The sequence below is a fragment of the Montipora foliosa genome, chromosome 1, assembly GCF_036669935.1.
Source record: "Montipora foliosa isolate CH-2021 chromosome 1, ASM3666993v2, whole genome shotgun sequence".
Lineage (NCBI taxonomy): Eukaryota > Metazoa > Cnidaria > Anthozoa > Scleractinia > Acroporidae > Montipora > Montipora foliosa.
Window position 1 is genome coordinate 17,075,546 of NC_090869.1, and position 67,989 is coordinate 17,143,534.

Sequence of the window (67,989 nt, forward strand, 5' to 3'; positions counted from 1 at the left end):
ATTTCCATTAAACCGATTTTAAGCCGCGTGAAAACGGCTTTCAGGTGTACCCCCGCCTTACGAGAACAGACGCACGGCAACGTGGAATCTGTGTTAAATAGAGAGGGTTGAGTCTGAAATTTTGTCGAGGGTCGAGGGTAACATGTCGAGGGTTCAAAGTGAGTAACCCAAAAATAAAACATCGAGTGAATTATTTGAGCTGTAGTGATTTTACCAACATTTACTATCATCCTAGCATACCTCACATGCATAAAGCGCAAAAACACTCTAATTCACAGGCCTAATGTACATCAAAGTAGATCTATACGACTCAAAATGAAATAAAAAGAAAATTCCTTGAAGGGTCATCCTCAGAGAAATAACGTCGCTTTCGAGGATATCATTTATTGATTTGCTTATTCACAATTGTTCTCAAGGGTTATTTAGGAGAATCACTCGATGAGGTTAAGTGTTCAAAGTGAGGGAAATTTTAATTATCATCGTTACCACCCCTAAAAACGGAAGAGCATAGGATGAACAAACCATTCTTGAGAAATGAAGGAGAATCCTAAAACTTGGAAATTTTATTCTCAATTTGCAGGGAGCCTATGTTCTCTTCCTGCAGACAACGGTCCATGTTTGTCTGAAATTCAAGATGCTCTCTCTCCGGCGAAGAAGAAAAGCCTGACACAGGCCTGTGCTAATTATTTATCGGACTTACAAAACAGTTGCTCGATCCAGACTACTTCATCCAACTTTCAGGAGTGCAAAAACATTTGTGGTAAGTTCAGTTTGCCCTTATCGATTGTAGTTGGCTATTTTTGAAGTAATCAAGAACAAAAGAACGGAGTCGACGGTCAGGGAGACAATTTCTCATTTTCCGCTTTTTTTCTTGGACCAAAAATGCAAAGTATTCCCCTGAACCTTGCCTGCGAGCAGGCTCTTTTGTCCACCCCAATCCTCTCGCGGCTACAAAAGAGCCTGCTGGCAGGCTACCCTGAACCGCTTAACCGCGACTCTCTTCTTTTTTTCATGCGAAATCCGAGACTGGACCATTGCACATTATCTAAAAAAAGGAACGCTTTTGATAAATGTTACTGAGTGTTCTCCCATCCTTGGACTCGACCGGAATACTTGTAGGCGCCATTAATAAGAGCGATTGCCGAACGAAGCGAACCGCCCGGGGACTTTTGGAAATTGCATCCCAGTCTCCCGCTTGGTTCTCATCATGTTTGCCATCTTTGTTTTTCTTTTTACCTCCCAATAATTCACCATATTTTCCAACGAAGATCCTGGTCGCAGATTCTCTTCAACTTAACGTACTCGTTTCGAAAAAAACGGTCGATGCACGTCACAGAAATGCCTCCTAAACCCCTCTTCTCCAGTGGACGTGAACATTTACTTTAAGACAAACCTAACTGTAAGCCTGATTAGGAAGGGGACGTTAAGACTTTTAGAATCTTCTGTGTTGTCTATCGTGCTGTATTTCTTGAGCTGTCCAGTTAAGATGACAGTATCTCGTGGTTTTTCAATTTTACTTTTAACGCACTTTTACTTTTAACTCAGTTCTGTGGCCTCCGAGGAAGCTCTCTTTTACGGAGAATTTGCCACTCCCACCACATAAATCCTTTACCTAAATCCCTATTGTCCCGAGAATGTTGACATTTCATTATCATCAGCATTGTTCTTTTGATTTCGCGTTGTCTACTCTTTCGTTCAGGTTCTTTTCGCTCAAGTTGATGTCGTCCAGTTCTTGTTCAGGTCCACTCTTTTTATAAAAGTACAATACTTTCTTTCAAGGAGACATGTTCGCATTTTCATTTGCATTCATGCTTACCAAATCAGTCGTGATTTCTCTACTGTGGCTCTTCTGGTTCTCTCTATACCTGTTTGAACCTGAATAAACTGTCAATCATTCGGATCCATGGATGGCTGGGTACCAGACCTTTACTTGGGTGGTCCTCCCCTTCCGCCTTCCTCTGGTCTCTTACGAAATCTAATCCTTGCAACAGACTACAATTACGTCAATAGCCTACCTGACAGTCAAAACGCCCTCACCCGGAAGATTGGAGTCGTGATAATCGACAACACGTGTCTACGGTGTGTAACTAAAACTTAAAACTGTATTAAATTTTCTGCGGTTATAATAACAATACATGACTGTTTCGTTTACACGTTTTGTGGACGTGTTCGTGTTTTTTGTCACATTCTCCTGAGCTCTGCTTTTGCGTGCTAAATCTCAGTCACATAGCACCATGTAGTCACGTGCCCATGCATCAGACATATGTTGGACTTCGACCACTGGGACAATAACGATTGTTGCAATAAGAGGTTTTATTGAAATTATTTCAGTAGAACTTTATACATAGAGACTGGAGTTATGAGATTCGATTTAGATGCTGTGAGTTAACTATCTTAAGAAATAATTCTTCTGTGGTTCACAGGCATGCCATGGTTTATGATCATATACGATAACGTGCGTAGAAAAAAGAGCCGTTTATCGTGGGAAGCTCGTATTAAATCTTAAGTATAGTACCGGAAGAACGGTTATCGCGACCCAGTCAGCTTAGTAGCCATTCCCATGTTAATGAAGTGGGGATCCCGTCAATTGATATACACAGCCACGAAGTGTGCAAAACTGCACGAATCAAGCATGTAATTGAAGACTAATATTGGAGTTGTCACCAGGTGGTCTAGTAATGCCTTGGTTGGTAAGTTAAGGAGGCACTTTTTCTTTTTTTATAATGCCTTGGTTGGAAGTGAAGTCACGAGTCTTCCTTTTTTACGACTGGACTTATTTATCTTATTTTATCCGCTATTCAGTTTGAATCCATTTTTATTTTTGTGAGTCTTAGCGTTGGAAATTTGTAGTAAATAAGTAAAATAAATAAAATAAAATGGTGATCTACGAAAGTTCCACATTGTGCCCAAATGCATCTCATACTTCTTTTTTTTTTAATTTTGCGTGCCCTCAAATTAAAGTTTTCGTTGATGATAATTTCTCGATTTTGCAATTGCTTAAAGAATCGTTTAATTGTTAGGGGCGCCCAACGATAATCTTCGGTGAAATATGTGTTCGGGAGTGTCAAATTGTTCTAAAGAATTTCGGTTTTACGCTGCCAAACAGCTATAGATTTCTTTACTAAAACATCACCTAAAAGATCGGAACGAGGGAAAAGTAGTCCCTTACGTTTTCCTAAGGGATATTTTTTTCAATATTTGCCCTTAAAAAAGGTCACCTAGCAGTTTCGGATGAGCAAATGGTTCGCTGGTTCATAGAAGGTAACGTTCAGTAGCAATTTCTGAAAGGAAGATATCATTCCCTAAAATATTCGGGCACTTCAATTTTTTAGCTAAGATATCCGAACAGATCCGGTGTTTCATCACGGTCTTCAGGACGCCATTATGGACTGAGACTGAAGTAAGAAATTATGCGACGTGTATAATTATAATTATATAATGTTCAGGGGTATGAAAAGCAAGAAAACATTAGAGATTTGGCATCGTGTTTGCATGAAACGAGAAACAGTAGGCTGCCATTTGTGTCCTTCGCGCGGACAGAGTCATCTGACTGTCTCCTCAAGGACCGCTTACGTGAAACGGTGAAAGGCAGGGCTCCTGTTTCTGATACTTTTTTGTAACAATTTCCATATAATTACTTGTTCCTCTCTTAAGAACATTCTCGATGCCTGTAACAGGCAAGAAATGATCCAAAATTAAATCTTTCATTCCCAAGATCTGAATGTTAATTCTCCTTACTGAGTGCCATACATCACTCGTTATGTCAGTTATGGGAATTTGATGATATGTTTGGACAAAAAAAGCCCCGGTGATAAATTTCTTTATTCGTGCAACCAGTTTGCTTAACAATGTATTGAGCCTGTGAAAATTTATATCAATCACTCTTTGGAGTTAAAGGGTTAAATTAGTCCTTTGTTTTTTGGTCGCGAAGCGCGAATTTCGTGCTGGTTTGCGATGCTAAACTGTAACATCTCTCTATTCTTTAGCCAACAAGAGTCCGTTTGCACATTCTAAAGGTGGGCTAAAGCTTTCGAATAAAGATTATCTATGTGATGAGACAGTCAAATGACTCTGTCCGCGCGAAGGTATTTGTTCAGTATCGTAATCAATGCTAATTTTAAAAAAACCTACAAACCCTAGTTAGTTTCTCCCCTGTCACGTACTAACTATGCTAGGAACTGGTAATTTGTTACTTTACAGTCTTGGTGATTGTGTTATAAAGACGTCGAACCGTGGGCCTTTGGCAGTATTTTTTGCACAGCTTCTTGCTTATATACTTATTCATTCATTCACACATTCATTCAAACCGGTCAAATTCAGTTATGCTGGTTCAAGTGAGCTTTGCACTCTCAAAAAACCCTTTTGCCCTCTTTGAGAGGCATAGCACGCTGTTGTATAGATTTGATTGTTCATCATGCACGTATCTCATGCATGCCGCTTTCGGGCATTCGATATAATGAATTCACTTTTCCTTTGCAACGAAAATCACTTTTCCATCGAACTGAAAATGGTGAGAAGACTAACAAAAACGAATTCTTCGAAGAGAGTGTTAAATTTTGCACGATGTAATCTTGATAATGATTTGATTTCAAAAGCTCGTTATTTGCACGACATCCTTGCCAGGAAATGACCCCCTTGTGACTGAAAAAAATAAATGTACAAGTCAACTACATCACACAAGACAGATCTTGTCCTTTCGGGGAATGCATGTACATATACTTTGTTTGATTGTGATTTTATGTTCAGCTGAGTTTATTCTGGTTCATCGTTAAACGCACGCACATATATAGGACATAGCAAAAGTCTATGGATGATACAAATTTGAATGACAAGTTCATAGTTTGAAAGTTTCAAGTATGACCGGCTCAGTTGCATTCATGCACTATAAATGTGATTTGCAGATGATCTTCACGCATCCTCTTTACGTGTATCTGAATTTGCCTCTAAAATCCCAGACATGCTTAAGTTTATGTCATAATGATAGTTCTTCGCTTGCATGTACCACGATGTGGTCAGTTGTAACGTAGATCTATACCATGCCCTCAGTCATGATCTACTTCATGTACTTTCACCACGATTACTAACCGCAACCATTTTTTTACACGATTACACCAAGTCTCCATCTTGTACATATGAAGAATTTTTTTTCCTTGGTAGAAAAATTGGTTAATCGATGGCTTGGTCGTATTACCACGATTCCTGAACGCCAAGGCCACTTCCATATCATTGTATAGTGCCCGTTGTCATATGCTTCGTCCTTCAAGAGCTTCCGCCAAAGTGGGATGTGCTGGCATCGTGCCGCCCGGAATTCTCGGTTGCTCAATCTGCTGTCGTGCGTTCGAGTTAAATCCCTTCAAACGGATTGAAATTAGGGAATATCATCGGATTCACAAAATGAGTTAAGAATACAGTGACTATGAAATTAGCCGTGTGTGCCTCATATCATCGGATTCACAAAATGAGTTAAGAATATAGTGACTATGAAATTAGCCGTGTGTGCCTCACTTTTCGGCGGCAGCCATGTTGTTGTCGATCAGATAACAAGGCCTGGTCACGTGACAACAGGCAAAAACGTTTGGTGCAAAAATAATTCGCTCTTTTGTTTGTAAATGTAATGTACGGACCAAATCGTAAGGCTATTCGAGTTGCTTTGAAATACGGTTGAGAAAAAAGTGCAGGATTCATTTAGCTGTTATTATTGGATCAACTGATGAACTATTTCCGTTATTTCAGTTTCCATACTTTGACCAGGCTACTTTAACAATGGTTCATCAACGTAGATATTGCAAACGATACACCTCGTTCTAGTAGCGATCACTTAAAAACAATTAGTTATTTATTCATATACAACGTTTATGTTTCCCTTTTGGGTTGTTTCTTTTCCGAGGTGTGGGTGCGACAAGTTGGCATGAGATCTTCAAATTTTGGCCAGCCTATATAGGGGCAAATATAACTTATGAAATTACTAATTTGATTTTTCCTTTTCAGTACCATTGAGGTGTTTCAATGCGAATCTAAAATGTGGTCATGCTGTTATTCTAACTAGGCGTTCATGATCTATAATTGCCTGTTACACACTTAATTGCTTTGTTCTTATCTCGCCGCTTTGCTTGCGTGTATAGTGATCTATAGTTGCGTGCCATACCTCACGACTTTAACATATTAGCCCTTAATTCTTCTCAGTATTTCACGAATAGGAATGAGCTGTTACAATATAACGACGGATGTCCTTTGTTTCCTGTCTTGTTAGCGTCTTTAACCTGAAAGGTATTTGTTCGTATCCTTGTCCTCCATCCTTAGTTTTCCGTTCCGACCAGGACGACTCAGTGCGCACGTCTGAGAATTTTATAGTTCTAAATAAATATCGAACGTTATATTCCTATAAAAGATACAAATCGTATCCGTCTTTAACGATCCATAAGATCATCAACTGTTTAACACTTCGTCTCTTTTTATATATTTTGGGATTGTGAACCTCTGCATACATTAACAATCTGATTAAAACTTTATATGTTACTCTAAACGAAAACCGCCCAACTAAATTTGTCTTCCAAAAGCTTCGAAAGTTTCTCTTAAGCACTGCACGTTATTTTTCTGTGGTGCCACTCATTACATAGTGAATAGCGTTGTTCGCGATTGACAAGTGTAATCAATCGGTCCTTGGCTTGTTAAAATGGTAAGAGTATACTGGTATCCCCGCATTGGGAAATCATTAGGATTCGCATATATATCTCATTTCCTCTTTGTGCGCAAATTCACCGAGAGAGTTTGGGCCCACGGAGCACGCTTTTACTTTCGAAAAATTGATCGCAAATTTTTTACCTTAAAAGTTCGGAATTTCCGGTCGAGCAAACCCAAGATTTCTAAGGTTTGTTTAGTTAATGGCAAAATTCCTTTGTTTTTACTTGCTGGCGCATATATGACGAGAATCTTGAAGTCTTGTTACCTTTAAATTGGAAGATACAGAGCTATGTACTAGTATGGGAGTTTAAGGAGAACTTCCTGTGTAAGTCGACTCCCGAGCAAGGCGGCATCTCGGCGATGGACTGTTTCACGAGCGTTCACTGTTTTTTTTTTTTTTTTGTTATCTCATAGGGACTAGTTATTCAATCTGCACAAATGTTTGGAAGAACAACAAATGTGGCACCGAAGTGCTGAAATACTTCTTTAACTCTGCTGCCAACATGTGCGAACCATTCAAATACTACAGCTGCCTTGGAAATGAGAATAAGTTCGACTCTTTACAGCAGTGCAACGAAATCTGTGGTCAGAGTAAGTGAAATCAAAACAACGGTTTAAGTGTCTTTTTTACTTACGGTGCTCCAAACCTCAGCACAAGTTAAGTTTAGTTATATATAATCTATACCTGTGATTGAGTAGATAGGAGGTAATTGTCTGTCTTTGATCACAAATGGTACAATGTACTGCTTATTAATTCATGTTCAACTGAGTTTAAAAAGAATTTCTTCATTGCAAAGAAGTTTTTGACGTCAAACCAGGAATAGACTATGGCCTCTTACTATCTCGCTCATGAGTAAAAGCTTCTTTGCTTATGTTGAACCCCTGAGTAACTAAAGGTACATTTTCAATCCCCTTCCTTAACTTCAACGGAGTTCATAATAATTTGGAATGCAAAGCAAGATGAAGTAATCGCTTGGTGGGAACAAAAACAGAAATATTGCTTTTCGTTTGCTCATGCGAGTCCCATAACTGCTATATTCTCACTTTGTTGTTGTTGTTGTTGTTGTCTTTGTTTTTTGTTTCTTTAAGAAGCTAACGGTTTTGTTTGCTGCTTTTAGAAACCAAACAGAGGCGGGAAATTTCCAATAGAACACGTGTTTCCAAGACGAAAGCCAACCACTTTAAGACAATAGTGCAGAGGTTACACGACATCGCAAGACAGTCTTCAAGATGAAAAGAGTGTGTATTGCAACTGTGAATTAAGAAAAAGATGTGTCGGCGGTGTTGGTGCTTAAGCAGAGTAAGGCGTGGAATGGCATCTCGTCCCCAATTGAAATAGGAAAATCTTTACTTTAGCACCTCCTCAGTACTCCAATTCACCTTTAAAAAAATATTTCTGACAATCGAGGATTTTGTATCCGCTATAGGAGAAGAACTTGGATAACTTTATTCATTCACAGAGTTGAATACCTCATAGCTAAAAAAGAAAAATTCGCGATGTTGCTTTAAGCTGAGTTAATCTATGCTGTCCTTTTTCCGCCCAATCATTTATTGTAATTAGCTGTCTACAAAATAACATGGATAGACATAAGCTTCAGTCGAACCCCGGAATTTCTCCATATTTACATCCTTTTTCCAAACCCAACAGCTTCATAAAGAGGAAGCGAGTTCTTTTACAGGACTTCAACTTTTAAAGTGTGCTATAATCGCCAAAAATTTTAAAAACCAAGACTTCTTCATCTTGTTTGTACAACAGCTGCTGTAATTATTATTATTATTATTATTATTATTATTATTATTATTATTATTATTATTATTATTATTATTATTATTATTATTATTATTTCTTGCAATGAATCTCAGCATCTGACATTAAATGTAGCTCTGAACTTTCATGAGGTATCCATCTAGCAGAGCTTAAAAGTCTTGCCAAAAGTATTGCACAAATGCTACCATGTGCAGTAAACTTCGAGTTTCTGCCCATCGCAGAGGGATTCTTTTATTCTGGGGTTTCGATTTTAATTAAATGCAATATGTGAACAACTCCTCTTTCATTATAGGGCAAAAAAAAGAGACAGCAAATCAAGAAATTTTTAAAATCATATTTATTTTGGGGTTTTCTATTACTCCAATAGTTTTGTATATTGAAAAATCTCTCTAAGAAGGAACATTTGAAGGTTCTACAATGCCAAATAAACACTTGAAACTACTGCTTAACGTAACTTTGTACCACAAGATACTGAGAAACATTTTCGGGAACGAAAAAGTGTTTTTCGTCCAAAACGTAATCTGGGTACGATTGGGATTTATCAGTTGACAAGTATCTAAAATCATTTGAGCCGCTAGAAAAGAAGTTTAAAGTTTTATTTTTTCGACCATAATACCTCGGATATCGTGACTTGCATGAAGTCCATTTTATAGTTATTTAGTAAGTTAGTGTTGGCAGGAAAAAATAAAAGGATTTCAGATTTCATTGCGACTGTGTTGTCCGTTGTCAACGTATTAGATGGGCAACTGCTCATTCCTATGTTAAGGGAAAGCATGGTCTTGCATCCCTTCTTTATGGACGGTTCTTACGGCCATCGGTCGGAAGCATATCATGTGTTCTGGTTCAAATTGATGCTTCGTTTTAAGTCTATCTGTTAATTTATAAAGTTGGTGTGACTTTAAAGTGCTATCTGGCCATGGATAACTGGCCAGTGCTGTCGCTTATCTTGTATCGATTACAAATTCATGGGAATAAAGAAAGCAAACTCGTTTCCTTCTACAAGTTAGTTCGTCTTCCTGTATTGCATGTGTCGTCTAGGCTAGCTGGCATCGCTATTGAAGACGAGCCTCTAGGAAAGCTCTATTATCACCACTCTATTACGTGTCCAGATAAAGTTGCCTTCTGCTTCTCGTACTCGCAACCATTTGTCATCACTCGTCAACTGAATTCGAAAGACATCGCATTGTTCTCGCTTAGGGTAGGCGCTTGAGTATAGTTGTTTTCATATATTGGTGTGATCTGATCTGCCAACGATGTTGGGTGACACTCCTTGTTTTTTTTTTTTTTTTTTTAATCGTCTTTTTGTCATGCCAACATGTGTTGTTGTTGTTGTTGTTGTTCTTTCACAAAAGAAAAGCATTGAGGTTTGAGCAGATCGTGTGCACCAGCAGCCACAATGAGTCGTTTGACAACAGAATATTCTTCTCTCTGAGGTCCTTCCCAAGGATCTCGATCGAAACGTTCCTTCCAGCAAAAGTTAGTCAGTGTCGGAAAGGCATAAATCACTTTTACTGCTGTGAGAACATTCATCACCTAACCCGAGTTTAACGGCCAATTTTCGAGAAGTCTCGGTCAGGGTAGCCAGAGCATCCGAACTGGTAATCGTATGGTCGTTGGTTGGACCCCTGATGAACTCTCGGATTTATCCCGAGTGTCCTCGAGTCACACTCAAAATGGATCTTTATTTAACTGTCACAGTTGATTTTCACTTTTATTACATCACTGGTGATCCTTGCAATCTGATTGGCTCTCAGCAGTGCGATTTATTCACGAATCGCAAAATGAAAAATTATTTATTTACAGTTTCCGAATGATGATAATGAGCTCCTTCAGGCTGAAGAATTACATTTAGGGGAGTTTCCAACTTTCAGTGGCAATTGGCAAATTGAACTGACTAAATTAGACAGATTGGTACTGACTAAAATCCTGTATTTGAGCAATTTCTAGATGCATGTAATTAAGTGTTAATTGAACTTGAATTTTGGTCCGAATCGAACTCGAGTTCGATTTTGAATTTCAGAACAAATTGCACTCCACTCAGTTCAATTACCATTATAAATTGGCGAACCGCAGTTCCTCAAGACCAGACGTCCGTCAATAGGGACCGCATGATCTACGACGGCGACGTGGGCTCTAGCAGAAGTCTTTCGTGATTATTCTATCTCGTTCACTTCATACAATGTGGGCGAGTTATCCTTAAAATATCGATACGAGCAGTTACTGACTGAAAATAGAGTATGAAAGATTCTCTGTTGCGTGCGCATGTTGTCGTCAAAACCTAAAATTTGGTGATTTTACGTCTTCGTTATGCAAAGTACCGGAAAAATATGAGCTAAAATCTGTGCCGCACGTGCAGCACGATTATTTATGCTCTTTTAACCAATGATCATTGTCTTCCCTCCCCTTTATACGCCTGCTACGCTGGCTGATATATTGTGCAACTTACATGATCACTCGTTATGTAAACCATTTGAGACTTTGGGCATTTAATTAGATATTTAATTACCAGACATTTATTGTACCAGACAATTGTTGCATAGAATTAACACTATGATCGGACTGGTTTGGGCACCGATTGCCCGTGCGTTTGGAAACAACTAACGCTGAGAGCATACAATTCTTGTTGCTCGCGTCACAAAACACGTGGTAGACCTGATAAACAACGTTTTTACTTTGCAATGATAACATGAGCTCCAGTCAAGCAAGATCAGCTAGCGTTGCTGGAAAAAGTCATAGAGCTTGCGATCAGGCGGGAAGGTTTCCTTCGGGGCGCTTCAAGGCAGAAGCGCTTTTTGTTGATAGGTATATATGTTGTTTTCTCTTTCCCAAGGGTCACGTTTTTTGGCAGAACGAAGCATAATGCAAATGGATTTCGAGTTGCATACAATGCGGACTATCACATGATGGAAACCACGTGGTGCGTTTGGATCACACTCTTTCACCTTTTCTATCAAACAAACATCTTTGAGTCAAATTGTAACACATTTATCTATCTAGCTATTTCTTTATTTTAACTAAAACAAAAAGAAGGGCTGCCAAGTGATGATCCCTGACTCGCTCAATCAAGTCAAAAAATAGAATAGTCTTGACAAATAAGACATTGAAAAAATAAATTGCCACAGTTTGAACACATGCATACGCTAGCGAGAAATAACCGAAATGCGAAGGAATTAACGCTTGTTTTGGTTAGGGATCGGGGGAAGAGAGAAACTCCCAGTTACTTGTTACCTCAGGTACGGAAAGGTTTGCGAGTTTGTAGCTTCATGTGCCTGGTCGCTCTTACCTTGCGGAACTGTACCGCATTAAAAGGTCGTATTACTGTGTACAAAGAAGACCAATTTTCCATTTTAAAAAAACTTTGTTTTATCTCGATTTGTATTTTAGTTTGACACAATCGACCTTTTTAAATCCCCAACCGGCGTCTTGAAGCGATGTCGCCGGCTTTCGATATCACGTGTGTCTTGTTGCCAGTAAGCGAGTTCACGCTTTTCAGCGGGTGTCGTTGACGGCTTATTTACATTCTCGGAAGCTTTATTGTCAAACTTTTCTGTTGAATAAGAGCCATTTGACAGGATCCGCACCACTGAAATATCCAGGGAGAGCGCAGTTCCGAAGCAAGGAAGCTATTATTTTCCAGGTTTTTACTAGGCAGGTTCAAAAGTCGGAACGGATCAACTCGCTCACCTCGAATCAAAGGAAAAACAGTTTAACTGTTAAACGTTTGCCCCGATTTCACCGAGGATTAGGATGATTTCTCGAACCCTTATCATTCTTTTTACGTCGATCTGAAGTGAGCGATTCGAGTTAATCCTGTCCGACTTTTGTACCTGCCAGTTTTCATTTGTACTTGAAGCCTTCTTGCTCATCTTAAACTTGTCTAAATGAGAATTTTCCGAATTAACTCTTTTTGAGCATATTTTATAACCAATCAGTTAGTAACCATCATGAAACGGGTAATTTCGCTAGCGAACTCATTGGCAAGGAGAATAGGAACTTTAATTTCAGTCTTTTCTATTCAAGTAGCGTTGAGAATTGTTAACTGATCATATCAGTCAGCAAACAATCGAATTCGTAATATCTCTTACAACGATACAATAGGTCTTTGCCTATTATTTTGATCTCGGACGAGCCTGCGCTCGTCCTTTTAATTAACACCAACTTGAATAATTCTCGAATCTAGCATCGCTTACAGCGTTTTAATTTTAATATTATTTTTTTTCATTACTCGTCACAGGTTACGCCGACACTGCATGGTGCTCAAGGATTTTAAAGTAATGCGAGGTAGGTTAAAACAAATTCGGTGTTTACAGTATTTGTTTTTGACTGAGAAAGCCAATATTTCCTGGGTTCTGCTTGGTTGCAGTTGCACACATGTCATTTGCATAATCTTCCAGAAAATTCCAGGATTATATCTAACACTTACACTACATCACTTGAAGTTCATGTGCGTCGCCCGATGATTGCTTCACTGTCATCTTTAGCTGGGGAAGAAATCATGAGTCGTGTTTTGCTACCGTCTTCCTGGTTTAAACCGCCGGCAAAGCAAGATTTTGTCGTCCCTAATACTCGGCGGGCTCTTTAGTTCTGCAATTTGGCTACTTTGCCTGGTTCACAACACGGAATGCCTTCGACCTTTTTTTTTTTTTTTTTTAATGCTTCTTCGTTCAGTTTTATCTTTTCATGTAAAGCACTGTAAGGTGCAGTTAGCGATCGCGCGATCATTCTCGCTGGTTCCCGGCGAAGATAGCTTTATGGATCCGAAATTGAGTATGACAAAAAAGCAAGGACAACCAACAAGTTCAAGGTTTTCCGTTTTTGCAGCTAGCGAAACGAAATGACGAAATGTTTTCATTGTTTTGTCATTCCAGCTGCGTCAACATCATAACCGCAGGATTTTAACGCGTTTTCCAATACTCAATGGTAATGATTTGGTTGGACGATAATGTCCGCTTCATTAACTTGAGACTTACCTTGCGCACTAGGATAGCGCATGATACAAACAGAGAGAAAACGTGCTTAGACATGAGCTGGCAGAAAGCCTCATACTTGGTAAATGTATCGTTGTCATGGTCGCTGTCATGACAAACTGGTGCCACTTTGATCCGCAAAAGATCGATTTTGTGGAGCTTACAAGCAAAAACGACGAAAAAGGCAACGAGAACGTATTGAAAACTAATGTAACTTCGGATTACTTAAAACATTTCATGATTACTCCAACTGGCAAGTCGTTCTTCTCCGAAAGTGTGTACACCGACTCTCCTGGAACAAAACAGGCATGACTGAGCAGTGTGGATGTTAGGGATAAAAATCGATGCTTCCACATAACCTCAAACTTTGTCATTTCATGTCAGTCTTTGTTAGGAGAACAGTAAAAAAAATCTACCAATGTGTCACAACAGGGCGTGCGCAGATCGTATGTTTTTCTTCATTAAACCTATCCATTTTTTCGTATTCTTATTGGTTGCGGTCGCATAAGGGAGTTAACACTAGTCTTAAATCAAGTCCTTTAGAGTGTTTTCACTCACGTGATCAGTAACCTTACTTTTCCACCCGAAACAAAAGAAAACGTTTGCATTATAATAGAGCCCAATTCCCGGAGGATTACTCGGGGACATCAACATGACCACCGCTCCTTTGTTTAGGGACACCAACATGGCCGCCGTGACGTCACGTGAAAACAATCTATTGCTCAGTGGTTGCTCGGAAAATTCCTTGATACTCTTTGTTTGTACCCCCATATTTTGCATAATCATTGTTTTTGTTTTCTCTTGGGACCATTGTTAAGTCCCAAGAGAAACTGGAAACAATGCCTATTCAAAATGTGGGGGACAAACAAAGAGTATTATGGTATTTTCCGAAGTGGCCTACAAGGCAAACACTAGTTTTACATCAAGTTCTATTATTCACAGTTCCCCTAGGGATTTAAGACACCAGAGAGTTGACACTAGATTAGTGTTAACACTAGTGTTACACTGTGTTTCTCCAGGAGTCCATCAGTAGGAGCCTCCAACTGGCTTCCCTAAGTGAGGTAGCATTTTTCCTGACCTATCTATTTTTAGAAATAACTTTTTTGAATTTGCCGCGCTAATTAAAGGTGTTCCCTCTGTGGTCCGCATGAAGGGGAGATCCAAGATAGCGGCCGAATGCGGAAAACAAGACTCAAAGTTTTGAAAACGCCTCCCCGTTCCCTCAGTATCCTTATTTTTTTGGCATCCATTCGACAATTTTAAGGTTACACATCCCATGATCCATTGCAAGCCTGAAGAAGTATAATCTCACGTGAATAGATAGTTGAGACTCGCTTTCTTGCAGCATTGGAAAGACCTCAGCGCTGATTAGCAACTGAATTGTTATTGACGTTTACCATGACAGCGAATGGCGCTAAAGTGGTTCTAAAAATAGATAGGTCAGGAAAAACGCTATTTATTAGAAACAGAGTGGGACACTAGTGTTAACTCCCTAATACGACCGCAACCACTGTTGTACCCAATTTAAACCCTTTGGGAATAAAACGTTTTGTCCCAGGTACTTCCATGTCACTTAAATGCGAATGCTACATTATAATTCAAATACAATATACAAAGAATCTTAACGCCAGGAGATTCGAATTGGGTACAACATTGAGTTAGCAGATTACGTCTATGCTCTTTGATTCTTTTGGTGGTTGCCTCAACCTCGTTCCCAGGCTCTCTCTCTCTCTCTCTCTCTCTCTCTCTCTCTCTCTCTCTCTCTCTCTCTCTCTCTCTCTCTCTCTCTCTCTCTCTCTCTCTCTCTCTTTTCCTCTCTTGTCGTGGGAGGAAAAGAGAGAGAGAGCCTGTGAACGAGGTTGTGGTTTCCTTGTCAGTACGTGTCTTGATGAAAGAAAACGATACAGGTGCAGCCTAATTAAGATCCAAAAAGATAATTTTATTTTCTCGGCTTCTCAGTAAGCAACATTAATCTGCTCACCGGGAAGAAATTAGTGAAAAAGATAAAATTTGCCACGATATAATGAGTTTTATGCAATTTAAAAAATATATAAGCGGACTGGCAGAATTTCATACAGATTAAATTCAAAACATGATTCGTTCTCGAAAGGCACTTGTAAGCGCTCACTAACTTTCCTTCAAGCTGATTGGTTTTTTAATGACTATTTTGCACGGAAAATTAAAATAAAATAGTCAAGTTGAATTCACGGTGAAATTCAAAGCTGCTCGCGGCAATCTACTCTATGCTGTCTACTTGCTAAAATAATATGCGGACTGCTTATTCGTGCTTTTTACGAGCTACATAATTTCTTACTGTTTACAAGTTTATTTAGACAAGGCCATCATTCAATCTGTGCCTCAATCCAATTCTCGCACAGTCCTCTCAGTGCAATGGTAGATATTAACCCACGACTCCTTGCCAAACGCTAAAAATGATGTCTCATGGGAAAGAAGTGCTTCTTTTATGATAACACACAGAATACAACTTTGGAATTCCATCATGAAGTACTGGCTTCCTTTAACATTAGAAACAAAATGGAAGACGTGACAAATTTAACAATAACACCTCGCTTGTTGACATGATTCATATTTTAAAACAGCACGAAGTTTTATGAAATTAAGGTTAATGATACCCAGTCAAGTGGTTGAGATAACTTTTACAATACAGGATAGAAGTCCTTGAAAATGTTGCCAGTACATAAAAACAATGTATATTTATCGGTGACTTTGACGGTTTGTTGTCATTTCGGTACGTGGGATCACGTTTTTGGAAAAAAGGGGATTCCTTTGGATTTCGTTACTGAGTTAGTAGTACTTTGCCACATCCTCGCTTTTTCCTGAATTTAGTTCTTTCGCTAAAGATTAAATGGCCCTAAATTTACGTTTCTGATATTACATGTGAAAGAAAAAAAATGAAATAAAACGTTTTAATTCTAGCTCTACGACCTCTACACGCGTGCTTAATATTGACTTGAATTAATAAATCACGGTTCGTGATCGTTTGTTTAAAATTATCCGTGAAAAGAGTCAATTGTGTCACATACAATTTAACACTACAACCGTAAGCAATTACGCCAAACGACAAAAGGAAAAAATACTGATATGTTTAAGAAGAATCATTTCCATTTCTTTATACGTTGAGTACATGTATATCTTTCTTGAGTGTCGTAATGTCAGCTTTCTTCTTTCCTGCAAACGGACAAACTGCACGTTGAATATCATCACCATTTATCGGAGGTAAAGTAGGAGTTTGTGAAAAAAAAAAATGAAGATCGTTACTGTCCCTTTAAAAGCTTCGTTCTATCGTAAAAAAAACTGATAAAAATTTTACATCCAAATAGTTGCCAATTATAGCCCATCCAAGCAATTTTTGGTATCTGAATTTTAGATGTACGTGAGATCTGAGCAACTTTTCGTTTCGTTCCAATGCTATTACTCGAACCATTTTCTAAAGCATGCAGTCGTTTATCCTTGTTGTCGAACTATGAACGATTTTGGGGATTAACTTAATCGCATTTGAACTTCTAGATTGACAAATGTTTTTGTAATATTGGTTCTTCATAATACGCGCGGACATTCTTGCAGCGGCGAGACTAATCTTCGCCCTTTTGGTATTCTCCGTTGATGAAAGGGTGAACATTTAAAGTTGGACAGGTACTTTCTTTGTCAATAAAGGCTTCGGGCTTCCACAGAAAACGATGCATAACCTTCATATTTACTGTGTATAACACAAACCAACTTTGGTTTATTCACACTGAGTAACTGAGTAAGGTCAAGAACGTGCCGTATCTCACTCTTTTTCGTACTTGAGCGATATTTTACTTATATTTGTGCTCCATATCAAAGTTGACGAATTCCTGCTACTTTAATATTTGATACTGAACACAGCTGCCTTTTTACCGGGAGTTGGTTTCCAGTGCAGCCGGAGATAAAATTGACCAGATGGCTTCAGCCCTTCGGGTTTGTTTGCATTGATCTTGGAGCCGTGACATTTGCATTTCTGTAATATTATCATCACATAAGGATCTGATTTTAGAATGATCTCCTTTATTAAGGAAATGTTTTGCAGCCAATGCCACTGTCAGAGGATCTTACGTTCAATGTTCTGAAATAAAGGCATTTTTCGGGAGTACAATGCTGAAATCACGTTTGTCGATGTGCTCAAATGTGCACTGATGGTGGATGCTGGAACTGTCAATCAAATAACAATTCGACATAAAGCACGTTTCAAATAGTCAATCAAATATGTAGCACGCTTCAATAAACGCAAAAAATCCTAAGAATTTTACGCTCTTAAAGCCTTATTTGAAGGAACGTCGATGCAATATTCATCAAGGATGGCTAAGCTAGTTCTCGTGTGGTTGTTTTCGACGTTGTTCAAAATGGAATCAAACAGTAACTCGAGAAAAAATAAGCTGACCTCTTTTGTTTTGTGGGTCATTGGAGCGATGTGATGTTATCATGTCCTATTGTTATTAAACACGTAGAGAGCACGAACCATCAAAATATCGTTCGCTGATTGGTTCGCAGTCCGGCCTCTTATGAATAATTAATTGTTATGTCGAAATTGAATATCTAGTTAAAATTGCGAGCACGTACGCAGCGTAGGAGTATAAGCAAAGCTAATTGTTGATTTCTCTCAGTTGTGATAGAACATCAGAAGGGGATAGACGTTGACTTGAAGTTTAAAGAAAAATTTGAAGCTATGTGCAAAACAGAACCATTCCGAGAAGATCCACCGCCGGTCTGTCTTCATCACGAGGATAGACCACTAGCAATGATGGATTTGAACGTTGGTAAAGCCTACGATTTCGACTTCAAATATGGCCAAAAATCCGCTCTGGATTTTTGCGCTGACCTGGCTGCTATAGACCAGAGCATGATGCAAGGACCCAAGCCAGTGGTTCGTCGTCGCAGAATTATAAAACGACGAAAATATCCCAGGTTTGGCTTTGTTCCCAGCCTGGAGGACATTAAGGAAAACGAACTTTTTGAAGCATCCGAGCCGATTGTTGAGGAGAAGAAAGATTTGGCGGCCATTCATCGTGAGCGGGCATTGAGTTGCGGGATGTCAGTGAGAGAGGAAGGCCGTCGCAGCCATCGACATAAGCGAAGTTCTCGCAGATAAAGGACAGCAACTATGACCGTATCTGGCCAAACCCTTGTCTTTGCCGGCAGTGAAGATGTTGACGTGGGAGTTAAAATCCCGGGCCCATCACATCTTCGCGCTGTTTATCAGATATGGAGAATCCTTTGTGAGAAAGTTAAACTTTGCCATGACTCGGCAAAAGGAACTTTTGGAAGGATTATTGTGGTGTTATGTAGAGAAGCAAAGAGCAGATTAAACGGGTGATGAAATTAACAACGGTTGTTGCAATCGACAAGACGAGAACTTTGTTAGTTCCACCAGCTGCTTCGTGAACAATTTCACGTGATGAATAGTAAATGCATAAAACCAAAAAAGAGAGGATCAAGGCTACAAAAAACACAGCCTCGTGAATAAACAGTGTTTACTAGAAACGTAAAATATGACTTTTGCGTGCTGGCGCTGTTATATCCCAGGAAATATTAAAAAATAGCCTCGAAAAATGAATGTGAACGGTGAAGCATCAAAAAGGTAAACACCAACCGATGATTTTTTACATTTAAAACATTAGTTTTTTCTCTTTTGTTTTGCTTTGTAAATTCAACCCGTTTCGCTTTTTAACGTCTCAGTGTACGAAGATAGAAACTCGGTGTAGGTCGAACATTGAACATAATTCGTTTTTTGGACGAAGCGCCAACTTAAGGTTGTGAAATAGTGCATTCGAAGAGGTAGTGAGTAAAATATCACTTAAATATCAAGGTATTGGAAACATTAAAAAAGAATTGAAATGTATGAAAGAGCGTTTCAGTGTTTTGCTTTACGTATTTTGCTGATCCATAGTGGTAATTAATTGAAGTCCCTGGTTAATGTTATTCCTTCCCCCATTTGGTCAACGGAAAATGGAATAACTTTAAGCTTAGCTTATTATGCTCTTTGGAGAGGCTTAAAGCACATTTCGTAGGCTCTTCTCCGCTGCGATAGCATTTTCTTCGGCAGCATTTGTTGCGACTGAGTTTGCTGTTACAGCGTTTTTGGAAGCATGTAAAAGTCTCGTGACTCTCCTCAATCACCGACGAGATGACGTACGTGCAACTCCGGCTGTTGACAAAACTAAATGTCCTCACCGTTTGTAATATTTACAACCTCAGTCATGATTTTAATCAATCTTCTTGACGAATTGATGCAACCTGTGGCTGCAGTTGGGCAAAATTACTTGGTCATACCTCTTATCTGGATAAAACCTAAAAGCTTGCCCATCCCCATCGAAATAGGATATCAAGGAATTTGATTTTCGGGGGCAGCTTGTCAAACTATGGAGCAGCAGGGGTATTGAGTTAATGATTTCATACCTTTCTTGCCGACAGTTTTAAGACTTAACCTGAATATTTGTTGTCGTGAAGGTCTAGGAAACGGGAAAATCCTTTAGCCGATGAAGGCGTACCAGCGATAAGCAGAATCGCAGGGAAAATCGGGAGGTTTTTTGGGAGAGGAGGGAAGGGAGGGTGGGGGATTTCACGCAAAGCATAAAATAATTTGCACAAACGTAGCGGATAAGAGGCAGTGCGTTCTCTATCGAGGGCCTGAGGTTATTTCCTGATTTTAGATAACGGAAATTATGGTAATGTTAATCGAAGAAATCTATCATGGAATAGTGCTGGGTGTTTTAGAGATGAAAGCACCATTGAGAACTCAAACTAGCGCGGTGTATATTTTCAATTTCAAGCCGGATGATTTGGTTCCACTCGCTGACTTCAAATGTATCACAAACATCGCTGTAACTAAAGAACGAACATTTCTGGGGAAAAGAGCGTGCCCTTGTGCCAAAATACTCGAGTACTTCCGTTTAATACCGTGTATAAACGAGATTTCATTGTTATAGTTGTTAAGTTGTGGTCGTTTTGGCGCCATAAATCGGAAACGTGTTTGTTATTGAGGATGTGATATTTACAGAGAGATCTGTGCAGGATTTGACAATTTTCCTTATGCACACAACGTATGCAAATACAGCGTATTTTGTTTACTGATGTGAAAAAGCTCTTAAAAGGAGAATGAAGCAAGAAACAAGAGAAAATATCGAGTACAAAGGAGTCCGTTGATACAGTATTTTCACTGGGGATAAAGTATAAATGGTGTATCCGGTTGTTGGTACAAAGATTTACTGATCTAGATCTGGCCCTCCTCCCTCCTCCCTCCTCCCTTCAATCCTACACTCAAAACAAACTAGTCGGAGGGAAAGGACAGAAACGCCATCCAGACCTCACGACAGTTATATGCTGAGAAGTTTCCACAAACCGCAAACCCGAAGGTGTTATTGTAGTAGTTTGGCGCCTTTATCGGCAAAACCCATCACTTCCATCACGGATGTCATGTGGAAGTGATCTGGGCGAATATCCGGTCCATTGAGATGCCAACATTTCAAAATATCGATTAATTATAATCCTTTTGCACACTCGAAATCTTTTGGAATCAATTTTCAGATCTGTTACTTTGGCTGCTCCCTGGCGCACACAACGTTTGGTTTTGCAAAGATGGTATGCTCCATGTTTTCTTTTCTCTGCATGTGACGTTCTTGGCCGCAGCCACTTGTAAAGCACATTGCATGACTGTCCTTTGAATTTGCAGTCATCTCCTTCACCTAAAACACTGCATTAATTAAGGCACTTAAGCATTCTAGGGAAATTTGCCCTACAAAAAAAAAAGTGCCCGTTGGAAATAACTTTCGACTGTGCGCCATTTATTTGCCTTCTTTAAAAATTCCGATTTGAGGACAAATCGATGCAAACATCCCCGAAAAACTATGCGAAAACACAGTCTGTTTGCAAGCTGTTTGATTAGCTTTATCTTGCCTTTTCTCCGGCGTAAACCTAAACTACTAAAACACAGTGCACTCCTCCGCCATCTATCATCATATCATGACAATTGTAAACCCGAAAATTTAGAATAAAAACAAATGAAAAACAAGACGTGCTACGAATGAGATGTTATTTTAAAATTGTAATTAGAGTTCACAAAGGCGTGACTGGCAGAGGTCAAAACAATACAGCTAACAATTTGGGGTATTGTTGCAAAATATGTCTTATTTTAGAGTCGAGTTTGGATAAAGGTACTAAAGAATAAGTTTCTCGTGCAAGATTTTGGAAACAAGTTATGGTCTCCTAGGGCTTCGAGAAAAAGAGAACAGCATCAATAGAATGCGAAAAAAAAGCAAACACTAAATACCAAAGAGAATCCGGGCAGAAAATTTGTTACATTTAAACCTCTTTAGGATTAAGTTTCCGGTTACTAGTTTGGAATTCGGATTTTACATAACCCGGACACAGGGGAAAACAAACCACGAAATTGAACGAAGACGACCATTCCTGATGCAAACGTATGATCGCATCCCAGCTGAGCTTTTGTTTGCTTTTGTCTTGGTACGTCACGTACCCTGAAAACATCGGTCTTTGCCTAATTATATAAAACGTGCCTGAAACTGGTGGCAATATGTGAGGGTATTACTTTCTGTGTCTGAGGACATGTTCTCTGGAATATTTGTATTGGGCGTTAACAGTGTTTCTAAAGATCTTATTGTTCGAATAAGAGAAATGGTGGCATGCGCAGCTTGATTATCAATTGACTCTAAAAATAATCCTGGTTCAAATAGGATGAGGCCCATCATGTAAAAAAGAAAAGAAAAGAATTAAGTTAAATAAAACAAAAATCCGAATAACTTCTGGACAGGACTTCTGGATAAAGACTACTCAGAATGTTTAGAATAACTTCTGGACAGGACTTCTGGATAATTTTTTTTAAAAATCAAATTAACTTAAAAGTTATTTTTTTTCACCACCTGTGTTTCTTTTTTTGTTTAAATTGTTGTAGAATGAACGGGTTCTGTGTCTTTCTTACCAGATCATAAGTTTTTTTTTCTACTGAAATAATCCAACGGTTTCGTGCGCAGGATTGTGGGAATACATCCGTCTTTAAAAAAAAAAAAACATTTCGAAAACCGGTCTTTTGAAATCGAAAAAGGAACGATCAAGGTAAGATTTCATCGCCTTTTTGATGTTAACTCAGTCTAAATACTCAAAAACTAGCTACAACCTACTGGGAAAACGTATTACTCTACAAATTATGATCCAGTCTCAAGGAGGTCCGATAACTATTGGTGAAAATATGCACTCCTCATTGCGCCTAGAAAAGTCTGGAACAGTAAAAGAAAAACTTGGACAAACAAAGGGTTGTTGAATAAATTAATAACACCCAATTATTTCAGGTGTTTTCACCCATGACACTCAAGGCGCTGTTACACTGTGAAATGTTTCGTGCAATTTGGTCTCGCAATGTTTTGGCGACATTGTGGCGGGACATTTCACAGTGTAGCATACCCTGCAACGGCCAAAATCGTTACGAGACAATTAAGTTGCAAGAGCCGTTGCCGAAAGTAGAGTTAGGTTTTACTAGTCTTGCAACGATTTTGGTCGTTGCAGGGTATGTTACACTGTTTCGTGCAACTTGTCCCGCTGCAATGTCGCCAAAACATTGCGAGACAAGTTGCACCAAACATTTCACATTGTAACAGCGCCTTCAGTGTCACTGGCAGTTAAGCGTTCACTAAAGAGGAGTGTTGGGTGATCATTTTGTCTGTCACCAGTGGTCCGTTTCTCGAAAGTCCCGAAAACTTTTCGGGCGCGGAAAGCCATTTGTGAAAATACCAACCACGTGTTTTGGAAAGCCAATGTTTTTAAATGTTTTTAAGGTAACAAAAAGAAAAAGGACTGTGAAGTTTGGCGACTTAAATGCTCTCTGTTCTTGAGATAGAAAAGGGATTGTGACACCAGAAAATTACCCGTTAAGTCTCGGGACAGTCGAGAAACGGGCCCCGGGAGCTGAAGGAGAGCCTCTATCTCTCTGTTTTTTCCGGCGAAAAGTGTCATATTCCCCTTGAGGCTGAGATACCTTCTATTTTTATTGGCTTGTGCTGAATCTCCGAATGGGGGTTAACAGTGCATGGACGTGCTCAATTCGAATGTCGCATGGGAATTCTATCAATTAAGTCACTAAAGAAAGGGTTGACTCCAAGGCCAAGTATGGGAGAGAGCGAGGTCTCCTTGATGAGCTCCTGCTGTCACTCATGTGATCAACGTCTTTGGGAACTGACGAACATACGTGTAGTTGCACTGGAGAGCAGCATTTGAAAAGAAAATCTCACCCGTGTTCAACTCACCCTGGTCTCCGGAATCCCTGTAGTTTTGCAGGGGACAGCAGTGAGTTCTGCAAAATTTTCAAAAGCACCCCTGTAGGCCTCTAGGCCTGGGACTTGAATCCCTGTCAAAGTGCTTGAAATCCATATTCAGGAAAACCAGAAATTCAAACAATTCTTGTTTTCAGTTATTATTTTTTCTTGTTAGTCCAGCCAGAATTTGAAACCAAGAACACCTGTACGATACAAGCTGAGGATCTGGGAAAGATTAACTTCAACTCTTTAAGTGGAATCAAACTAGTATATTTTTTATACTGGGTTATATTTGTAAAATTTCCCTGAAGAAATACTTAGTTGTTAGAGCAACTCACCCGTGAACCCGAAGACGCTGGCTTATATTCGTTTACTTCAGTCGGATTTTACCCGAACGTTCCTTGAATCTATCGGCAAGCGCTGTTATTAGAAAAAGGATCTAAAGACACTTCTCTATACTCTGCGTCTTGGGCTTTGATTTCAATGAAGCAATATGGTAGTTATTTGGAAAGACTACAAGCAGTCCCTCTGATTCCCCTTAATTAGTTTGTCGAGCGCGAAAAGAGACGGGCGGGAAAACATGCCCGCGCGAAAGGAGCGAATACACCATTCTCCAAAATGGCGGTCAAAAATTCAAATAAGTTAAAATTAAACTGATACCAGAAATGGAAAGAACATCTTTACTTTAGTAACTCTGCAAAGTTTCAGCATATCGAGTGTAATATCAGATGAGACAATGTAAGTTGAAAAATGAAACATTTACAGACGATTGTATGATTGGCGTATGTCGTATAACCCCAGTCGTACAAACGTCTGTAAATTTGTCAAATTTCAGCTTACATTTCCTCAGCTGATGTAACACCTAATACGCTGAAACTTTGCAGGATAACTTATGAAAAAGTGCTCTTTCTATTTCTGGTATCAGTATTGCATTCAGTTTAATTTTAATTCAATTTTTTTCTTTCTGGCTGTCTTCTCCTCGCCCTTGACTGAGACTACGTTTACACTAGAGCAAAAGTTTCCGGATTTGTTAGGGCCGATTTACACGGTACGACTTTGTCGCATGCGACAACGGCTTACGACAGGCCCACGACATGATTTACGATTGTTGTGTACATCAGAAAAAATGTCGTAGCATCTTAAAACATGTTTTAAAACGCTGCGACAATCGTAAGTCATGTCGTATGCCTGTCGTGAGCTTGTCGCATGCGACAAAATCGTATCGTGTAAATCGTCCCTTAAGAATCAAATCAAATCCCCGGGGAGGTTGTGAATCCGGAATCTAAAGTGGAAACTTTTCATTTGTATCCGAACTTTTTGAATCCGAACGTTTTGGTTAGTGTAAACGGCGCGGGTTATCCCACAAATCCAGATAATCTAAGCCCGCCCGCAATCCTTGCGGATTGCGTTTTCACAAGATGGCGCCCGAGTTAGTTGCAAAGTTTTTGGTCGTTCCAATTGTCTTATTTTACTACAGGCACAGGTCATTTACTTTCGTCATGGTGGCTTCTGTGTTTCTAAGGAAACGAAGGCCGTTAAAAGCAGTCACTTTTTACACGACGCACATAATTGTTTCATGGGACCGGGATGGGCGAACAGACGACGGAGACGATTTCGGGGAAGACCAGGAAGATTGAGTGTTTGGTGGAATAACTAAATGAACAATGAGACAGTAGACAGCGAATGGAAAGAACATTTTCGACTGTCCAAGAGCACTTTCTTAATTAAACCTGTGCGACGACCTGAGACCTCACCGGATTTATCGAGTTTAGTGTGAACCACTATAATGTAACCATTTACGAATTCCCAAGTTGATGAATCCGGAAACATTTACAAATCCGGAAACTTTTTCCCTAGTGTAAAAGTTGTGTAACTAAGTGGCGAAAGTGTTTGTAACATGGGTCATTGTTTATCTCTGTTATTGTGGTAACATGAGAATTGCTTTTCCTAAAAATAATCCTTCTGTTAATTGTGAAAAAAAAAAAATGCTTTGTGCACACATTTGGTATGGTTGATAGAATTACGCTTTAAAGCTACAATTGTAGCAAATACCCCCTGCTTTCTTTGGTAGCTCTTAGTTCCATGACATCTCCTGGCCTTAAACCATACTGTACAGTACTGCAGAGTGATATATTAACTCTTTTACTTTGTTGATTGTCAAGGTTTATTTTAGGCTAGCATATTTAGCTACCCCTCAGTATGAGTATTAATAGCTCTAACCATTTATGTTAACTGTTGTATATTTGTTAAGATAGTCCCTCGATTTGTAGATTTGTAACCTCTGACATTTTGCACTTCACCAACAATTCATCCTAAATCAACTCAACCTAGATCAACCTAAATCAATTCAACATATTATTGAAGTTTCATGTACTGATATTGATATGTTCCTTGAGAGAAACCATAGCAACCAGTTATGGAGAAACATAATACGAGAAGGATTTTTTAGTTTCTGCTTTCTTCACCCCGATTAATTACCAGATTGTCATCAATCTAGGCGCTTTATTCTGATCCAATTCATTAGTACCCCCACGGCGTTGCTTTTTCGCTCCCAAGATGTGATAGCTTTAATTATTTTAAGTACTGAACTATTTTAAAATCTCTCAATAACCTTAGGATGACCTTAAGTTCCCCTAGGATGTAAGGAAGTACTATTCCTGGTTTTCTGAACTGTTCTCTTTCGAGAGGACACTTGGATCACAACAACCGCTACAAAAAATATATATTCTGTAGTACCGCTTCTCGTGGTTTAAAATAGAACCGGTCGCCAGAAGCATCAGAAGCATCCGCATCCGAAGGGAATTTTAATTAATTCCGGTCATCGCCATCACTCCATCGTGGTCATCATAGCAGTAATAATGATAATTATATTTAATAATAATAATAATAATAATAATAATCTATTGAACTTGTTCATTTTGATTATGACTTGACGTTTCGTATGTTCAATAATAATAATGATAATGATAATGATAATGATAATAATAATTGTTCGTGAAGTACCGTCTTTTAATGGAAACTCGCCACAATGTCACTATGGCTCTTGCACACGGGCACCGTACATCATGGGTTCTTTTAAAGGGAGCATCAATAGCGTGCTGATTTCCAGTGTAGTGAACTATACAAACAGTTGATGAAATGTATAAATTTTAGGCGAAAATCATGGTAAGAAAACTAAAATTGTGATTCAAAGTAACTCCTCTTTGTCAAACAGACACAACCTTGGCTCGGCCAACACTGACAGCCAAAAACAAGTCAAGACTAGACTGCATCTTTTTGCATGACAGTCAGTTCAAACAGTTAGACTTTGAAGCCTTCTCAGATGAGGAATTTAAACCCTTTGGTCTTATGGTCATGATGTTTGAGGACCCGCCAGCTTAAAAAAAATACACCAAAAATGTCTTTTAAATTTAAATCTTGGTTTTTTTTTCCTTTAAAAAGTTCCTCCTTCGGCCTTCTAGTCTTTTGTTCAAAGTCTTGAAACACTCCTAACCTTGTCTTATGTTATAGAAATAATTTTATTGGAATTTCTTACTCTAAACAACTTTCACAGTATTTCTGGAAAATAATAAAGATTGTTATCATTTTTTTTATTTATTTTGGCCTCAACATAGGTTTAGATTCCGGCGTCAACACTGGAAATCGTAGCTTGGTAACGAACAAGGACAAGAATCATGTTATTTTTACGTAGCAACAACACTGAGATATTATATCAAAATATTAAACAGAAGCGAAAGAAGATAAGCATATATCTCCTCAGAATGCTCCCGTCAAAACATTTGCAATATCTCACGGCCAAGGCAAGGACCTTTTGAACCACTCGGCAACACAAGATGATTCAATTAAAAGTATACTGAGTCTCAAAATCTTGGATATCTCATCAACTGATATTACCTGACAGTTCTTTTGAAAGCCTTTTTGAGTTTATCGCTGATAAACTCAGACATTTGTTTAAAACATGACTCAAAAAATATGTATTCATGATTACAAAATAATATTTTCCTGCTTTTAGACGGTTTTTTCTATCGCGCATGCGTTTCAAGTCCACGCTGTTTCTTGAATTCGAAAAGACTCAGTCTCAAAGGACTTTCACCAAAGGGAGTAATCAGCTCAGCTCAGCTCAGCTCAGTAGTTGCAGCTGGGTTGGCCCTGTCTGGGATTCAAGAGAGTACAACATAGTGATAACAAAGTCAGTTGCAAGTAGCCACTCATGTACAGACCGGCGTCATAAGAGTGAAAACACTGTTTGTTGTTCTAATTCTCCTCTTCAAGGGATTACGAAAGCCACAGCTCTTTGCCGATGTGCGTTCAAGGCAAAAGCCCTCGCTTATTTTCCAGCAGCGATCATGGCCTTTGCATCTACGCGAATCAAACCAAAAATAATAAGGAATTTAATTTATACCACAATCGAAAATTCGGTTACTTGTAGTGAAAGGACATTCTCGGTTGTTGGGGGTGAACTTTGGAATTCCTAAGAAAATTATTTTAAGCAATGACACCGTTTTTTTTTTTCCTGAAGATAGCCTGATTTTCTTTTCTGATCAGGACTAATAATACAGATCTAAGTAACCGATCCTACTGTATCGCAGAACCCAAAAATAAGCTGTTTGAAGAACTGCTGTACTGAAGCAATAAAACAAAATGACAAAGAGAAACTTCTATTTCAGATCTAGTCTAGTTCAATTTTTTAATTTCAGCCTTAGAAATCGAGCGTTTACCCAACGGTACTGAGCATTTCCAAGAAGTTCCTTTCTAGGCATACTTCAGTTTCATTTTATACTCTGTCGAAAACTGGTTCGCTTCCTCGCCATGGTTGTTCTTACTGTTTCTATAACCTGCTTCCTTTTTTTATTTTTTCCTCTCACGTTTCTGGCTTTTCGGGTTCTTCATAGGCGTTTAATTTGCGGTAACAAAAGAACAACAAAAAAGAAACATGTTGTAAGCGATAGTTGGTGCAACGTCGCAATATTTCCGCAGAGAAACCGTCATGTAAACCGAAACACTACTACGATGAAAAACGCGATATTTCATTGGCGCTTTTAAAATCTTGTTTCCGTTGATGTTGCGCGCAAAAAGCTCTTTCGCATTCCGCTGATTTGCATTGTAAATGAATCTCAGATCAAAGGGGAAAATATGAGTTGAAATTCAAGCTAAATCAGTACAGTTTAGTTGCATGTTGATGCCCTAAGGAAAACTTTAAATTTCAATTTCGAATAGATTTCAAATGGATAGCCAATTTCCCTTATTTTTCATAATAACAAAACACTTCCACCTTATGCCAATGTATTAACTACGTAATAAAAGTCATTAGTGATTTCTTTCGCACACAGTGTACTCTGAAACATTCAAAAGCATGCATCATGATCGAAAACTAACCTCAATTCTACAATTTGTCACTTTGTTTACCATTCTTAGATTTGTTTGTCGAGAACCTTACTCTTAATCAATTCCATTTAACCTGCATTAGATGAAAACATCATTTATCCATATATGAGCAACGGCATGGTCTGTGAGCTTCCGCGCTTTCTTAGCTTGGAGCGGAAAATAATTATTCGGCCGGTGACTCCGCATTGTTTTCGCGAAGCCCAAACCACGTGCTATATCGCCGCGCATAACTTAACCTCACTGTCATCTATCAAAAATAACTCATGATGCTCGTAACAAAAGCAGTCGGATCACTGACTTGCATCAGTTGACAAAGAGACTTTGAAAAAGAAGGAGCTTGTTTTCAGACAGAAGAAAAGCCACTTTTGAAATGCGTCAGAGAATAGCAATTCATGAGGACTCGCCATCAATTTTTAGTCTACAAGAGGAAGAGCCACGAACTATGAATGAACTCAGCGTCGCGAAATGCTACGATTTTGATTTCAAATACGGTCACAAAACTGCTTCAGTCGTCCACCAAGATCTGGCAGCCATAGATCGAAGCATGATGCAAAGACCGAAACGAGATCGCCGCCGGTTTAAGAAAAAGAAAAAATACCCCAAGTTTCGCTTTGTTCCTAGTCTGGAAGTTATTGAAGAGAACGAACTGTTTGAGACACAACTTGACCACGTACACGTGAAGTTTAAGCTGGACAAAGATTTAGCCGCTGTTCATGAAGAGAGAGCCTTAGGTTGTGGGCCTACTTCGAGGGAGACGTGGGAGGATGGTCGGCGATTCCGCTACAAAAAGCGTTCGAGAAACTTGAGAGGAAAGGACTGATCGACACGAGGATGTCACGGCCGGTCTCGAAGCGCTGCTACTTAGCAATCAACGGATTCCAAAGCGTTGCATTCGCGCTTACCGCCGAGAATGCAGGAAGCCGCAAGTGTTGAGTTATCGTCAAAGCGGTTCCAGGAGGCGACAGGGCAAGAGCTCCCTGCCATAGTCATTACTTGAAATTTTACAAGATCGAGACGGAACTGGAAAGTACAAGCGAAAGAGTTCTTGTATTTATATCAAGTTCACTTGATTGAGCCGCTTATATCACTTTGAAGCACTTGATATCGATACACCAGCAGGTGTATTTAACCCAGTTGTTAAATCTACAGTGTATAAGCTGTATTATTTTCAGTGTGAAGTGAATTCAAAGTCATGGTCGTATCTACCTTGTGAACTCTGAGCAACGAAAAAATGTTGGCAGTCAAGTCGGAATAAAACTCTTGGTTCTGAACAAGGAAGAACGTTGTTAGGTATTATTCATGTGTTATTTTCAGTGTGAAGGGAATTCAAAGTTATTGTTGTATCTACATTGTGCAACTAAAAGCAACGAAAAATGTGGCCAGTCAGAATAAAGTTATGGTTGAACGCGGAAATACGTTGTTGTGCATTATTCATGTTAATCTCCGGTTTCTCTGCCGCCCCACATTCCACTGAAAACATCAAGTTATCGCAGTTATCGACAAAAGCTTGCATGCCTGTCTTTTTCGCTTAGCATTTGATCACTCTGAAAAAAAATTGTTGGATTTAAAGACACCGGCTGGGCAAGAAAAACGAACAATACGAGAGTGGCTCCATTTTAGAAATTAAGTGTCTTTCAGTTTCCATTTGCTTACTGAGTTCTTAGCTTACGTTTTACAGGGAAAGTGATAAGAAACGATTTAATATGAAAAAGAACATAAGAATGAGAAAGCAATATGAAATTTCGCTATATAAGCCAATATTCTGGTCGTTGTTTACTTGATGCCTCATTAATAAGGAGGGATGTACTTTTCGGGGGCATCTCTTTTCTAGAAACTATTTTAGGTTATTGTAACTTTTTGGACATTGCTTGTCGTTTTTCAAAGATCCTTAAGGAGCTATTGATCGGGGAAAAGAAAAAATAGGAGAGAAACTTTTACTTTTTTAAAAGACGAGCGACCACTTGCCGTTTATTGTTTGCCTTCGGTGCCCGACAAACAACGGAAGCTTAGTGAGCATCATGAACGACTTTGAACCATTTTAGCCTCTTGGAGAGATTTTAGCTGATTTGGTGGGGTGACCGAGTGTGACGCTGATGATTAAGTTTTGCAACGAGGTACAAAGTAGTGTATAGCTAGAAATTAGACCGAATGCAAAAATGGCCATCTTTCCGCAGTGATCTCTCAGCAGGAATTTTCTAGGTTGTGGTTTTCAGTAACGTTTTTTCGCATCATGTACAATACTTCCGTTTTGTAAAAATCTCAACATTGAATCGTGCTTAAAGCACGGTGTTGGTCGATTGCGGAATCTTTCCGACGGCAACAAGAACCCGACTTCTTCTCAACGCAGTACAAGTTAATGTCCTTTGGCAAAGAACATCAACAAAAGCTATTGTACAGTGATATGAAATTCATCTTGACCTATTATATTGGCTAAGAAGATGTTCGGGTTGCCGACCGGCAGGAAGTGTGAGTATTTTGACTGCAACGTTTTGGTTATGGGATTTGGTAATACTTATTTAATTATTCAGCTTGTAAAAGTTTGCTTATAACGTAGGCCATTTCATGTATCTTTGGTCCCACTTCAACAAACTGAAGTCGTTTGAGAAGCTCGACTCGGCATTTCAATAACTCGTGTGCACAGTTTACGTATGCATCCAAATTCTGCTTTTGCCGAATATAATATTGAAACAAGAGGCTAGAAGCCTTGTTTTCATTGAATTGAGAGAATCATGCTACAAGGGCGGAAATGCCGGCTAGCATGATGTTGCTTTCAGTTTGCAGCCAATTTTCAAAACCAGCAATGCCAATTAGCGTTGCTCTTGTCATTTAAGAGGATATGCGTGGCGCTACATGTTACTTCATTCCTTTCCGTGATGCCAGTTGAAAATTGCTGTTGGATTGGACAACTCCATGATAGCGAAACAAACGCAAAGAGAAGGCGGGGAAGGGGTAGGAGTTTTAAGTGCCACTTATTTGATTTCTTGGTGGGTGGTCAAAGCACTCGTCATACTCCACCTTATAAAACATCGACAAAAAACGAAAAACACAGTAACTCATATTCTACCACCACTTTTGCAGTTCTAAACATTTATCTAAGGCACTTTTCGCCTCCTTTAGCGTACCCTTCCGACTTTATGCTGACTCCATTACTCGTGAATCGAAATAACTTAAAGTATATGGAGTGATATTTGAGGTCTTGCGCGACTTTTTGACAATATATCCCAGAATCCTCTTGCAAGATCTTACTGCCGCTAAAGGGAAATCACTGACAACCTCTACTACCATGTTGACGGAAATTATTTTGGGGCATCAGTATTGTAAACCGCGCCCTGTTCGTGTGTATATTAGATAGTTATTAAAGTCAAAATTTGTTTAGTTATTCGGGATATGTGTTCCGTTTCTTGATTAAAATCGGTGCTCACACTTCTCATGACTTTCGGTCGGAGTAGTTCACGTTTTTCAAGTAGATTTTCTGCTTCTTTGCATATTAAGTGTTGTTAATATGTTATCATATGTTAAGATTACCCTCAAAATTACTCGCTTTAATATTGTGAGATATTTGCCCTTCTCTGAGGTGACTACCTTTTTTAAAAGGTCTTTCCTTTTCCTTTCTTTTCTGTTTTTTTTTTCATCCAAGTCAATAAGCAGATTGTAGCAGTTACTTTGTCGTGAAGGTTCGAGAATTCTGCTACCTTCACATGGAACACGCTCCAGTTTACACAAGTTGCCCCACCTTCCTGTAAAATCTTAATACATACACCCGATTTAATTCCCTGAATATTAGTGTATCAATAGTCACGCTTTAAGGCTTGCGTGCAACTCGGTCCGAAATATTTTGTTCATGTCAATTACAAAGTGCATTTGAAAGCACTGGTTTAATTAATTCAGTCTGATTGAAATCGGGTAGTGTTTGCCTAAATCGCAAATTAATCACAAGGCTGTAATGTTGTATGATGAAACAGTCCGTTGACAAATTGAAGTACCCTGTTCTGAAGCATGGTTATCTTTTGATTGTAATGTACTTTCAAGGAGGAGAGCGGCATCTCTCCTAGGTAGGAGAGCACCCCGGTAGGCCACTAGGCCTGGGACTTGAATCCCTGTCAAAGTGCCTTAAATCCATATTCAGGAAAACCAGAAATTCAAACAATTCTTGTTTTCAGTTATTATTGTTTTTTTTGTTGGTACAGCCGGAATTTGAAACCAAGAACACCTCTACGATACAAGCTTAGAGACCTGGGAAACATTAACTCAAGCAACTCTTTAAGTGGAATCAAACTAGTATATTTTTTATACTGGGTTACATTTGCAGAATTTCCCTGAAGAAATACTTAGTTGTTAGAGCAATTCACTCGTGAACACAAAGACGTTGGCTTATTCGTTTACTTCAGTCGGATTTTACCCGAACGTTCCTTGAGTCTATCGGCAAGCGCTGTTTTCAGAAAAAGTATATAAAGACACTTCTCCATACTCTGCGTCTTGGCCTTTGATTTAAATGAAGCAAAAGGATAGTTATTTGGGAAGACTACAAGCAGTCCCTCTGTTTCCCCTTAATTAGTTTGTCGAGCGCGAGAAGAGACGCGCGGGAAAACATGCCCGCGCGAAAGGAGCAAATACACCATTCTCCAAAATGGCGGTCGAAAATTCAAATAAGTTAAAATTAAACTGATATCAGAAATAGAGAGAGCACCTTAAATTTAGTAACTCTGCAAAGTTTCAGCATATCAGGTGTAATATCAGTTGAGAAAATGTAAGTTGAAAAATGTAAAAATTACAGACGTTTGCATGATTGGGGTTTGGCCTATAACCCCAGTCGTACAAACGTCTGTAAATTTGTCAAATTTCAACTTACATTTCCTCAGCTGATATAACACCTGATACGCTGAAACTTTGTAGGGTTACTTAAGTAAAGGTGCTCTTTCTATTTCTGTATCACTTTTGTATTCAGTTCAATTTGAATTCACTCAAATCGGTTGCCGCTATTTTGGAGATTCGGTTCTATTTCGCGCGGCCATTTCTTCTTTCTGGCTGTCTTTTCCTCGACCTTAATAGAAACTACGTTTATACTAGAGCAAAAGTTTCCGGATGTATTTGTGAAGAATCCGGAACGACGGTTTTAGTACCGGATTCGTTGTGGTATTTATGCACAAAACATTAATCCGGTATGAAAAGTTCCCAAATTTGTCTCAAATCCCCGGGGAGGTTCTGAATCCGGAATCCAAAGTGGAAACTTTTGATTTGTATCGGAACATTTTGAAGCCGAAATTTTTCGTTATTGTAAACGGCGTGGGTTATCCCACGAATAATCCAGCTAGTCGAGGCCCGCGTTTTCACAAGACGGCGCCCGAGTTAGTTGCAAAGTTGTTGGTCGTTCCAATAATATTGTCTTATTTTACTACAGGCACAGGTCATCTCTAAGGAAACGAAGGCCGCTAAAAGCAGTCACTTTTTACACGGGGCACATAACTGTTTCATGGGGACCGGGATGGGCGAACAGACGACGGAGACGATTTCGGGGAAGAACAGGAAGATTGAGTGTTTGGTGAAATAACTAAATGAACAATGAGACAGTAGACAGCGAATGGAAAGAACATTTTCGACTGTCCAAGAGCACTTTCTTAATTAAACCAGTGCGACGACCTGAGACCTCACCGGATTTATCGAATTTAGTGTGAACCACTAATGTAACCATTTACGAATCCCCAAGTTGATGAATCCGGAAACATTTACAAATCTGGAAACTTTTTCCCTAGTGTAAAAGTTGTGTAACTAAGTGGCGAAAGTGTTCATAACATGGGTCATTGGCCGTTTTTATACTAGAGACGCATAATTCGTCTGGGACGAACTTGGGCAAACATTTTTTCTGCGTCTGTTAAAAGACGGCCACCAGACGCATTATGCATCTGGACGAAGAATTTATTTTAGTGCGTCTTCGAAGACGCACTAAACTGGAAAGTTCGTCCAGACGCATTATGCGTCTAGTGCCCGTCTTTATACTTGACGAAATTAACAGACGCAGAAAAAATGTTCGCCCAAGTTCGTCCAAGACGAATTATGCGTCTCATATAGTTCGTCCCGTCTTTACACTAGACGGATAACATGAGAGACGCATAATTCGTCTGGACGGATTATGCGTCTCTAGTATAAAAACGGCCATTGTTTATCTCTGTTATTGTGGAAACATGAGAATTGTGAAAAGAAATGCTTTGTGTACATGCACATTTGATCTGGTTGATAGAATTACGCTTTAAAGCTAGCAAATACCCCCTTTCATTGGTAGCTCTTAGTTCCATGACATCTCCTGGACTTAAAAAAAATAAACCATACTGTACAGTACTGCAGAGGAGAGCCTGATATCAATTTTCCTCAACTCTTTTACTTTGTTGATTGTCAAGGTTTATTTTAGGCTGGCATGTTTATGAGTATTAATAGCTCTAACCATTTGTGTTAACTGTTGTATTCGGCATCGATTTGTAGATTTGTAACCTCTGACATTTTAGAATTCACCAACAATTCAGCCTAAATCAACTCAACCTAGATCAACCTAAATCAATTCAACATATTATTGAAGTTTCATGTACTGATATTGATATGTTCCTTGAGAGAAACCATAGCAACCAGTTATGGAGAAACATAATACGAGAAGGATTTTTTAGTTTCTGCTTTCTTCACCCCGATTAATTACCAGATTGTCATCAATCTAGGCGCTTTATTCTGATCCAATTAATTAATACCCCCACGGCGTTGCTTTTTTGGTCCCAAGATGTGAGAGCTTTAATTATTTTAAGTACTGAACTATTATAAAACCTCTCAATAACCTTAGGATGACCTTAAGTTCTCCTAGGATGTAAGGAAGTACTATTCCTGGTTTTCTGAACTGTTCTCTTTCGAGAGGACACTTGGATCACAACAACCGCTACAAAAAGGAAATATTCTAGTGCCGCTTCTCGTGGTTTAAAATAGAACCGGTCGCCAGAAGCATGAGAAGAATCGGCAATAATAATAATAATAATAATAATAATAATAATAATAATAATAATAATAATAATAATAATAATAATAATAATAATAATAATAATTGTTCGTGAAGTACCGTCTTTTAATAGAAACTCGCCTCAATGTCACAATGGCTCTTTAACACGTACACATACTCAATGCGCACCGTGCATCATGGGTTTTATTAGAGGGAGCATCAATAGCGTGTTGATTTCCGTTGTAGTGAGCCATACACTGAACAGTTGATGAAATGTATAAATTTTAGACGAAAATCATGGTAAGAAAACTAAAATTGTGATTCAAAGTAACTCCTCTTTGTCAAACAGACATTTAGGTACAACCTCGGCTCAGCCAACAACTAGACTGTATCTTTTTGCATGACAGTCAGCAGAGTCAGTACAAACAGTTAGACTTTGAAGCCTTCTCAGATGAGGAATTTAAACCGTTTGGTCTTATGCTAATGATGTTTGATGACCCGCCAATGTCTTTCAAATTTATATCTTGTTTTTTTTCCTTAAAAAATTCCTCCTTCGGCCTTGTAGTCTTTTGTTTAAAGTCTTGCACCACTCCTACAATTTTACAATTTTATGATTGGAATTTTTTACTCTACGCAACTTTCACAGTAGTTTTGGAAACTTGGCCCATCTTGTTATAATAAAGATTGTTATCATTTTTTTTTTATTTTCGCCTCAAGATAGGTTTAGATTCCAGCGTCAACACTGGAAACCAAGGTAGCTTGGTAACGAACAAAGACAAGAATGATGTTATTTTCACGTAGCAACAACACTGAGATATTGTAACAAATATTATAATAAACAGAAGCGAGAGAAGATGCGCAGATATCTCCACAGAATGCTCCCGTCAAAACATTTGCAATATCTCACGGCTAAGGCAAGAACCTTTTGAACCACTCGGCAACACAAGATGATTCAATTAATAGTATACTGAGTCTCAGAATCTTGGATATCTCATCAACTGATATTACCCGACAGTTCTTTTGAAAGCCTTTTTGAGTTTAGATAAACTCAGACATTGTTTAGAACATGACTCAAAAAACATGTATTCATGATTACAAAATAATATTTTTCTGCTTTTAGACGGTTTTCTCTATCGCGCATGCGTTTCAATTCCACGCTGTTTCTTGAATTCGAAGACTTATTCTCAAAGGACTTTCACTGAAGGGAGTAATCAGCTCAGCTCAGTATTTGCAGCTGAGTTGGCCCTGTCTGGGATTTAAGAGGATACAAGATATTGATAACAAAGTCAGTTGCAAGTAGCCACTCATGTACAGACCGGCGTCATAAGAGTGAAAACACTGTTTGTTTTTCTAATTCTCCTCTTCACAGGATTAAGTAAGCCACAGCTCTTTGCCGATGTGCGTTCAAGGCAAAAGCCCTTGCTTATTTTCCAGCAGCGATCATGGCCTTTTACATCGACGCGAATCAAACCACTTTTTAAGCTTTCCAAAAATAATAAGGAATTTAGTTTATACCACGATCTAAAATTCGGTTACTTGTAGTGACAGGACATTTTCGGTTAATGCGAGTGAACTTTGGAATTCTTTAGAAAATTATTTTAAGCAATGACACCGTTTGTTCTTTTTCCTGAAAATAGCCTGATTTTCTTTTCTGATCAGGACTAATAATATAGATTTAAGTTACCGATCCAACTGTATCGCAGAACCAAAAATAGGCTGTTTAAAGAACTGCTGTACTGATGCAATAAAACAAAATGACAAAGAGAAAGTTCTATTTCAGATCTAGCCCAGTTCAATTTTTTTAATTTCAGCCTTAGAAAAGCCGAGCGTTTACCCTACGGTACTGAGCATTTCCAATAAGTTCCTTTCTAGGCATTTCTTATTTCATTTTATACTCAGTCAAAAACTGGTTCGCTTCATCGCCATGGTTGTTCTTACTGTTTCTATGGCCTCCTTCCTTTTTTAATTTTTTCCTCTCACGTTGCTGGCTTTTCGGGTTCTTCATAGGTGTTTAATTTGCGGTAACAAAAGAACAACAAGAAAGAAACATATTATAAACGATAGTTGGTGCAACGTCTTGTAAACCGAAACACTACTACGATGAAAAATGCGATATTTCTTTGGCGCTTTTAAAATCTTGTTTCCGTTGATGTTGTGTGCAAAAAGCTCTTTCGCATTTCGCTGATTTGCAGTGTAAATGAATCTCAGATCAAAGGGGAAAAATATGAGTTGAAATTCAAGCTAATTCAGTACAGCTTAGTTGCATGTTGATGCCCTAGGGAAAACTTTAAATTTTAATTTCGAATAGATTTCAAATGGATAGCCAATTTCCCTTATTTTTCATAACAAAACACTTCAACTTGATGCCAATGTATTAACTACGTAATAAAAGTCATTAGTGATTTCTTTCGCACAGTGTACTCTCATTGTACTCTAAACAATCAAAGACATGCATCATGATCGAAACTAACGTCAATTCTAGAATTTGTCACTTTTTTTACCATTCTTAGATTTGTTTGAGGAGAGCCTTACTCTTAAAAAATTCCATTTAACCTGCATTTGATGAAAATATCATTTATCCATATATGAGCAACGGCATGGTCTGTGAGCTTCCGCGCTTTCTCTGGGCGGAAAATAATTATTCGGTCGGTGACTCCGCATTGTTTTCCCGACGTTCAAACCACGCGCTATATCGCCGCGCATAACTTAACCCACACTGTCATCTACTTACAATAACTCATGATGCTTCTGATACTGGGCTTCTGTTCGTAACAAAAGCAACCGGATCATTGACTTGCATTAGTTGACAAAGAGAGTTTGAACAAGAAGGAGCTTGTTTTCGGACAGAAGAAAAGCCATTTTTAAAATGCGTCAGAGAATAGCAATTCACGAGGACTCGCCATCAATTTTTAGTCTACACGAAGAAGAGCCGCGAACTATGAATGAACTCAGCATCGCGAAACGCTACGATTTTGATTTCAAATACTGTTACAAAACTGCTTCAGTCGTCCACCAAGATCTGGCAGCCATAGATCGAAGCATGATGCAAAGACCGAAACGAGATCGTCGCCGGTTTAAGAAAAAGAAAAAATACCCCAAGTTTCGCTTTGTTCCTAGTCTGGAAGTTATTCAAGAGAACGAACTGTTTGAGACACAACTTGACCACGTACACGTGAAGTTTAAGCTTGGCAAAGATTTAGCCGCTGTTCATGAAGAGAGAGCCTTAGGTTGTGGGTCGACTTCGAGGGAGACGTGGGAGGATGGTCGGCGATTCCGCTACAAAAAGCGTTCGCGAAATTTGAGAGGAAAGGACTGATCGAAACGAGGATGTCACGGCCGGTCTCGAAGCGCTGCTACATAGCAATCAACGGATTCCAAAGCGTTGCATTCGCGCTTACCGCCGAGAATGCAGGAAGCCGCAAGTGTTGAGTTATCATCAAAGCGGTTCCAGGAGGCGACAGGGCAAGAGCTCGCTGCCATAGTCATTACTTGAAATTTTACAAGATCGAGACGGAACTGGAAAGTACAAGCGAAAGAGTTCTTGTATTTATATCAAGTTCACTTGATTTGACCGACTTATATCACTTTGAATTACTTGATATCGATACACCAGCAGGTGTATTTAACCCAGTTGTTAAATCTACAGTGTATAAGCTGTATTATTTTCAGTGCGAAGTGAATTCAAAGTCATGGTTGTATCTACTTTGTGAACTCAGCTGAGCAACGAAAAAATGTGGACAGTCTAGTCGGAATAAAACTTTGGTTCCGAACAAGGAAAAACGTTTTTAGGTATTCTTCATGTGTTATTTTCAGTGTGAAGGGAATTCAAAGTTATTGTTGTATCTACATTGTGCAACTAAAGGCAACGAAAAATGTGGTCAGTCAAAATAAAGTTATGGTTGAACGCGGAAATACTTTGTTGTGCTTTATTCATGTTAATCTCTGCTTTCTCTGCCGCTCCCACATTCCACTGAAAACATCAAGTTATCGCAGTTATTGACAAAAGCTTGCATGCCTGTCTTTTTCGCTTAGCATTTGATCACTCTGCAAAAAAATTGTTTTGAGTGCTTTCTCTCAATTTAATAGACCATGCAAAGACACAGGCTGGGCAAGTAAAACAAACTGTACGAGAGTGACTCTATTTTAGAAATTAAGTGTCTTTCAGTTTCCATTGCTTACTGAGTTCTTACCTTACGTTTTACAGGGAAAGTGATAAGAATCGTTTTAATAAGAAAAAGAACTTAAGGTAAGAATGAGAAAGCAATATGAAATTTTGCGGTATAAGCCAATATTCTGGGCGTTGTAGAGGAGGTTGGACAGCAGCGGGAAATTTTTATTTTTCAGACAGTTGCCTTCATACTTCAAGGGAAACACATCTCCGTTGTAATCAACATGGACGCCATTGATAGACAGGCCGCAGAGTCAACTTCGTTTAAGAGTTCCAGTTGCTTCTTCTTACATTGCTGTGACATGCTCAATTTATTTACTTTCTCTGTTCGAAGCCGGCTCTTTTTGATGATCAATGGGTTCGAGAAAAAATTCCTTGCAACTGAGCGAGGAAATTAGATGGACTGAGCGAGGAAATTAGATGCTCTGAAGTCGGCGTCAGTTCTATTAAAAAACCCAGTGTTGATTTTGTGGTAGGGTATAAATTTTCTTGTTTTGGAATCATGCATTGTTGGAAATTTGTATGTATTTGAGGCTTGAGCCATCGTCGTTCTAAACTGTGTGAGAACAGATTTTCCTGGCTTAATTAAAGCACAACATGTTTAGAGATCGTTCTTCTCATGTTGTAGTTTGACCCTCAAGAAAGCGACCAGGAAAGCAACCTCCTCAGAAACAGCCATTGCACAACCGCATCGAGCTCCAAAGGAAACTTTGTCAGTTGCTCCATATATTGTTAGATGTTGACAGGATGAATGTTGATGCAACTGTTCGTCTTTCCCAGAAACCTGGCACGGCTGGCCATGGAATATTTTTTGGTCAAACATTAAAGGATGACAAAGAGGAAAATGAGGACATTCATGAAAAAGGAAATTTTTTATTGTTTGTCACATAATGGACTGGAAAACTGTAAATAGTCTGTCCTTAAAATTAAAAATATAATTTTAGTTCACCATGTCACTGAAAGTTGCCCTTGGTAGACAGGTAGTTCAGGTATCGTAATGTTTCAGAACATATCTTAACATAAAATAAGTCACCAATGCTTACCTTCTGAAAGAAGATATCAATCCATTTGTTTTTTGGGGGTTCTTGTTCAGAGAAATGCTGCTTATCTTGTGAAGATAGCCCCCTGATAGTCAAATTGCTCACATGACAGTACTTTCAGAAGTAGTGAAATTTCAGGAGATAAAAATGTGCTGTACACGTTGGTGTTTTAAGGTATTGGTGGCGTCCACGACAAGCCAAGACAGGAATTTTTGAAAATGGCACAGAGAAAAATAAAAGCAAACTGTCAGGTCCAAGTGCAGCTGAGACCAGAGCCAACTAATGGCAAGGACAAAAATACCATAGCCATTGACTTGAACCATGGTAATGGATGGTTTCATTGTTACATTGCCAGAGAATTCACAGGTTTATTGCATACAGTAATTGAAAATGAGAAATTGTTGACATACAGGTAACTGTCCACCACATCATGGTTTTTTGTGTGCAAAAATTGGATATAACCCTTTAATTTCAATACTAAGAAAGGAAAAGTGGGAAAGTATGTTATGACAAGGTGCCACAGTGCTCGGTGAAATAATATTAAGAATTGCTTGAGATTGTCTTACAACTACTCGCTATTTGTATCTGTAACAATACTGTTGATTTTGTTTAATTTACTGGTATCAACTATTCATAAGTATAAAATCTATGAACAATTTTTTTATTGTACATGTACATTAAAATACTTTGCTGAGTCTCATAGAAACTTAACTTTCCGTGGTAGACGTAGTGTGTAGTGCACTTACAGTGCACTACACACTACGTCATCAGGTTATAAGAGTGTAAAAACTGTATATCATTCAATATTTATTTATTTTTTGTTATCCATAAGGGAGGCTAACAAAATCTGCACCTTGCTTGGTTTGCATTTTTAGAGCATTAAAATAGAACTTTTAGTCCTTTTTTTCTCACGGAAAGTCGAATATTTTGAGCTCACCCATTCAAATACTAACCCTGCCGGACAGGGATTAACTGCAATGAGATTTTGTCTTGGAAAGGTATCAGGCATTTGGTGATATAGAAATTTCAAGGAACTTGAAAATGGTCAACATGTCAGCCTCAAATCAATGTTTCTCCATTCTCTTTTATTTTCTTCAATCTTTCTGGGTTTAGTATTATACTAGTAACCACATGTCTTTTCAGGGGGGCTATTTACGTAAGACATCTACCGTGGCACTAAAATGATACACGGTAGCAAAACAATATCGTGTGTTGTTAGGGCTACATATTAGGCAAAGACAAGTTGAATCTCCTGAAAAACAAAATGCAGCTCAGTTGACAGTTATGGAATAAAGCACTGTGTTACTGCACTCAGTCTGAGGTCTCTCGTTTTCACTCCTTCCTCCCCCCATCTGATGTACCTCATTGGAAAGTGTGCTTGATGCCATTGCAACTGAGAAGCCCTTAATAACATGCATAAGTGGACTATGGAAAGATAAACATGCAGGTTTTCCTCTGCAAGAACTTATAGCAGTACCGATGTTTGGAGTATTAATTTTGCAAGATTTTTGGGAAAGATTTGCAAAAAGAAATATTGTCCCAAAATTGAGAGCATGTTGTCTGCTCTCAGAACTCTGGAAAACAAATTATGGGCAGGAATTTCCTGAAACACTGTCACTTGTATCACGCACAGGTTGAGTTAAGATAATTCAAAACCAGTAAAGAAAACTTTATTTGCACTGACCAATATATTTTGATCATCTGTAACATCTGGTTCAGCAGCTCAATTCAATGAAGCTGTGTACTAATAATGTACCTATCAATGTTAAGCCCCAGGGAGGGGGGGGGGGGCCTCCCTGGGGCTTAACATTGATAGGTGCATAATAGTTCCCTAAAGAAGCTTCAATACTTATGGTCTCCACTTTGATTGAAAATTTAAAGGATCAAAAGAGATTATGATTGTCTTTTATTTTTCTTGTTGCTGTAGCAGTTACAGCCATAAATGGCACATTCTTGGAAACCACGGACTGCAGCATTATGTTATTACTGTATATGAAACGATAGTGATGTTATAGCATAGGATGAACGTTTCTGTTTAGGTAATTTGCTCATTACTTTATAACAATAAAAATTGAGTTTGCTAAGTTTGTTTTTTTTCAGTTATAAGTACCTGAAGATAAAATATAAGCAATTGATTCCTTCATGCTATCACAATAATGGCAGCACAAATATAATTTTGGTGTTTCACGTATGTAAGGAAGCATGATACAGTATTGTTGTAATAATTATAACCCATCAACTAATCAAGTCGATTTAAAGTGTCAATACTGTTTAGAGCCTTTTTGAACCCACATCAGCAGTAATGTTGTAATTTGGCACCATATCACAAATTTTAAAATAATTTGAATTGGATGAGCGAGTTCTGAATCTTAAAAGAAGAAGAAAAACCTTAAATAATCGAAAAGTTTTTCTATCATGAACCACTCTGTCTTATCTCTTGTGGGGACAATTGACTGATCAACAAGAATACTTCATACACAACAATGGTTCTCCGGTTTTAGAGTGAAACAGGGTTTTCCTCGAGTTTGAACTGACTCTTGGTGCTTGTTTTGGGAGCTTCCCTTGCGTATCATCAGATGATATGTGCTGCCTCCTTGAGCTTCCATACATTTTCAGCAGCATTTAGCTCAGCAAAACATGAAAGATAGATCTTATCTGGCCACATTTTCCCCGTGTACTCTTCGAAAAGAGGTAACATTCCGCGCCATTATGTCATGCGAACACAACAAATCTTGCAATCCGTGTTGCTGTATTTCGACAACAATAACTCAAAATCCGTCGCGGGGGCAAGGGGGGGCGACCTATAAAATAGAAAACCCATTTGTTATGCTATATAGTGTTGCATAATTGAAGACTCTAAAGTGAACACAAAGCGAGAAATCGATTTCTAAAAAGGGCACACTCGAAGCGTGTCAACAAAACAATGCAATGTGGGACTTAACAAAATATTATAAAATTGTACGATTAAAATTCGTCTTACCTTTAAATTGCCTTCATAGCAATGAAAAACAACTCCAATATGTTTAATCTGGCGCATTTATGGTAAATTATTAACAAACCAAAGCGAAAAAATGCCGAATTAACGGAGGGCTTCTGAGTTTCTCCATGGAACTTTTCGTCCGACATGAAGATCTGTATGAACGCTGCTCATTGGTCGAAATTTATCACGTGACAGCTGTCCAACCTCCTCTGGGGCGTTAACTGAATAGAGTGTAATGTGAAGTGCCAGATTTCAATCCCATATGAACCTCTGGGGGCGTTGTTTACTTCATGCCTCATTAAGGACGGATCTACTTTTCGGGGGCAGCTCTTTGCTAGAAACTATTCTAGGTTATTGTAATTTTTCGGTTATTACTTGTCATTTTTCAAAGATCCTTAGCTATTGATCGGGGAAAAGAAAAAAACAGGAGAGAAACTTTTACTTTTACTTTTACTTTTACTTTTTTAAAGACGAGCGACCGCTTGCCGTTTATTGTTCGCCTTCGGTGCCCGACAAACAACGGAAGCTTAGTCACCATCATGAACGACTTTGTACCATTTTAGGTTCTTGGAGAGATTTTAGATGATTTGGTGGGGTGAAGGAGTGCGACGCTGTTGATTAAGTTTTGGAATGAGGCACAAAGTAATGTATTAGCTAGAAACTAGACCGAATGCCAAAATGGCCATCTTTCCGCAGTGATCTCTCAGCAGGAATTTTGTAGGTTGTGGTTTTCAGTAACGTTTTTTCGCATCATGTACCATACTTCCGTTTTGTTAAAATCTCAACATTGAATCGTGCTTAAAGCACGGTGTTGGTCGATTGAATCTTTCCGACGGCAACAAGAACCCGACTTCTTCTTAACACAATACAAGTTCATGTTCTTTGGCAAAGAACGTCAACAAAAGCTATTGTACAGTGATATGAAATTCATCTTGACCTATTATATTGGCTAAGGAGATGTTCGGGTTGCCGACCGGCAGGAAGTGTGAGTATTTTGACTGCAACGTTTTGGTTATGGGATTTGGTAATACTTATTTAATTATTCAGCTTGTAAAAGTTTGCGTATAAAGTAGGCCATTTCATGTATCTTTGGTCCCACTTCAACAAACTGAAGTCGTTTGAGAAGCTCGTCTCGACAGTTCAATAACTCGTGTGCACAGTTTACGTTTGCATCCACATTCTGGCTCTTGCCGAAAATAATATTGAAAGAAGAGGCTAGAAGCCTTGTTTTCATTGAATTGCGAGAATCATGCTACAAAGGCGGAAATGCCGGCTAGCATGATGTTGCTTTCAGTTTGCAGCCAATTTTCAAAACCAGCAATGCCAATTAGCGTTGCTCTTGTCATTTAAGAGGATATGCGTGGCGCTACATGTTACTTCATTCCTTTCCGTGATGCCAGTTGAAAATTGCTGTTGGATTGGACAACTCCATGATAGCGAAACAAAGGCAAAGAGAAGGCGGGGAAGGGGTCCGGTAGGAGTTTTAAGTGCCACTTATTTGATTTCTTCAGTGGTGGGTGGTCAAAGCCCTCGTCATACTCCACCTTATAAAACATCGACAAAAAACGAAACACACAGTAACTCATATTCTACCACCACTTTTGCAGTTCTAAACATTTATCTAAGGCACTTTTCGTCTCCTTTAGTATACCCTTCCGACTTTATGCTGACTCCATTAGTAATACTCGTAAATCGAAATAACTTAATTTTTAGTATATGGAGTGATATTTGAGGTCTTGCGCGACTTTTTGACAATATATACCAGAATCCTCTTGCAAGATCTTACTGCCACTAAAGGGAAATCACTGACAACCTCTACTACCATGTTGACGGAAATTATTTTGGGGCATCAGTATTGTAAACCGCGCCTTGTGTGTATATTAATTAGATAGTTATTTAAGTCAAAATTTCTTTAATTATTCGGGATATGTGTTCCGTTTCTTGATTAAAATCGGTGCTCACACTTCTCGTGGCTTTCGGTCGGAGTAGTTCACGTTTTTCAAGTAGATTTTCTGCTTCTTTGCATATTACGTGTTGTTAATATGTTATCATATGTTAAGATTACCCTCAAAATTACTCGCTTTAATATTGTGAGATATTTGCCGTTCTCTGAGGTGACTACCTGTTTTAAAAAGTCTTTCCTTTACCTTTATTTTCTGTTTTTTTTTTTCATCCAAGTCAATAAGCAGATTGTAGCAGTTACTTCGTCGTGAAGGTTCGAGAATTTTGCTACCTTCACATGGAACACGCTCCAGTTTACACAAGTTGCCCCACCTTCCTGTAAAGTCTTAATACATACACCCGATTTAATTCCCTGAATATTAGTGTATCATCAATAGTCACGTTTTAAGGCTTGCGTGCAACTCGGTCCGAAATATTTTGTTCATGTCAATTACAAAGTGCATTTGAAAGCACTGGTTTAATTAAATCAGTCTGATTTAAATCGGGTAGTGTTTGCCTAAATCGCAAATTAATCACAAGGCTGTAATGTTCTATGATGAAACAGTCCGTTAATAAATTTAAGTACCCTGTTCTGAAGCATGGTTCTCTTTTGATTGTAATGTACTTTCAAGGAGGAGAGCGGCATCTCTCCTAGGTAGAAGAGCACCCCGGTAGGCCACTAGGCCTGGGACTTGAATCCCTGTCAAAGTGCTTTAAATCCATATTCAGGAAAACCAGAAATTCAAACAATTCTTGTTTTCAGTTATTATTGTTTTTTTTGTTGGTCCAGCCCGAATTTGAAACCAAGAACACCTCTACGATACAAGCTGAAAGACCTGGGAAAGATTAACTCAGGCAACTCTTTAAGAGGAATCAAACTAGTATATTTTTTATACTGGGTTACATTTGCAGAATTTTCCTGAAGAAAGACTTAGTTGTTAGAGCAATTCACTCGTGAACACGAAGACGTTGGCTTATTCATTTACTTCGGTCGGATTTTACCCGAACGTTCCTTGAGTCTATCGGCAAGCGCTGTTTTCAGAAAAAGTATCTAAAGACACTTCTCCATACTCTGCGTCTTGGCCTTTGATTTCAATGAAGCAAAAGGATAGTTATTTGGGAAGACTACAAGCAGTCCCTCTGTTTTCGAGCTCGAGAAGAGACGCGCGGGAAAACATGCCCGCGCGAAAGGAGCAAATACACCATTCTCCAAAATGGCGGTCGGAAAATCAAATAAGTTAAAATTAAACTGATATCAGAAATAGAGAGAGCACCTTAAATTTAGTAGCTCTGCAAAGTTTCAGCATATCAGGTGTAATATCAGTTGAGAAAATGTAAGTTGAAAAATGTAAAAAGTACAGACGTTTGTGTGATCGGGGTTTGGCCTATAACCCCAGTCGTACAAACGTCCGGTAAATTTGTCAAATTTCAACTTACATTTCCTCAGCTGATATAACACCTAATACGCTGAAACTTTGCAGGGTCACTTAAGTAAAGGTGCTCTTTCTATTTCTGTATCACTTTTGTATTCAGTTCAATTTGAATTCACTCAAATCGGTTGCCGCTATTTTGGAGATTCGGTTCTATTTCGCGCGGCGATTTCTTCTTTCTGGCTGTCTTTTCCTCGACCTTGATAGAGACTACGTTTACACTAGAGCAAAAGTTTCCGGATATATTTGTGAAGAATCCGGAACGACGGTTTTAGTACCGGATTCGTTGTGGTATTTATGCACAAAACATTAATCCGGTATGAAAAGTTCCCAAATTTGTCTCAAATCCCCGGGGAGGTTCTGAATCCGGAATCCACAGTGGAAACTTTCGATTTGTATCCAAACATTTTGAAGCCGAAATTTTTCGTTAGTGTAAACGGCGTGGGTTATCCCACGAATAATCCAGCTAGTCGAAGCCCGCGTTTTCACAAGACGGCGCCCGAGTTAGTTGCAAAGTTGTTGGTCGTTCCAATAATATTGTCTTATTTTACTACAGGCACAGGTCATTTTCTAAGGAAACGAAGGCCGCTAAAAGCAGTCACTTTTTACACGGGGCACATAATTGTTTCATGGGACCGGGATGGGCGAACAGACGACGGAGACGATTTCGGGGAAGAACAGGAAGATTGAGTGTTTGGTGGAATAACTTGATGAACAATGTCACAGTAGACAGCGAATGGAACTTTTTTGTCGACTGAGCACTTTTTTAATTAAACCTCTGCGACGACCTGAGGCCTCACCGGATTTATCGAGTTTAGTGTGAACCACTAATGTAACCATTTACGAATCCCCAAGTTAATGAATCCGGAAACATTTACAAATCCGGAAACTTTTTCCCTAGTGTAAAAGTTGTGTAACTAAGTGGCAAAAGTGTTCATAACATGGGTCATTGTTTATCTCTGTTATTGTGGAAACATGAGAATTGTGAAAAAAAAATGTTTTGTGTACACGCACATTTGATCTGGTTGATAGAATTACGCTTTAAAGCTAGCAAATACCCCCTTTCTTTGGTAGCTCTTAGTTCCATGACATCTCCTGGACTTAAAAAAAATAAACCATACTGTACAGTACTGCAGAGGAGAGCCTTATATCAATTTTCCTCAACTCTTTTACTTTGTTGATTGTCAAGGTTTATTTTAGGCTGGCATGTTTATGAGTTACTAATAGCTCTAACCATTTATGTTAACTGTTGTATATTTGTTAAGATAATCCCTCAATTTGTAGATTTTTAACCTCTGACATTTTACAATTCACCAACAATTCAGCCTAAATCAACTCAACCTAGATCAACCTAAATCAATTCAACATATTATTGAAGTTTCATGTACTGATATTGATATGTTCCTTGAGAGAAACCATAGCAACCAGTTATGGAGAAACATAATACGAGAAGGATTTTTTAGTTTCTGCTTTCTTCACCCCGATTAATTACCAGATTGTCATCAATCTAGGCGCTTTATTCTGATCCAATTAATTAATACCCCCACGGCGTTGCTTTTTTGGTCCCAAGATGTGAGAGCTTTAATTATTTTAAGTACTGAACTATTCTAAAACCTCTCAATAACCTTAGGATGACCTTAAGTTCCCCTAGGATGTAAGGAAGTACTATTCCTGGTTTCCGGAACTGTTCTCTTTCGAGAGGACACTTGGATCACAACAACCGCAACAAAAAGGAAATATTCTAGTGCCGCTTCTCGTGGTTTAAAATAGAACCGGTCGCCAGAAGCATGAGAAGAATCGGCAATAATAATAATAATAATAATAATAATAATAATAATAATAATAATAATAATAATAATAATAATATATAATTGTTCGTGAAGTACTATCTTTTAATAGAAACTCGCCTCAATGTTACAGTGGCTCTTGCACACGTACACATACTCCATGGGCACCGTGCATCATGGGTTTTTTTTAAGGGAGCATCAATAGCATGATGATTTCGGGTGTAGTGAGCCATACACTGAACAGTTGATGAAATGTACAAATTTTAGACGAAAATCATGGTAAGAAAACTAAAATTGTGATTCAAAGTAACTCCTCTTTGTCAAACAGACACTTGGGTACAACCTCGGCTCAGCCAACAACAAGTCTAGACTAGACTGTGTCTTTTTGCATGACAGTCAGCAGAGTCAGCTCAAACAGTTAGACTTTGAAGCCTTCTCAGATGAGGAATTTAAACCGTTTGGTCTTATGCTAATGATGTTTGATGACCCGCCAATGTCTTTCAAATTTATATCTTGTTTTTTTTCCTTAAAAAATTCCTCCTTCGGCCTTGTAGTCTTTTGTTTAAAGTCTTGAACCACTCCTAAAATTTTATGATTGGAATTTTTTACTCTAAACAACTTCCACAGTAGTTTTGGAAACTTGGCCCATCTTGTTATAATAAAGATTGTTATATTTTTTTTTTATTTTCGCCTCAAGATAGGTTTAGATTCCAGCGTCAGCACTGGAAACCAAGGTAGCTTGGTAACGAACAAGGACAAGAATGATGTTATTTTCACGTAGCAACAACACTGAGATATTATAACAAAATATTATAATAAGCAGAAGCGAGAGGAGATGCGCAGATATCTCCTCAGAATGCTCCCGTCAAAACATTTGCAATATCTCACGGCCAAGACAAGAACCTTTTGAACCACTCGGCAACACAAGATGATTCAATTAATAGTACCGTATACTGAGTCTCAGAATCTTGGATATATACTGATATTACGCGACAGTTCTTTTGAAAGCCTTTTTGAGTTTATCAGCAATAAACTCAGACATTGTTTAAAACATGACTCAAAAAATATGTATTCATGATTACAAAATAATATTTTCCTGCTTTTAGACGGTTTTTTCTATCGGGCATGCGTTTCAAGTCCACGCTGTTTCTGGAATTCGAAAAGACTCAGTCTCAAAGGACTTTCACTGAAGGGAGCAATCAGCTCAGCTCAGTATTTGCAGCTGAGTTGGCCCTGTCTGGGATTTAAGAGAGTACAAGACAGTGATAACAAAGTCAGTTGGAAGTAGCCACTCATGTACAGACGTCATAAGAGTGAAAACACTGTTTGTTTTACTAATTTTCCTCTTCACGGGATTAAGTAAGCCACAGCTCTTTGCCGATGTGCGTTCAAGGCAAAAGCCCTTTATTTTCCAGCAGCGATCATGGCCTTTTACATCGACGCGAATCAAACCACTTTTTAAGCTTTCCAAAAATAATAAGGAATTTAATTTATACCACGATCTCAAATTCGGTTACTTGTAGTGACAGGACATTCTCGGTTGTTGCGAGTAAACTTTGGAATTCTTAAGAAAATTATTTTAAGCAATGACACCGTTTGTTCTTTTTCCTGAAGATAGCCTGATTTTCTTTTCTGATCAGGACTAATAATACAGATTTAAGTTACCGATCCAACTGTATCGCAGAACCAAAAATAGGCTGTTTGAAGAACTGCTGTACTGATGCAATAAAACAAAATGACAAAGAGAAAGTTCTATTTCAGATCTAGCCCAGTTCAATTTTTTAATTTCAGCCTTAGAAAAGCCGAGCGTTTACCCTACGGTACTGAGCATTTCCAATAAGTTCCTTTCTAGGCATTTCTTATTTCATTTTATACTCAGTCAAAAACTGGTTCGCTTCATCGCCATGGTTGTTCTTACTGTTTCTATGGCCTCCTTCCTTTTTTTATTTTTTCCTCTCACGTTGCTGGCTTTTCGGGTTCTTCATAGGTGTTTAATTTGCGGTAACAAAAGAACAACAAGAAAGAAATATATTGTAAACGATAGTTGGTGCAACGTCTTGTAAACCGAAACACTACTACGATGAAAAATGCGATATTTCTTTGGCGCTTTTAAAATCTTGTTTGCGTTGATATTGTGCGCAAAAAGCTCTTTCCCATTCCGCTGATTTGCAGTGTAAATGAATCTCAGATCAAAGGGGAAAAATATGAGTTGAAATTCAAGCTAATTCGGTACATTTTAGTTGCATGTTGATGCCCTAAGGAAAACTTTAAATTTCAATTTCGAATAGATTTCAAATGGATAGCCAATTTCCCTTATTTTTCATAATAACAAAACACTTCAACTTGATGCCAATGTATTAACTACGTAATAAAAGTCATTAGTGATTTCTTTCGCACAGTGTACTCTCAGTGTCACTCTAAAGAATCAAAGACATGCATCATGATCGAACTAACGTCAATTCTAGAATTTGTCAGTTTGTTTGCCATTCTTAGATTTGTTTGACGAGAACCGTACTCTTAAGCAATTCCATTTAACCTGCATTTGATGAAAATATCATTTATCCATATATGAGCAATGGCATGGTCTGTGAGCTTCCGCGCTTTCTTAGCTTGGGGCGGAAAATAATTATTCGGTCGGTGACTCCGCATTGTTTTCGCGACGCTCAACCCACGTGCTATATCGCCGTGCATAACTTAACCCGCACTGTCATCTACTTAAAATAACTCATGATGCTTCTGATACTGGGCTTCTGTTCGTAACAAAAGCAATTGGATCATTGACTTGCATTAGTTGACAAAGAGAGTTTGAACAAGAAGGAGCTTGTTTTCGGACAGAAGAAAAGCCATTTTTAAAATGCGTCAGAGAATATCAATTCACGAGGACTCGCCATCAATTTTTAGTCTACACGATGAAGAGCCGCGAACTATGAATGAACTCAACATCGCGAAACGCTACGATTTTGATTTCAAATACGGTCACAAAACTGCTTCAGTCGTCCACCAAGATCTGGCAGCCATAGATCGAAGCATGATGCAAAGACCGAAACGAGATCGTCGCCGGTTTAAGAAAAAGAAAAAATACCCCAAGTTTCGCTTTGTTCCTAGTCTGGAAGTTATTCAAGAGAACGAACTGTTTGAGACACAACTTGACCACGTACACGTGAAGTTTAGGCTGGACAAAGATTTAGCCGCTGTTCATGAAGAGAGAGCCTTAGGTTGTGGGCCGACTTCGAGGGAGACGTGGGAGGATGGTCGGCGATTCCGCTACAAAAAGCGTTCGAGAAATTTGAGAGGAAAGGACTGATCGACACGAGGATGTCACAGCCGGTCTCGAAGCGTTGCTACATAGCAATCAACGGATTCCAAAGCGTTGCATTCGCGCTTACCGCGCCGAGAATGCAGGAAGCCGCAAGTGTTGAGTTATCATCAAAGCGGTTCCAGGAGGCGACAGGGCAAGAGCTCCCTGCCATAGTCATTACTTGAAATTTTACAAGATCCAGACGGAACTGGAAAGTACAAGCGAAAGAGTTCTTGTATTTATATCAAGTTCACTTGATTGAGCCGCTTATATCACTTTGAAGCACTTAATATCGATACACCAGCAGGTGTATTTAACCCAGTTGTTAAATCTACAGTGTATAAGCTGTATTATTTTCAGTGTGAAGTGAATTCAAAGTCATGATCGTATCTACTTTGTGAACTCAGCTGAGCAACGGAAAAATGTGGGCAGTCTAGTCGGAATAAAACTTTTGGTTCCGAACAAGGAAAAACGTTGTTAGGTATTATTCATGTGTTATTTTCAGTGTGAAGGGAATTCAAAGTTATTGTTGTATCTACATTGTGCAACTAAAGGCAACGAAAAATGTGGCCAGTCAAAATAAAGTTATAGTTGAACGCGGAAATACTTTGTTGTACTTTATTCATGTTAATCTCTGGTTTTTCTGCCGCTCCCACATTCCACTGAAAACATCAAGTTATCGCAGTTTTATCGAGAAAAGCTTGCATGCCTGTCTTTTTCGCTTAGCATTTGATCACTCTGCAAAAAAATGTTTTGAGTGCTTTCTCTCAATTTAATAGACCATACAAAGACACAGGCTGGGCAAGTAAAACGAACTATACCAGAGTGACTAGCTCTATTTTAGAAATGAAGTGTCTTTCAGTTTTCATTGCTTACTGAGTTGTTAGCTTACGTTTTACAGGGAAAGTGATAAGAATCGATTTAATAAGAAAAAGAACTTAAGGTAAGAATGAGAAAGCAATATGAAATTTTGCGGTATAAGCCAATATTCTGGGCGTTGCAGAGGAGGTTGGACAGCAGCGGGAAATTTTTATTTTTCAGACAGTTGCCTTCATACTTCAAGGGAAACACATCTCCGTTGTAATCAACATGGACGCCATTGATAGACAGGCCGCAGAGTCAACTTCGTTTAAGAGTTCCAGTTGCTTCTTCTTACATTGCTGTGACATGCTCAATTTATTTACTTTCTCTGTTCGAAGCCGGCTCTTTTTGATGATCAATATGGGTTCGAGAAAAAATTCCTTGCAACTGAGCGAGGAAATTAGATGGACTGAGCGAGGAAATTAGATGCTCTGAAGTCGGCGTCAGTTCTATTAAAAGACCCAGTGTTGATTTTGTGGTAGGGTATAAATTTTCTAGTTTTGGAATCATGCATTGTTGGAAATTTGTATGTATTTGAGGCTTGAGCCATCGTCGTTCTAAACTGTGTGAGAACAGATTTTCCTGGCTTAATTAAAGCACAACATGTTTAGAGATCGTTCTTCTCATGTTGTAGTTTGACCCTCAAGAAAGCGACCAGGAAAGCAACCTCCTCAGAAACAGCCATTGCACAACCGCATCGAGCTCCAAAGGAAACTTTGTCAGTTGCTCCATATATTGTTAGATGTTGACAGGATGAATGTTGATGCAACTGTTCGTCTTTCCCAGAAACCTGGCACGGCTGGCCATGGAATATTTTTTGGTCAAACATTAAAGGATGACAAAGAGGAAAATGAGGACATTCATGAAAAAGGAAATTTTTTATTGTTTGTCACATAATGGACTGGAAAACTGTAAATAGTCTGTCCTTAAAATTAAAAATATAATTTTAGTTCACCATGTCACTGAAAGTTGCCCTTGGTAGACAGGTAGTTCAGGTATCGTAATGTTTCAGAACATATCTTAACATAAAATAAGTCACCAATGCTTACCTTCTGAAAGAAGATATCAATCCATTTGTTTTTTGGGGGTTCTTGTTCAGAGAAATGCTGCTTATCTTGTGAAGATAGCCCCCTGATAGTCAAATTGCTCACATGACAGTACTTTCAGAAGTAGTGAAATTTCAGGAGATAAAAATGTGCTGTACACGTTGGTGTTTTAAGGTATTGGTGGCGTCCACGACAAGCCAAGACAGGAATTTTTGAAAATGGCACAGAGAAAAATAAAAGCAAACTGTCAGGTCCAAGTGCAGCTGAGACCAGAGCCAACTAATGGCAAGGACAAAAATACCATAGCCATTGACTTGAACCATGGTAATGGATGGTTTCATTGTTACATTGCCAGAGAATTCACAGGTTTATTGCATACAGTAATTGAAAATGAGAAATTGTTGACATACAGGTAACTGTCCACCACATCATGGTTTTTTGTGTGCAAAAATTGGATATAACCCTTTAATTTCAATACTAAGAAAGGAAAAGTGGGAAAGTATGTTATGACAAGGTGCCACAGTGCTCGGTGAAATAATATTAAGAATTGCTTGAGATTGTCTTACAACTACTCGCTATTTGTATCTGTAACAATACTGTTGATTTTGTTTAATTTACTGGTATCAACTATTCATAAGTATAAAATCTATGAACAATTTTTTTTATTGTACATGTACATTAAAATACTTTGCTGAGTCTCATAGAAACTTAACTTTCCGTGGTAGACGTAGTGTGTAGTGCACTTACAGTGCACTACACACTACGTCATCAGGTTATAAGAGTGTAAAAACTGTATATCATTCAATATTTATTTATTTTTTGTTATCCATAAGGGAGGCTAACAAAATCTGCACCTTGCTTGGTTTGCATTTTTAGAGCATTAAAATAGAACTTTTAGTCCTTTTTTTCTCACGGAAAGTCGAATATTTTGAGCTCACCCATTCAAATACTAACCCTGCCGGACAGGGATTAACTGCAATGAGATTTTGTCTTGGAAAGGTATCAGGCATTTGGTGATATAGAAATTTCAAGGAACTTGAAAATGGTCAACATGTCAGCCTCAAATCAATGTTTCTCCATTCTCTTTTATTTTCTTCAATCTTTCTGGGTTTAGTATTATACTAGTAACCACATGTCTTTTCAGGGGGGCTATTTACGTAAGACATCTACCGTGGCACTAAAATGATACACGGTAGCAAAACAATATCGTGTGTTGTTAGGGCTACATATTAGGCAAAGACAAGTTGAATCTCCTGAAAAACAAAATGCAGCTCAGTTGACAGTTATGGAATAAAGCACTGTGTTACTGCACTCAGTCTGAGGTCTCTCGTTTTCACTCCTTCCTCCCCCCATCTGATGTACCTCATTGGAAAGTGTGCTTGATGCCATTGCAACTGAGAAGCCCTTAATAACATGCATAAGTGGACTATGGAAAGATAAACATGCAGGTTTTCCTCTGCAAGAACTTATAGCAGTACCGATGTTTGGAGTATTAATTTTGCAAGATTTTTGGGAAAGATTTGCAAAAAGAAATATTGTCCCAAAATTGAGAGCATGTTGTCTGCTCTCAGAACTCTGGAAAACAAATTATGGGCAGGAATTTCCTGAAACACTGTCACTTGTATCACGCACAGGTTGAGTTAAGATAATTCAAAACCAGTAAAGAAAACTTTATTTGCACTGACCAATATATTTTGATCATCTGTAACATCTGGTTCAGCAGCTCAATTCAATGAAGCTGTGTACTAATAATGTACCTATCAATGTTAAGCCGCTTAACATTGATAGGTGCATAATAGTTCCCTAAAGAAGCTTCAATACTTATGGTCTCCACTTTGATTGAAAATTTAAAGGATCAAAAGAGATTATGATTGTCTTTTATTTTTCTTGTTGCTGTAGCAGTTACAGCCATAAATGGCACATTCTTGGAAACCACGGACTGCAGCATTATGTTATTACTGTATATGAAACGATAGTGATGTTATAGCATAGGATGAACGTTTCTGTTTAGGTAATTTGCTCATTACTTTATAACAATAAAAATTGAGTTTGCTAAGTTTGTTTTTTTTCAGTTATAAGTACCTGAAGATAAAATATAAGCAATTGATTCCTTCATGCTATCACAATAATGGCAGCACAAATATAATTTTGGTGTTTCACGTATGTAAGGAAGCATGATACAGTATTGTTGTAATAATTATAACCCATCAACTAATCAAGTCGATTTAAAGTGTCAATACTGTTTAGAGCCTTTTTGAACCCACATCAGCAGTAATGTTGTAATTTGGCACCATATCACAAATTTTAAAATAATTTGAATTGGATGAGCGAGTTCTGAATCTTAAAAGAAGAAGAAAAACCTTAAATAATCGAAAAGTTTTTCTATCATGAACCACTCTGTCTTATCTCTTGTGGGGACAATTGACTGATCAACAAGAATACTTCATACACAACAATGGTTCTCCGGTTTTAGAGTGAAACAGGGTTTTCCTCGAGTTTGAACTGACTCTTGGTGCTTGTTTTGGGAGCTTCCCTTGCGTATCATCAGATGATATGTGCTGCCTCCTTGAGCTTCCATACATTTTCAGCAGCATTTAGCTCAGCAAAACATGAAAGATAGATCTTATCTGGCCACATTTTCCCCGTGTACTCTTCGAAAAGAGGTAACATTCCGCGCCATTATGTCATGCGAACACAACAAATCTTGCAATCCGTGTTGCTGTATTTCGACAACAATAACTCAAAATCCGTCGCGGGGGCAAGGGGGGGCGACCTATAAAATAGAAAACCCATTTGTTATGCTATATAGTGTTGCATAATTGAAGACTCTAAAGTGAACACAAAGCGAGAAATCGATTTCTAAAAAGGGCACACTCGAAGCGTGTCAACAAAACAATGCAATGTGGGACTTAACAAAATATTATAAAATTGTACGATTAAAATTCGTCTTACCTTTAAATTGCCTTCATAGCAATGAAAAACAACTCCAATATGTTTAATCTGGCGCATTTATGGTAAATTATCAACAAACCAAAGCGAAAAAATGCCGAATTAACGGAGGGCTTCTGAGTTTCTCCATGGAACTTTTCGTCCGACATGAAGATCTGTATGAACGCTGCTCATTGGTCGAAATTTATCACGTGACAGCTGTCCAACCTCCTCTGGGGCGTTAACTGAATAGAGTGTAATGTGAAGTGCCAGATTTCAATCCCATATGAACCTCTGGGGGCGTTGTTTACTTCATGCCTCATTAAGGACGGATCTACTTTTCGGGGGCAGCTCTTTGCTAGAAACTATTCTAGGTTATTGTAATTTTTCGATTATTACTTGTCATTTTTCAAAGATCCTTAGCTATTGATCGGGGAAAAGAAAAAAACAGGAGAGAAACTTTTACTTTTACTTTTACTTTTACTTTTTTAAAGACGAGCGACCGCTTGCCGTTTATTGTTCGCCTTCGGTGCCCGACAAACAACGGAAGCTTAGTCACCATCATGAACGACTTTGTACCATTTTAGGTTCTTGGAGAGATTTTAGATGATTTGGTGGGGTGAAGGAGTGCGACGCTGTTGATTAAGTTTTGGAATGAGGCACAAAGTAATGTATTAGCTAGAAACTAGACCGAATGCCAAAATGGCCATCTTTCCGCAGTGATCTCTCAGCAGGAATTTTGGAGGTTGTGGTTTTCAGTAACGTTTTTTCGCATCATGTACCATACTTCCGTTTAGTTAAAATCTCAACATTGAATCGCGCTTAAAGCACGGTGTTGGTCGATTGAATCTTTCCGACGGCAACAAGAACCCGACTTCTTCTTAACACAATACAAGTTCATGTTCTTTGGCAAAGAACGTCAACAAAAGCTATTGTACAGTGATATGAAATTCATCTTGACCTATTATATTGGCTAAGGAGATGTTCGGGTTGCCGACCGGCAGGAAGTGTGAGTATTTTGACTGCAACGTTTTGGTTATGGGATTTGGTAATACTTATTTAATTATTCAGCTTGTAAAAGTTTGCGTATAAAGTAGGCCATTTCATGTATCTTTGGTCCCACTTCAACAAACTGAAGTCGTTTGAGAAGCTCGTCTCGACAGTTAAATAACTCGTGTGCACAGTTTACGTTTGCATCCAAATTCTGGCTCTTGCCGAAAATAATATTGAAAGAAGAGGCTAGAAGCCTTGTTTTCATTGAATTGAGAGAATCATGCTACAAAGGCGGAAATGCCGGCTAGCATGATGTTGCTTTCAGTTTGCAGCCAATTTTCAAAACCAGCAATGCCAATTAGCGTTGCTCTTGTCATTTAAGAGGATATGCGTGGCGCTACATGTTACTTCATTCCTTTCCGTGATGCCAGTTGAAAATTGCTGTTGGATTGGACAACTCCATGATAGCGAAACAAAGGCAAAGAGAAGGCGGGGAAGGGGTAGGAGTTTTAAGTGCCACTTATTTGATTTCTTGGTGGGTGGTCAAAGCCCTCGTCATACTCCACCTTATAAAACATCGACAAAAAACGAAACACACAGTAACTCATATTCTACCACCACTTTTGCAGTTCTAAACATTTATCTAAGGCACTTTTCGTCTCCTTTAGTATACCCTTCCGACTTTATGCTGACTCCATTAGTAATACTCGTAAATCGAAATAACTTAATTTTTAGTATATGGAGTGATATTTGAGGTCTTGCGCGACTTTTTGACAATATATACCAGAATCCTCTTGCAAGATCTTACTGCCGCTAAAGGGAAATCACTGACAACCTCTACTACCATGTTGACGGAAATTATTTTGGGGCATCAGTGTTGTAAACCGCGCCCTGTGTGTATATTAATTAGATAGTTATTAAAGTCAAAATTTCTTTAATTATTCGGGATATGTGTTCCGTTTCTTGATTAAAATCGGTGCTCACACTTCTCGTGGCTTTCGGTCGGAGTAGTTCACGTTTTTCAAGTAGATTTTCTGCTTCTTTGCATATTAAGTGTTGTTAATATGTTATCATATGTTAAGATTACCCTCAAAATTACTCGCTTTAATATTGTGAGATATTTGCCGTTCTCTGAGGTGACTACCTGTTTTAAAAAGTCTTTCCTTTTCCTTTATTTTCTGTTTTTTTTTTCATCCAAGTCAATAAGCAGATTGTAGCAGTTACTTCGTCGTGAAGGTTCGAGAATTTTGCTACCTTCACATGGAGCACGCTCCAGTTTACACAAGTTGCCCCACCTTCCTGTAAAGTCTTAATACATACACCCGATTTAATTCCCTGAATATTAGTGTATCATCAATAGTCACGTTTTAAGGCTTGCGTGCAACTCGGTCCGAAATATTTTGTTCATGTCAATTACAAAGTGCATTTGAAAGCACTGGTTTAATTAAATCAGTCTGATTGAAATCGGGTACTGTTTGCCTAAATTTAAGTACCCTGTTCTGAAGCATGGTTCTCTTTTGATTGTAATGTACTTTCAAGGAGGAGAGCGGCATCTCTCCTAGGTAGAAGAGCACCCCGGTAGGCCACTAGGCCTGGGACTTGAATCCCTGTCAAAGTGCTTTAAATCCATATTCAGGAAAACCAGAAATTCAAACAATTCTTGTTTTCAGTTATTATTGTTTTTTTTGTTGGTCCAGCCGGAATTTGAAACCAAGAACACCTCTACGATACAAGCTGAAAGACCTGGGAAAGATTAACTCAGGCAACTCTTTAAGAGGAATCAAACTAGTATATTTTTTATACTGGGTTACATTTGCAGAATTTTCCTGAAGAAAGACTTAGTTGTTAGAGCAATTTACTCGTGAACACGAAGACGTTGGCTTATTCATTTACTTCGGTCGGATTTTACCCGAACGTTCCTTGAGTCTATCGGCAAGCGCTGTTTTCAGAAAAAGTATCTAAAGACACTTCTCCATACTCTGCGTCTTGGCCTTTGATTTCAATGAAGCAAAAGGATAGTTATTTGGGAAGACTACAAGCAGTCCCTCTGTTTTCGAGCGCGAGAAGAGACGCGCGGGAAAACATGCCCGCGCGAAAGGAGCAAATAGACCATTCTCCAAAATGGCGGTCGAAAAATCAAATAAGTTAAAATTAAACTGATATCAGAAATAGAGAGAGCACCTTAAATTTAGTAGCTCTGCAAAGTTTCAGCATATCAGGTGTAATATCAGTTGAGAAAATGTAAGTTGAAAAATGTAAAAAGTACAGACGTTTGTGTGATCGGGGTTTGGCCTATAACCCCAGTCGTACAAACGTCCGGTAAATTTGTCAAATTTCAACTTACATTTCCTCAGCTGATATAACACCTAATACGCTGAAACTTTGCAGGGTCACTTAAGTAAAGGTGCTCTTTCTATTTCTGTATCACTTTTGTATTCAGTTCAATTTGAATTCACTCAAATCGGTTGCCGCTATTTTGGAGATTCGGTTCTATTTCGCGCGGCGATTTCTTCTTTCTGGCTGTCTTTTCCTCGACCTTGATAGAGACTACGTTTACACTAGAGCAAAAGTTTCCGGATATATTTGTGAAGAATCCGGAACGACGGTTTTAGTACCGGATTCGTTGTGGTATTTATGCACAAAACATTAATCCGGTATGAAAAGTTCCCAAATTTGTCTCAAATCCCCGGGGAGGTTCTGAATCCGGAATCCACAGTGGAAACTTTCGATTTGTATCCGAACATTTTGAAGCCGAAATTTTTCGTTAGTGTAAACGGCGTGGGTTATCCCACGAATAATCCAGCTAGTCGAAGCCCGCGTTTTCACAAGACGGCGCCCGTGTTAGTTGCAAAGTTGTTGGTCGTTCCAATAATATTGTCTTATTTTACTACAGGCACAGGTCATTTTCTAAGGAAACGAAGGCCGCTAAAAGCAGTCACATTTTACACGGGGCACATAATTGTTTCATGGGACCGGGATGGGCGAACAGACGACGGAGACGATTTCGGGGAAGAACAGGAAGATTGAGTGTTTGGTGGAATAACTTGATGAACAATGTCACAGTAGACAGCGAATGGAACTTTTTTGTCGACTGAGCACTTTTTTAATTAAACCTCTGCGACGACCTGAGGCCTCACCGGATTTATCGAGTTTAGTGTGAACCACTAATGTAACCATTTACGAATCCCCAAGTTGATGAATCCGGAAACATTTAGAAATCCGGAAACTTTTTCCCTAGTGTAAAAGTTGTGTAACTAAGTGGCAAAAGTGTTCATAACATGGGTCATTGTTTATCTCTGTTATTGTGGAAACTTGAGAATTGTGAAAAAAAAAATGCTTTGTGTACACGCACATTTGATCTGGTTGATAGAATTACGCTTTAAAGCTAGCAAATACCCCCTTTCTTTGGTAGCTCTTAGTTCCATGACATCTCCTGGACTTAAAAAAAATAAACCATACTGTACAGTACTGCAGAGGAGAGCCTTATATCAATTTTTTTCAACTCTTTTACTTTGTTGATTGTCAAGGTTTATTTTAGGCTGGCATGTTTATGAGTATTAATAGCTCTAACCATTTATGTTAACTGTTGTATATTTGTTAAGATAATCCCTCAATTTGTAGATCTTTAACCTCTGACATTTTACAATTCACCAACAATTCAGCCTAAATCAACTCAACCTAGATCAACCTAAATCAATTCAACATATTATTGAAGTTTCATGTACTGATATTGATATGTTCCTTGAGAGAAACCATAGCAACCAGTTATGGAGAAACATAATACGAGAAGGATTTTTTAGTTTCTGCTTTCTTCACCCCGATTAATTACCAGATTGTCATCAATCTAGGCGCTTTATTCTGATCCAATTAATTAATACCCCCACGGCGTTGCCTTTTTGGTCCCAAGATGTGAGAGCTTTAATTATTTTAAGTACTGAACTATTCTAAAACCTCTCAATAACCTTAGGATGACCTTAAGTTCCCCTAGGATGTAAGGAAGTACTATTCCTGGTTTCCGGAACTGTTCTCTTTCGAGAGGACACTTGGATCACAACAACCGCAACAAAAAGGAAATATTCTAGTGCCGCTTCTCGTGGTTTAAAATAGAACCGGTCGCCAGAAGCATGAGAAGAATCGGCAATAATAATAATAATAATAATAATAATAATAATAATAATAATAATAATAACATAATATAATTGTTCGTGAAGTACTATCTTTTAATAGAAACTCGCCTCAATGTTACAGTGGCTCTTGCACACGTACACATACTCCATGGGCACCGTGCATCATGGGTTTTTTTAAGGGAGCATCAATAGCATGATGATTTCGGGTGTAGTGAGCCATACACTGAACAGTTGATGAAATGTATAAATTTTAGACGAAAATCATGGTAAGAAAACTAAAATTGTGATTCAAAGTAACTCCTCTTTGTCAAACAGACACTTGGGTACAACCTCGGCTCAGCCAACAACAAGTCTAGACTAGACTGTGTCTTTTTGCATGACAGTCAGCAGAGTCAGCTCAAACAGTTAGACTTTGAAGCCTTCTCAGATGAGGAATTTAAACCGTTTGGTCTTATGCTAATGATGTTTGATGACCCGCCAATGTCTTTCAAATTTATATCTTGTTTTTTTTCCTTAAAAAATTCCTCGTTCGGCCTTGTAGTCTTTTGTTTAAAGTCTTGAACCACTCCCTAAAATTTTATGATTGGAATTTTTTACTCTAAACAACTTCCACAGTAGTTTTGGAAACTTGGCCCATCTTGTTATAATAAAGATTGTTATAATTTTTTTTTTATTTTCGCCTCAAGATAGGTTTAGATTCCAGCGTCAGCACTGGAAACCAAGGTAGCTTGGTAACCAACAAGGACAAGAATGATGTTATATTCACGTAGCAACAACACTGAGATATTATAACAAAATATTATAATAAGCAGAAGCGAGAGAAGATGCGCAGATATCTCCTCAGAATGCTCCCGTCAAAACATTTGCAATATCTCACGGCCAAGACAAGAACCTTTTGAACCACTCGGCAACACAAGATGATTCAATTAATAGTACCGTATACTGAGTCTCAGAATCTTGGATATATACTGATATTACGCGACAGTTCTTTTGAAAGCCTTTTTGAGTTTATCAGCAATAAACTCAGACATTGTTTAAAACATGACTCAAAAAATATGTATTCATGATTACAAAATAATATTTTCCTGCTTTTAGACGGTTTTTTTCTATCGCGCATGCGTTTCAAGTCCACGCTGTTTCTTGAATTCGAAAAGACTCATTCTCAAAGGACTTTCACTGAAGAGAGGAATCAGCTCAGCTTAGTATTTGCAGCTGAGTTGGCCCTGTCTGGGATTTAAGAGAGTACAAGACAGTGATAACAAAGTCAGTTGCAAGTAGCCACTCATGTACGCACGTCATAAGAGTGAAAACACTGTTTGTTTTACTAATTCTCCTCTTCACGGGATTAAGTAAGCCACAGCTCTTTGCCGATGTGCGTTCAAGGCAAAAGCCCTTGCTTATTTTCCAGCAGCGATCATGGCCTTTTACATCGACGCGAATCAAACCACTTTTTAAGCTTTCCAAAAATAATAAGGAATTTAATTTATACCACGATCTAAAATTCGGTTACTTGTAGTGACAGGACATTCTCGGTTGTTGCGAGTAAACTTTGGAATTCTTAAGAAAATTATTTTAAGCAATGACACCGTTTGCGGTTGTTTTTCCTGAAGATAGCCTGATTTTCTTTTCTGATCAGGACTAATAATACGGATTTAAGTTACCGATCCAACTGTATCGCAGAACCAAAAATAGGCTGTTTGAAGAACTGCTGTACTGATGCAATAAAACAAAATGGCAAAGAGAAAGTTCTATTTCAGATCTAGCCCAGTTCAATTTTTTAATTTCAGCCTTAGAAAAGCCGAGCGTTTACCCTACGGTACTGAGCATTTCCAATAAGTTCCTTTCTAGGCATTTCTTATTTCATTTTATACTCAGTCAAAAACTGGTTCGCTTCATCGCCATGGTTGTTCTTACTGTTTCTATGGCCTCCTTCCTTTTTTTATTTTTTCCTCTCACGTTGCTGGCTTTTCGGGTTCTTCATAGGTGTTTAATTTGCGGTAACAAAAGAACAACAAGAAAGAAACATATTGTAAACGATAGGTTGTGCAACGTCTTGTAAACCGAAACACTACTACGATGAAAAATGCGATATTTCTTTGGCGCTTTTAAAATCTTGTTTGCGTTGATATTATGCGCAAAAAGCTCTTTCGCATTCAGCTGATTTGCATTGTAAATGAATCTCAGATCAAAGGGGAAAAATATGAGTTGAAATTCAAGCTAATTCAGTACAGTTTAGTTGCATGTCACGGATGCCCTAAGGAAAACTTTAAATTTCAATTTCGAATAGATTTCAAATGGATAGCCAATTTCCCTTATTTTTCATAATAACAAAACACTTCAACTTGATGCCAATGTATTAACTACGTAATAAAAGTCATTAGTGATTTCTTTCGCACAGTGTACTCTCATTGTACTCTAAACAATCAAAGACATGCATCATGATCGAAACTAACGTCAATTCTAGAATTTGTCACTTTGTTTACCATTCTTAGATTTGTTTCACGAGAACCTTACTCTTAAAAAATTCCATTTAACCTGCATTTGATGAAAATATCATTTATCCATATATGAGCAACGGCATGGTCTGTGAGCTTCCGCGCTTTCTTAGCTTAGGGCGGAAAATAATTATTCGGTCGGTGACTCCGCATTGTTTTCGCGACGCTCAACCCACGTGCTATATCGCCGTGCATAACTTAACCAGCACTGTCATCTACTTAAAATAACTCATGATGCTTCTGATACTGGGCTTCTGTTCGTAACAAAAGCAATTGGATCATTGACTTGCATTAGTTGACAAAGAGAGTTTGAACAAGAAGGAACTTGTTTTCGGACAGAAGAAAAGCCATTTTTAAAATGCGTCAGAGAATAGCAATTCACGAGGACTCGCCATCAATTTTTAGTCTACACGATGAAGAGCCGCGAACTATGAGTGAACTCAGCAACGCGAAACGCTACGATTTTGATTTCAAATACGGTCACAAAACTGCTTCAGTCTTCCACCAAGATCTGGCAGCCATGGATCGAAGCATGATGCAAAGACCGAAACGAGATCGTCGTCGCTTTAAGAAAAAGAAAAAATACCCCAAGTTTCGCTTTGTTCCTAGTCTGGAAGTTATTCAAGAGAACGAACTGTTTGAGACACAACTTGACCACGTACACGTGAAGTTTAAGCTGGACAAAGATTTAGCCGCTGTTCATGAAGAGAGAGCCTTAGGTTGTGGGCCGACTTCGAGGGAGACGTGGGAGGATGGTAGGCGATTCCGCTACAAAAAGCGTTCGAGAAATTTGAGAGGAAAGGCCTGATCGACACGAGAATGTCACGGCCGGTCTCGAAGCGCTGCTACATAGCAATCAACGGATTCCAAAGCGCTGCATTCGCGCTTACCGCCGAGAATGCAGGAATCCGCAAGTGTTGAGTTATCGTCAAAGCGGTTCCAGGAGGCGACAGGGCAAGAGCTCGCTGCCATAGTCACTACTTGAAATTTTACAAGTTCGAGACGGAACTGGAAAGTATAAGCGAAAGAGTTCTTGTATTTATATCACGTTCACTTGATTTGAGCCGCTTATATCACTTTGAAGCACTTAATATCGATACACCACCAGGTGTATTTAACCTAGTTGTTAAATCTACAGTGTATAAGCTGTATTATTTTCAGTGTGAAGTGAATTCAAAGTCATGGTCGTATCTACTTTGTGAACTCTGAGCAACGAAAAAATGTGGGCAGTCAAGTCAGAATAAAACTCTTGGTTCTGAACAAAGAAGAACGTTGTTAGGTATTAATTATGTGTTATTTTCAGTATGGAGGGAATTCAAAGTTATTGTTGTATCTACATTATGCAACTAAAGGCAACGAAAAATGTGGCCAGTCAGAATAAAGTTATGGTTGAACGCGGAAATACGTTGTTGTGCATTATTCAGGAATCTCTGGTTTCTCTGCCGCTCCCACATTCCACTGAAAACATCAAGTTATCGCAGTTATCGACAAAAGCTTGCATGCTTGTCTTTTTTGCTTAGCATTTGATCACTCTGCAAAAAAATTGTTTTGAGTGCTTTCTCTCAATTTAATAGACCATGCAAAGACACAGGCTGGGCAAGTAAAACAAACTGTACGAGAGTTACTCTATTTTAGAAATTAAGTGTCTTTCAGTTTCCATTGCTTACTTAGTTCTTAGCTTACGTTTTACAGGGAACGTGATAAGAAACGATTTAATAAGAAAAAGAACTTAAGATAAGAATGAGAAAGCAGTATGAAATTTTGCTGTATAAGGCAATATTCAGAGCGCTGTTTACTTCATGCCTCATTAATAAGGAGAGATATACTTTTTGGGGGCAGCTCTTTGTTAGAAACTATTCTAGGTTGTTATAATTTTTCGGTTATTACTTGTCGTTTTTCAAAGATCATTAGCTATTGAACGGGGAAAAGAAAAAAGCAGGAGAGAAACTTTTACCTTTTTGAAAACGAGCCACCGCTTGCCGTTTATTGTTTGCCTTCGGTGCCCGACAAACAACGTCAAGAAAAGCTATTGTACAGTGATATGAAGTTCATCTTGACCTATTATATTGGCTGAGAAGATGTTCGGGTTGCCGACCGGCAGGAAGTGTGAGTATTTTGACCGCAACTTTTTGGTTATTGGATTTGGTAATACTTGTTTAATTCTTTAGCTTGCGTATAACGTAGGCCATTTCATGTATCTTTGGTCCCACTTCAACAAACTGAAGTCGTTTGAGAAGCTCGACTCGGCATTTCAATAACTCGTGTGCACAGTTTACGTATGCATCCGAATTCTGCTTTTGCCGAATATAATATTGAAACAAGAGGCTAGAAGCCTTGTTTTCATTGAATTGCGAGAATCATGCTACAAAGACGGAAATGCCGGCTAGCATGATGTTGCTTTCAGTTTGCAGCCAATTTTCAAAACCAGTAATGCCAATTAGCGTTGCTCTTGTCATTTAAGAGGATATGCGTGGCGATACATGTTACTTTATTCCTTTCCGTGATGCCAGTTGAAAATTGCTGTGGAATTGGACAACTCCGTGATAGCGAAACAAAGGCAAAGAGAAGGCGGGGAAGGGGTAGGAGTTTAAAGTGCCACTTATTTGATTTCTTGGTGGGTGCTCAAAGCCCTCGTCATACTCCACCTTATAAAACATCGACAAAAAACGAAAAACACAGTAACTCATATTCTACCTTCACTTTTGCAGTTCTAAACATTTATCTAAGGCACTTTTCGTCTCCCTTAGCGTACCGTTCCGACTTTATGCTGAATCCATTACTCGTAAATCGAAATAACTTAATTTTTAGTATATGGAGTGATAT

General features: G+C 38.6%; 2 protein-coding genes and 1 long non-coding RNA gene across 3 annotated transcripts in view; 2 read left to right on the forward strand and 1 right to left on the reverse strand.

Annotated features, from left to right (window-relative positions):
- LOC137991413 (uncharacterized) overlaps positions 1-9,986 on the forward strand; it is a 96,002-nt gene extending 86,016 nt beyond the window's left edge. The window contains exons 75-77 of the mRNA XM_068836510.1: positions 581-760; positions 7,096-7,272; positions 7,800-9,986. Coding sequence (XP_068692611.1) covers positions 581-760; positions 7,096-7,272; positions 7,800-7,915 — 473 coding nt within the window. The 3' untranslated portion in view covers positions 7,916-9,986. The remainder of the gene's footprint in view (positions 1-580; positions 761-7,095; positions 7,273-7,799) is intronic.
- A 1,130-nt stretch (positions 9,987-11,116) lies between these two features.
- Positions 11,117-19,299, forward strand: LOC137991424 (uncharacterized). Its single transcript, XM_068836517.1, has 3 exons — positions 11,117-11,251; positions 12,684-12,730; positions 18,060-19,299. Exons 1-3 carry the CDS (start codon positions 11,136-11,138, stop codon positions 18,542-18,544), a joined length of 648 nt encoding a protein of 215 aa, XP_068692618.1. The 5' UTR covers positions 11,117-11,135; the 3' UTR covers positions 18,545-19,299.
- Positions 19,300-56,279: 36,980 nt separating this feature from the next.
- Positions 56,280-57,753, reverse strand: LOC137991433 (uncharacterized). The gene is made up of 2 exons (XR_011121617.1): positions 57,576-57,753; positions 56,280-57,396 (listed from the first exon to the last, which is right to left on the reverse strand). It is a non-coding gene; the product is annotated as an uncharacterized lncRNA (long non-coding RNA).
- Positions 57,754-67,989: the final 10,236 nt, after the last annotated feature.

Coding starts and splice junctions, on each gene's coding strand:
- LOC137991424 (XM_068836517.1), top strand. CDS start 11,136: ATGAGCTCCAGTCAAGCAAGATCAGCTAGCGTTGCTGGAAAAAGTCAT. Junction 11,252..12,683: donor GAAGCGCTTTTTGTTGATAG/GTATATATGTTG, acceptor TACTCGTCACAG/GTTACGCCGACACTGCATGG. Junction 12,731..18,059: donor GGATTTTAAAGTAATGCGAG/GTAGGTTAAAAC, acceptor GATTTCTCTCAG/TTGTGATAGAACATCAGAAG.